The sequence below is a fragment of the Camarhynchus parvulus genome, chromosome 1 (genome assembly GCF_901933205.1).
Source record: "Camarhynchus parvulus chromosome 1, STF_HiC, whole genome shotgun sequence".
Lineage (NCBI taxonomy): Eukaryota > Metazoa > Chordata > Aves > Passeriformes > Thraupidae > Camarhynchus > Camarhynchus parvulus.
The window spans coordinates 78,972,699-79,044,787 of NC_044571.1; the positions used below are offsets into that span (position 1 = coordinate 78,972,699).

Consider the following 72,089-nt stretch of genomic DNA (forward strand, 5'->3'; position numbering starts at 1 on the left):
TGGAGCAGTTTGACAGCCTGGTATTATTTTTATCCAGATTTTCCCAGGAAGTTGGCAACAGTATATGGTGGAAAGCAGTTCTTCAGTATCTCATTCACTGAAATTGGTGGTTCATCAACAGTGTCTGTAATTTCTGTTTCGCTTGCACAGCAATAGAATTCAGTGTGAATTGCAAATAAAAGGAATCTCAATATTATGCAGATTTTCAGCACATGTAGTTGAATTAACTTTGCTTGGTTATATAATGTTTTCCTATGATGTAGGAAAATGTAAAGAATTTAGAGCCTTACCTAAGACTGATCACATATTGTCTGAAGTTAAAGTTTTTCCTCACTGTTCCAATACAGTTAAACAATGAGCCAACATGGTAACAAAGCTTCAATCCAAAATAGGTGCTTTTAAACACAGGTTTTAAAAATTGTAAAGTCTAAATATAAAGTGCCTGAGATCAGGTTCTGCTCCAGGTGAAGTCCATAGGTCTGGTAAAAGGGGAAATATGGGTGGCTTCAAAACATGTGCTTGGCCTTTTCATGTTCTTCTCACGGAGCAGCATTTCCAGAGGCCCAGGGCAGCCAAGAACCACCAGAGCACAGATAAGCTTTTCATGCCAGAAGCTGAGACATGGTTAAAGGCCTTTATTATTTTTCTGTACAATCTAGAGAATTTCTCTTAGTTGATTCTAATTTCAAGGGAATAATTCCACTTATTAGCCCTCTGTACATTACAGAATTTAAAGTATCTTAATTTACAGTGCTGCAACAGGGTCTCTGCTGCACACAATTTAACTGTGTAAAACCCACCTGTATATTTTAGAATATGTTCAGAGTTTATTTTGTCATATAGTCAAGTTACAATATACTTAAATCTGTAGGAGAATGATGATTTTCTTGAAAACTTGGTGTTACAAATACATGCTATTGGCAATGTGCCTAAATACATTAACCAGCTAGTTGCAGATTTTAGTTCTGAGAAACTCATGAGTGATTACTTGGTTTGCTTTTCTTAATTGCGTGACTGTCTTAAGTATGCCTGCTTTGCTGCATCCTGGCATATTTTCGTAGAGTATTTTCAGAATATCTTTGCAGTTCTTCGAGGTGTGAATTTAAACGTTCTTCAAATTCTCTGGCGTGTTTCTCTTCCTCTTGAAGGAACTTTTCTGTTGTTGCAAGGAAGGACATCTCAGGGGGAGACTGAGCAATGAACAGAAAATCATGGTTAGGAAAAACCAGCAAGTGCTACAATGTGTTTGCATTATGAAATTCTAGATGTGAAAAACACCTTGACCTACAGCAGCTAACAACACTAGAATGCTTTACACCTCTTCAAGAAAGCACCATTTTTAAAGGCATCCATGTGCCTGAATGACGTGAACTGAACGGTGTGTGATTATCTCTGATATTCACAGCATTAGGATATAGCTTGGCCATAAAAAATTTAAATATCCCACTAGACAGAATTAAGCTGCTGCAGAACCTCCAAAATCTATCAACTACAGATTATGTTAGTTATTTGTATAATATAGACCAGGGCAGAGGACAAAAATCTTTTTTGGAGTGACAGAGTATAATTATGTTGGATACTGCTGATTGTCTCCTGTAATTTTAGCTCTCTGCTTCTGTGGTATGATGCTTTCTGAGGAAAGGAAGAAACTTGTGCTCATTTCAGTACTATTAACTCTAAGCCCTGACATTCTGGAGAATGTACTAAATTTTTGTTCACTGCAAGTAATTCACTGAAAAATCTTCTTTCCATTTAATGAGCATTTAGTAGACTCAGACTGAAACCATACCAATAATCAGCCTTTAGATGGTTGTCATGGGATTCAGAGTTCTAGAAAGCAAAGGACATGTGTGAATATTTGCTGGAACAAGTTCTAAATTTTTAAGCACCAATTTCTGTTAATTTTCTTGCTAATACCTAAGATGCATTCATTGGAATATCTTTATCAAAAGAAATATGAAATTATTTTTCTTTTACTAACGATACTATGCCTGTTTAAATACATTCAACGCTTTTTGTGTAGAGATAAATGCAATTTTATGACATGAATTTTTAAGATTTGGCTGAGGAAAAAACTTAGTATAGGGGCTTTAATATAAAAAGAGAGGTAATCTTCTATTTTTATATTGTCATAAACTGGGAAAAATGATTGACATCTTTAATCTTAGTTAAACCATATCTTAAATAGCTTTTGTTACTGATTAAGTTATTAATCTAGAATTTCATGTTTTTTCTAGTATTTAAAAATGTTTCAAGTTTATGTGTTAGCACATCAAATAGGAATTCAATTATTCATATGGTCTGTGGAAAAGGCCAATTATATTACATCTGTAAGTTTTTACTCCAGGCTTCACTGTATCAGAATGGGGTATTCCCTATTTCCTCAGAAACTAGAGACAGATTTGGACTTCAACTTTGTTGAAAACTGCTCTTTAGCAGCTTTTAAGGCTAAAAGATACTAATTAGAAAAATGCTCTAAAGCACCAATCCATTGAAACCCTTTGCAGCAGACTCTAAGATGAAACTGAGAGATTTCCTATAGGAAACCACTTTTCTTTTCAAAGTACAGAAATGAGTGATAGCTGGAAATAAATTCTGAGTTTAATACCATCCTTCTTGAGTGAGAGAGGTTTCCTGATGTACAGTGCTCCTAAAATGAAATTCACAGAAAAAGCAGAATCTTCCTTTTCTCAATCCCTCCAAATGAATGTTTGAAAATGATGGCAAGATAAAGTGACTTAATTTGACATGTATGAATAAGAAACCTAAAAGTATTGGATCACTTTTTACCATAACACCTCAATCCCAGTACTAGCAAGAATAAGAAATAACACCAATCCTCTAAAGTTTAAGAAAATGGAGGGACATCACCTGCCTTTGATTTTCTTCATAAACACATGCATGATTTTCCATTCATAAATTATCACTGCTCCCATATGAAGAGTTTTTCCTGACATTCTGAATGCCATGGCTACATGCCATTTATTCCTTCATGGGCTAGGTCACAAATACATCTCCTCATGATGTCAAGCCTCAGTGACAGAATTGTTAGTACTATTTTAAATTATTTGAAGAAGGCTTTTGTATTATGAAGAATACAGTGAATTTGGAGGCTTTACTTAAAGAACCACCATGTGTTCCCCATACTAAATACCAGAAATGAAATTGTTGATTCAATGCTGAGCAAATAAAACACTTTCAGTGAGAAGCATGAGAAACTGGGAAAATCTGAATCTGAAATACAAATTTAAGAGGTGTCATCACCTAGAGAAAAATGTCATGTTAGACTTTTCCTTGTGGACTGCAGATTTACACAGGTGCCAGTCTCAGAAAATTTAAATCTAGTTAGAAAAGATTCTTAGAGATTCAGGATAACAATGCTTAGAATTACTGACTTCTCATTGGAAACAGACTGGCCTAACAATCAAGCTATCTTCCCAAACTGTTAAATGTCCTTTGCTTCAACTGGTACTTTGATGTGTTTCTTCTTGAAATACACTGTAAACTCTGAATGAGACATTTCTGAATTTCCTCAGAGTTGAGAGAAGAATGTTTATCATTTAGAATAAGCAGGTCATGGCTCCCCACAGCTCATTACCCGAGGGTCAGACATCACAGACTATGATTTTAGAAAGGTCCCTAATGCATTGTTTTTCATGCACTTTGAGAGAAGGTTTTATCTAAGCAAGTCTAGAAGGCAACATTCCTTGTTAGCAGCATTTTGCATTCCAAGCCTCTGGTCTGTTCTTTCATTCTGTTCTTTATTGTCTTTACTTTTGGCCTCTGAGGAAGAAAAACCACAAAGAAAGGGCTTTAATCCATGTCTCAGATAAGATTCATGATCCTTGGTTTTGAATTTCTTTTTCTCAGCTATTACTGCTTTTATGTCTTTTGCGTTTCTAGCTGAACCTGGATAGGGATGGGTTCATCATAAGCTTTCACTCAAACTTGTTTGGGTAATAAGGCTAGGAGGACTCTATTTTTTCATTTCTACAGTGCCAGCTGATCTCGTATTTCTTTGGTGTATACCAGTAATGAGAAACATCTTTCTGCCTCATCATTTGCTGGAAATGAAGGAATGCAAATCCTGACATCTCTGAGAGAGATGCATATTTCTATAGATAAAATATGTGCTAAGTATGTCTTCTTCTTAAATAAAAACTACCCCAAATGGTTAAGAATTCATTCTGGATTGCTGGGGAGGAGCCCTTTAGGAAGCTACTTCTCTCAAAGAGAGAGAGACAGAACTGCCTAATTAATTTGCCTAGAGGTAATCTCTCATTAGCCCCATGAGCTGTCCCAGCATTCTTGGATGCACCTTCAGCAGGGCAGCAAGAAACTTTTAACACATGGGATATTTTAGCATTTACTGGTCAAATCACGAGTGGTCAAATCCTAGTGTTAGAGTCTTCTCATGTTTAGCTGCTTCTACTTTCCAGGAAAGATTTTGTAGTACCAAGACTAGAAATTGGTCTGGATAATTTTAGTCTCATAGTGACTAAATTTGGGATGTTTTGGGAGTAGTTTCCTCTAACCCTACACTGCAATACATCTTAGGCAGCAGGTGCTGTCTTAAACGCGCTTCTGCTCATATATGAAAATTAAATTTGAGATGCCTAGAAAATTGCCGAGTGACACAGAGAGATTTTTAGAGGGCCTACGTAGCTAGGAAATAGTAACACCTAGGAGTAAGAGACATGGACTATAGCATGCCTCAGGGTAGGATCAAGACTGTCAAAATAATTCCTAATGATGTCCAGGGGTAGAATTGCCACAACTTTTCATTGCAATCTATTTATAAAGCAAGTTCCCATACTAATGTTAAAAAATTTCCTAATGCCTAATTTAAATTTGAATTATTACAGCTTAATTCTTGTATTTCCAAGCCTTAAAGCCAGAACAAACAACTGTCTACCATCTCAATAGAAACATGAGAAACTCTTTTGACTAAAAGATCAACCAATCATTTTCTGAAGTTGTTCATTTCAGAAAGAGAGCACACCCTAACGTACTGTTTAGAGGAAAAAGTATTTCCCCAGATTTGGAAACCCTTGAAACAAGAATTTTTGGGGTTATGGGAATTTCCAGTGAATCCCAGCTGAGCTTTCTATGACTCTTTCTATAGATGTCACCTCTAAGGAAGAATGTGAAAGGGCAGAGGGTGCAGTGGAACATTTACTAATCTTTGTCTGAAGATTCTTTACTAGGAGGAGAGATGTAAGTCACTGTCTAAAGCCCTACAGACTATTTTCTCTCTTCCCTCAATACCAAGAGTTATTTTGGTAGGTATCAGGGCATCACCTAGAAATTTTATGTTTTCAGTTTGTACTACAAATATTCTTCAGAAAACTAGTGCCTTGTAAGATTTTCTGAAGTTTTGAACATACTGGAGATTTCACATGGGTCCAGTGTTCTACACCTCTGAAGACCTCAGAACTCAGTCAGAGAACTCTGGTTTAACATATTGTGTATTCTCCCCCCTCTTTCTCTGCAATGGAACAGCTTTGCATTTGAACACAGAACTCTGGAGTAACAGACTGTTGAATGATTTCTGCACTAAAGCTGTGGTATCCAATGTCAGCCTGAGTGATCATTTCATTTCAGTGGTCTGCTTCAACACCACTGATTTGAATCTAGACTCTGCATGAGAAATATCTCTTGCTTAATAGTTTTGTTATGTGTTTGCCCACACACCAGCTGGAAACTCTTGGCATTGACCCTGGCCTGAGTGCCAGTTGGGAAATAGGTTCCCTGCAGCTTGCAGAAGTGTCTCAGAAGGGACATTTTTTCCAGGCTGTCTGGAAACAGAAGCTTTGTGATTTGGTATCTTTGTCTGACACTTCTGACAGAAGAGAGAAGAACTGGAGTTTATCAGACTCATCTGGAAAAATCCAAATGATTCTTTTCGTGATTAGCAGTTTAAAGAGGAAAACTCTGAAGCCGTAAGAAACCAGAAGCTGTTTATGTAAGGTTCCTGTGAAACATAAGAATATAAAATGGAAGTGAGGTCAAGCACCTGGGACGACATGGTTCTCAGTGTTCTCAGACTACTGGGACAAAGCTGATGGGACCATGGTCAGTGAAGGGCTACCCTGCAATCCCTGCTTCACAAGCACACCGTCATTACAGTTCCTCCTATCACATTTTTTCCCCCAGAACTGCTTCTTTATGTATTTAATAAAAATTATTACTGTTGTGTTATAATAATAATTCTGTTTTAAGAACAGAATTTTCAGACTTGAGTGCCTACTTGACTTGGGTTATGGTAACCTTTAGATAATAAAAACAGATACCACACCTCCCCTCCCAAAAAATGTGAGGTTCTGGACTATGGAGATAGTTCTGCAGCAGCCACATTTCTGATAGCAAAGGCTGTGCATGTATTTCTGAAGCGGGCATCAGAACTGGGGTACAACAACCCCAGGTACAATTGCCTGTCAAACCCCCTAATAAATGCTGAAGTCTTCCCTCTTCTGTCTCTGTAGGTTCAGCCAGAGCCCTGCAGCTGAGAATCTCCTGGTTACAAAGATCCATGCATCACAGCTGGACAGAGGGAGGCCTGTAGTTCATTCTTCACTGACATTCTTAGTTTCACTGCTTACTGATGGTATGCTTTCATGGCTTGAGGTCAGGAAAGTGCTAATTGTCAAGTGCAAAACTATAGTGGTCTGTAGTGGAGGCCCAAGGTAGAAGAGAAAATACTAAGGAAGAGGATAAATCTCAAATTTAAGGGGAGCTCTAAAGCCAAATAATTATGGAAATATTTTCTTAAGTTGTCCTAGGCAAAGTGGGATTTGTCCCACTTGTCATGGAGACTGATAGTCTCCAGACTATGAAGACAAAAAGAAAGAATGCTGTCCTATTACTCTTTCACTTCAAGAAAAATAAGGATCACAGCACTTATAATTTCTGTTTCTTTTCAAATACAATAGCTAACATATGGAAAACAGTTGCTATGATTTTTCTGATTTCATCCATCAATCAAAGAGATGTAGATCAAATAGGAACTTGATTTGTCTAACAGCACTTAAGGCAGTCAGTTTGCAGGTATTATGGAAATACACTTAAAGCAGAGTGCTCTTATATAGGCAACGCAAAGCAAAGAGCCCCAATATAGAAGCCAATAAAATGTAGAAATCTTTCTCACAGTCACATAATGGCAGGTAATTATCACCACTGTTATTACAACAGAGGTATGGCTCAGTAGGGGATGTTTAATCTCCAGAAAAACAGCATTTCTGTCAGGATAAGGTACTTCTATTTTTGCTGGGCTGGCACTGTATAGATAATAGTGACAACAAGAGTGATCTAATTTTTGGCTTCTCCAAGTCTGCATTTGGCCCACAGATGGATTTTTGAGAATATATGTGTTACAGGAAAATAGTTACTTACCAATAATTTGATTTCTTCCACATTGTAACCAGGGTTCTGAAAGCTGCCTGTTCTGTCCGCTTCAGGAAATGGCCCAGGAATACCCAAAACATACTTCACTGGTGTTAATGGAGATTTAGAATTTATTTTCTTTTCATGGCCTCTGTGAAGTAGATGAGAAGATAAAGTGCTATCACTTTTTGAACCAGTGATATTGCATTGGCCATACAAAACAGGAGTGCAGTTTCTGTGGTATCCACCAGCAGCGAGCACAGCAGTCTGTTGACATTCCATTTCCCATGAATCTTTATTTTGGAAGGATCTAAAAGAAAAAAAATCTACACATGAAACCCAGTTAAAACTCTTAAGCTATCACAGCAAAGCCAAGGATTTTTCATTTTACTTGTTTACACAGTTTTGATTACTTAGCTGTTCAAACTGCTTCATGCATGAAGTTGCATGGGCATAAGATTCAGCACTACCAAATTGCAGCAATTTAGCAATTTCCACCTAGGTTATTGTAAAACTCTCAGTGTGCTTTCTCTGTCTGCTTCAGCTGTGAATTAAATCCCCTAATTTAAACCCTTTCACTGGAGCTTAGGTTGAGGAACCTTGCCTTGGTTGGTATAACTGTGGCAGAACGAGCTGAAACACAAACTCACCTCAGGTATTGAAGATCCCAGTTCTCATTAAGTGTTTGTTACCTATCCTTTGCTAATGGCTACCATTCCTTTTTCCAGTGGAAAAAGCTAAGCAAGCATTCTTTGGACATATCTAGGAACCAGAGTGAATTCAGCCACACAGGTAGAGGAATTAAAATGGGAAAGTGCAAGAGGAGAGAAAAAAACTTATTATTAGTGGTTGGATAATTAGCCAATTTTGGTCTAATAGTATCTTAAGCAACTATGTTCAAGTGGCTAGAATTTAGAATAAATACTTAAACAAAAATAGTACAAGAATCTTTGATTCTGCATTTTTACTGCAATGATAGTTTTGCCACTGATTTAATGGTAACACTTTGGAGATTAATATAAAAAATTATTAGATTTTTAAAATGCACTCTCTGAAAAATTGTACAATAACTTGCTTTTGTAACAATAAATGAAATCTTCAAGTTTAAAAAATAATTTAAAGCATATTATTATGATTTTCCAGAACTCTTGTATCTCAGTGATCAGAACTGATGTGCAAGTACATATTTCTAATCATTTGTATTTCTGTAAAGCAAAAACTATTAGGATTACTATCAACTTAAAACAAAAGAAAGCCATTTTCCTCCCATTCCCAAAACAGTTGACTGAACAATTCTGATACTGTATTGATAAAAGCAGACAATTTTGAGACTCATTTGCCCAGATGTCTGCAAAATTACACTAATTTTTAACTGCATAATTCCTTGCATTACATACCAAAACATGCAAAAAAACTTACTTCAGATTCTATTAATTTTATGTTTATGTTCTATTAATTTTATGTTTATGCTGAGATAAAAATTTCCATTGTATTGAGGTCTGTGCTTATGATGAAATTTTAATCTTGGGAGGTAACTACTAAAATATGACAGCAGTTTGAACAGATTCTATCATTGCAAATATCCTAAAACACTCTAGTAATCTGAAATGCAACTATAAAAGCTTTTTAAGAGCATGTTCTCTGCCACTAAAATATAATTTAATAAATATTCAAGAGTATGCAGTGCTAGTCAGTACTTTTTTTTCTTTTTAAATAAAAGGAACTTGCCAAGTGCAGGGAAAAGACAGTGTTTTCTGCAGAAAGATCACACCATCATTTTCTAATCCTAATTTAAATATTTGGTATTGGGAGAGAGTGGCTGTGGAGCCTTGATGGACCTGCTTTTACGGAAGCCCTTCTGCTGGTTTTTACAGGGGCAGAGTTGATTTTCTTCACAGTAGTTTGTATGGGACTGTGTTTTGGATCTGGGCTGGAAATAGTGTTGGTAGCACAGGGATGTTTTAGTCTTCTGAGCAGAGCTTACACAGGGCCAGGGCCTCTTCTGCTCCTCATCCCACCCCACCAGAGAGGAGGCTGGGGGTGCACAAGGAGTCAGGAGGGCACACAGCTGCGACAGCTGACCCCAGCTGACCACAGGGATATTCCAGACCATATGGGAGCATGATCAGCAATAAAAAGCTGGGGGAAGGTTGCCTGGGCATCACATGACAGGTGGTGAGCAACTGCACTGTTATCACTGGGGATCACTTGTTTCATATATTCTAATTATAGCATTATTATTATTATTATTATTATTATTATTATTATTATTATTATTATTATGGTCATTTTTATTATTAATACTACCTTCTTTTTATGTCCTATTAAACTGTATTTCAACACATGAATGTTACTTTTTCTAAATTCCAATTCTTTCCTTGTGAGTGAGGCAGTGAGGAAGCGACTGTGTGCTGTTTACCTGCAAGGTTAAACCACAACAGCCCTAAACCAGAAAACTGAGTACTCAGCACAGGGACTGTGCAGAACAACTCAGAGAACTAATGAAGTACATATTTTTTTTCTCTGATCATAAAAGAAGATGTGAATAAGATAATCTGAATGCAACAGCAAAGGAAATTATGTGCATGATGCTGTATTACTATTTGTTACTATAATTTTATTTTTACTCTAATAATAATAGCATTATTGTACATGCTAACATAAAACTCTCTCAGACTATTCACCAAACTTTCCAGATTTCTAAATCACCTAGAATGTTTACCTTTGTGGACGCAGAGTTTTCTCCTTTCTTTCATGCTTTTCTTTACATAAATACACTCTGCTCTTTGGGCACAGGAGAATACTTTTTTCTTTCTTTATTTTTCTCCCTATTTTAAAGTCAATTCCATCTATGGTTTGGATGAAGGGCACTGCGAAAAAAAGCCTGCCACAACTGAAGATAGATGGCATGAATAATAAAATCACAGTTTTTTTTTTTTTAAATCTCATGTTCTGACCTTTTTGGAAGTAATTTTCTCTCTAAACCCATAGTAAAGTCTATGTGATCTGTGGGTTTTTTTTTCTGCCAGAACTGCTTCTTTATGTATTTAATAAAAATTATTACTGTTGTGTTACAATTCCTCTAAGAACAGAATTTTCAGACTTGAGTACCTACTTGACTTGGGTTATGGTAACCTTTAGATAATAAAAACAGATACCACACCTCCCCTCCCAAAAAGAAGTAAAAAAAAAAATTTAAAAGGACTGATTATTTAATAGGAACTCTTATTCTCCCATTCCCAGTGTAATCCATAGGATTGCTGGGACTGCTTGGTGTCTTGGAAAAACATGACATCTACATTGAGGTGCTTTGATAGGGATACTGGGCCTTTACTTTGGATGGTTTCCACAGTTATGGTTTAAACTTCTACCAGTTCATGTGCAAAATAATATCTAAGAACATAGATCTACTTTAAATACAATCTGCAAATTTGTGAAAGGCTGTCCATTTGTTAAGATTACCGATGCAAATACACTATTTCTGCAGCTGAACAATTTATGCTTTTGGTGGGATTAGTCATAGTGTATTTAACATGTACTCATGCCACACAAATAATATCACTGTTGACATGGTGACATAGGGGACAAGCAGTGAAAGAACAGCGTTCTCACAAAGGAAATTTAAACAGGATCTACTTTTCCTGACTCATACATAAAATCTGCCTGGTCCCTTGTGGTTAATGACTTCAGTGATGCAAAAACCCCAAATCCCTTACTCAGCTTTGCTGGTTGACATAACCAGAGTTGAGAAAGACAACTACAGATCTTTAATGGCCAGAATGTCTTCAAGAATTTGTGCTGTTCCTTCTACCTGGCAAGTATAATGGCCAGCTTGATTTTAAAATGGATAAAAAGCCTTTTCCTGAAGACTTGTTCACTGCTTCCACTTTATCTATTGCAGTAACTGATACAGTGGTGTGACTAAGAGTTGTATGATCTCCAAAAACCTCCTGAACACAGATACTCACTGTAAACACACATCCATTAAGGGATCCCCAGCTACCTTAGCAGGCATTAAGCCTTAAAATTTACCCATCACTTTCCCCACATGATGAAACTGCACTTTGGCTTGATCAGTTACCTATTTTGTGCATAGTTTTGTGCTAAATAAGTAGCTTTTCATTTCATAACTCACAGGCATGTTTTAATTTTGGAAGAAACAAACTGAACATATCGGCTTCATCAGAGAGTCCTCTTCAACCATGCACAAATTTAAATCAACCGCATATGGTCAAGGTCCAACTAAAGGATTGAAATCTTGAGAATGGGGAAAGCTTATGTAAATGGCAATTAGAAGTAAGATAATTACCTAAGAAAATAGTAATTAAATAAGGTGGCTATAGGTAGAATGTGGGCACAGTCCTTTTTTAGCAAAAAGATGCTATTTCTGCATATCTTACTTTCCAATATTTAGAAATTCACTGTATACTGAAAGAAAGAAGAAATCATTCTGCTTTTTGGATTGCCAATATAACTTCCTGCAATTTCCTGTGGTTTCTCTAGAGGTCTCCTCCCTGAGACATGATGGTGCCTGTGCCCAGGATTCCAGTACTGACTGAGAGACACAACTGAAAAATATTGTAGAATATACACCTGTCCCTTGCACAAACACCATATTTTCTAATTTTTTACCATATAAAAAAAGTCTTGTGTGCCCTTTCTCCAGTGCCATAATTACCATGGAAACAGAACCGCAAATTAAACCAGAAATAACAGGGTTTATGCTCAGAATAAAATAAACATACCCCAGATTTCAACTTAACCAACATCAATTTCCTAGTTTATCTGCATACATCTGATGGTTGAAAATTTAATGTTACTTTTCTGGAAAAATTCTGAAGTAGTTTCCTGCTTGGGAATAGAACTGATAGTACAGAGAGGGCCCAGTCATAAAAACACTGGCTACACAGTACATGTCAAATTTGCACGTTTTAAAATCTGTGTATTTATTTATCTGAATAGCTTTACATTTAGGAATTCTAATGAATGATTTAGATCCTGAAATCTAGGCTCAATATATCTGTTTCATCATATTAGCTACAATAATAATAATAATTTATATTGTGTTCAGTAGTCTGGCTGAGATTTCTGTTGTGAGAAAGGTCAGCTCTCACAGGTGTCTCTCTCACAGTTTTGATTGATCTTCCAACAGCTATGAAATCACAGTCCTGAAAATTACATGCATAATTCTATTGTATCAAATATTTATGTTCTCATAAATTAAATTTCACGGTCTCTTATGTACAGCAAGTGTAAATCCTGAGAAGACGGGGAAAAAAAATCTTATTTTTTCCTCACTTTAGAGGAGTTGAAGCATGAGCAAAAATGCCACGGACCAACTTTGTTAAGTTATGAGACCTACTGGCGCAGAATAATCTGTATCTTGATTTACAAGTATTTGTTTCAGCAACATCTTCAACATAATTTCAAACTTCATAGGAAATCAGCCATACCTGCCACTTCCAAAGATGGGTGTATCTGTGTGTATATATATTAATGCATTATGTATATATATATATATATATATAAATATAAAAAATACATATATCTATTTATTTTTATATACACATGAATGCTATCTCCAACACAAAACAACACTCTTTAAAAAGAAATTTTAGGCTATGGACCTACATTTACTGGGATGCTGCTCTATTTTGCAGAAAGAAAATCTTTTTAAATTTTGCCAAAACCTAAATGTATGAGTTTGAAATTGTAACATGTTCAATTTTGGCTCCAACTATTTCAACTTTACTTCACAGAACTATTTCATGTTAGTGCTATCATGTCAGTTCTTTATTACAAATAATCAGTATATTTAGCTTCCTATTAATTTTATTTTCCTGTACTGTGACATACTGTTTAGCAGGATGCTGTTTTTTTTTTTTTAATTGCAATGGCATGATTATAATATGTTTGAAGGTAATTCAATGGCTTACTGAATACAGGGAAATAAGAAGAAAGTCATCACTACAATGCTTTCTATGAGTCTGAATATTCTCATTATTTTTCCCTAACAAGGAGTTTATTGTAGTAATGACTTACTCAGAGCATCTGAAATTACATTTCTGTTAAAAATCAGGTCACCCAAGAACACTGAAACCAGACAAGGCATTAAAATACATTTAATGAAACTTGCAACAAATGAAACTGGAGGACACAAAGCTTTTCAGCAGGGCCTATAGTTCAAACTGCTTATTAAGAAAACCTCCCATCGAGAAGTTTACCGCACATGTTGATTTTTCTAGCCTTTCCTCATCTTGTTTTTATTTGGTAGTAAAAAATACAGTCTGCTCTATCTTGCAAAACCTGGAACTCAGAATAGCTTGAGCAGCACATAAAAAGTTTTTAAAGTTTCATGTGCTAAATACTAAAACAGATATTAAACATTTCTGGGACTTCATTTATTGCCAATTTCCATTAGCCATGCAGAAAAATGCAGGAAGCCCTTACAAACATACTAACTAGATCTGATAGTTATATTGGTGGGAATTCTGAATGAACAGAAACAGCAAAAACTTGACAGTTTGGCCCAGTCAGACCTTCCAAAACACTTACAAGAAGTTTCATAAATGTGTACAATCTAAATATTACCTCTCTTCCTTTTCTTGCATCTTTGAATGGGTTTGGCAGCTGTGCTCTGTTTCTCTGTATGTATCCATGCAACTCAGTGTCGATGTTTCTGTGTCATTTTGCGGTTTAACAAGGGTATTTTGTAGTCTTAAATTCTCATGTTTCATTTTGTGAACAGAAGCTGTGAAATTTCCATGTTCTTTGTTACATAAATCTATACACTGTGAAAGGAGATAATACCATCATTAAGTAGTTATTTTTTCCACAGTAAATGGGCATATTTTTAACAAGCAAACACAAAACAATGTTCTATGCTAAAGAAAAGACCTAGTTACCATACATAATCATGCAACATTTAGCGCAAACCAAGAGAATTGCCTCCAGAAAAAAAAAAATCACAGTAGATAAATAGAAAAGAAGGGATAACAGCTCCTATAACACAATAAAACAAATTAAAATTTCTCAGCAAACATGCATTCAAAATATTATTGTTGTAAATTTATCGCTTGCTTTGTAAAACTGATGACATAAAAGCGACCATAACAGCTATAGCTGCAGACTCTATTGCTCCCTCCAGTAACAATTCCTCCAAAAATAACAAGCAAAATTATAGGAGTTCATTACTACACTAGATATAGAGTATGTGTACAGGCACAATTTAATATGTGTGTTGAGACAGTCGCCTTCAGTTTCAGAAGCAGTGAGTAAAGCCACATCAGCACAGTGCTCTCTGTCGTTGTCACTAAACCCTGCTTCTCAGCTGAGTTAGCCCACACAGTGTGCAAGGCAAAATACCGAAAGTGCAAGCCACAGGTGCACTGTGAGCAGGGGCTAAAGAGCCCCATCCACTAGGATATCAAGAAGGGAAGATGGAGATTAGCTCTCGAAGTTGTCTAGCCAGGATACTCTGTTCCTTTTTTCCTATCACTTAATGCACAAAGCCTATGCTGCACACCTGAGCCAGCTATTTTGGAACTATCTCTCTGCAGAGCACTGCACTGCATTGTGTAATATATTTGCAATAACAGTATACTGTCATCACCAGGAAATTTTCAAAAGGTTTATCAGATTACACACAAAAGACTAAAAGCCCTTGCATTTCATTAACTTGTGCTTTCATATATTCCTAGATCTACCTTATTCTCGGGGAACTCAGTAACTCATTACAGATTTGGTTCTTCGTACACTGCTGGCACAATTGTGCTCCTGCATTTGAAAGCTTGTCTATTCCTTGCACTGATTTGATGCCATCTCTTCCTGTGAACCTCGCCTTCCTCAGTTTTGGGGTGAATTTATGAGCCAAGCTGGCATGGAAATACCAGAAGGTATAATATAATTTAACATTTTGTGCAACTATGGGGGAGCAGGGGTTCAGCTACGTCTCACAAGTGGGAGGAGTGGAAGAACCGAGGGAGATGAAGAGCACTAAGTCATCCTACCGCTAATAGCTGTAAAGTTATAATGGCATGAACCCCAAAACTGAGCTGGCCCAGCTACATTGCTTTTGACATCTAAACCCTGAAAGTAACCCTGCCTGATGATGCATTACACCATACTGACTTAGGCTGGCACTGGTCTCAGAGGTTTGTGTAGTGCTGCACCGTACAGCACAAACATGTCCATAAAAATCTCTCTAATCCCTGGAATCTTAATATCAAATATATCACAATCTCTAATGTTTAGATCCTCACAATGCATTAGTAAAGCAGCAAAGAATTTTTAAGTCCACAGATCTACTGAAACACATATTGACCTTGGTATATGTAGCAACTGGATTTTACTGTTAAAATATAACAAACATGTGATGTCTCCAAGGACCCTTGTCAGACAGCTCTTCTCAATCTTCAAGAAAAGTGTCACTGCAGAGAAGAGTTAGACATGCATACACACACATCCATCTGTGCTTCCACAGTAATATATCAAATATACACACACAGATATCCATAATAGTGTGTATGTATGTGTAGGTAAGACATCACTGATGGACATCCATGCTGTTTTAAGGATGTGGGTAAATGTAACATTCTTCCATGACAATTCACAGGCTACAAATCCCCCCAAAATGTATTTACATCAGTATTTCCAAACAACATTCCAGTAGGATTTTTTTAGTGATACAGTAACTGCAGATGTTCTGTAAGAAGGGGATCTTTTGAAGCTTTTTGTGGAAAACAGCATATATACCATTTATTATACCTTCATAAACCATAGTTCTAGATAATCTCATGGCGCACTTTTCATCAATTAAATTTTAAAGCCCCGCTGTTTGGAGAGATATAAATACTAAACTCTGAAAATAAGCTGGGTGGGAGCAAAATGTGTCAGTTTTTTACACTGCTATTTAAATACCATGTGAACAAAGGGGTAAGATATTAAAAAAGGGGCATATTTTTGTCTGTGAAAATGATGACTGTTTAAACTTAAATAAGTGATATCACTTACAAAAATATAATCTCCCAGAAATTGTTTCGTGTCTAGACAGTTACTGAAAAATTTAACTCGTAGTTTAATACAATTAAGGTAAAAATTACTCTTAGCTATACTCATACCCAGGCTGTGTGTGAATACCACTTGGTTTTGATTATGTTGCACACCTGGTATTTATTTTTTTATTTAATGTATGCAAGACAGAAATCTCTAAATCTGCCATGATCTTAATCTGCATTTACAACAAATATAAGGAACTATTCTGCATACTTCATAGGTTCAAAAAATTTACCATGCAACTTTCACACTCCTGGTTTTCCACCATTTCTTTTAGATGCGTGTTTTCAGATTTGATAACTTGGTAATGGAATTCCAACAACTAGGAAAAGATTAAGTTCTTAGTTAAATACAAGAATATTACTCTCAACTGAAATAACACTGAGTATAGATATATTTAAGCTTAATTTTACAAAACATACATTAGTATCTACAAAACTTACTATAATATTTTTAAATCTAGCAATACCAAAGTAGAAAGAAGTATTAAACCATCTAGAAAAGATATACAAATACACTACCTCTGAATTTGTTTACCTTTCTGAAAGAACTAATGACTTAGGACAACAAGTTCACATGTAGTTACTACACAGAAAGAGGACAGATTTTACAGGCCACTGAAACTAGATGAAATCCTATTCACGACATCTAGAAATTATATCTATTCTTTTATTGATATAGAAATACCTGGTAAAGAGTGCCATACAGCAGGAGATATCTCTCATTCTCCCCAAACACTAACTTTACTATAGTCAAAAGTAAAGTATTACTTCAATCACAGTGTTCCACATGTAGTGACCCTCTCAGAAAATGCAGAGATACCCAGAAACCTCTAAAAATGATGGTTCTTTTGTTTTACAAACTAAGTAATCAAGCTGACAAGTTTGTTTTCTAAACAAAAATTTGCCATCAAAATCCCCACTGGTATCTTACACTTTCCAGCTATAAAGTGACTAGAATTTTCTATGCAGATTTCTACCATTCTTCAAAAAGCTTTGGAAAACACTGAAAAATTAGAAACTTAAAGCACATGTAATAACCACGAACTGGAAGTCTTCAAGATCTTTTGCATGTTAACATGATAACTAGATGTGATGGTCAGAATGAATTTCTATTTAGAGGTACAGTTGACATTTACTGGTGATTTCTTGTTCCAGCATCAATTTGGCTGTTTTTGTAATACTTCACAGATATTACAGCACCACTGATAAAAACTACAGCAAGAAATGGGATGTCTTTTCTCCTACAGATAATAAACGTCATTATCAATAGTGGAGTAAAACGATGTGGGCTGCTTTTGCCTACTTGCATACCTGCTGTTTTGTTAACAATTTGTGTTTTGTCTCTAACTCCATTTTTAACTGTCTTTCCAGAAGACTAGCTTTCTCCATGATAGTTGCTATAGTGATCTCCTTCTGATGAAGCTCCTCTGTCAGGTCAGAGATTTCTGTCTTCATTCTTTCCTGCTCAGAGCAATGGGACTGCTCTTCTCGATAAACATGGTTTCTTATCTATAGCAAATACATTTCAAAAAGAAAAAATGCTGTGCAGTAAATATGATTGCATCACTTGCTACTTATCAGTGACTTTTTCTGCTGTTGCTTCCAAGACACCAGCTCTTCTAACTGAACAAGAGATTCTGAAATTATAAAATAAAATGTCTTTGGAAGTCAGTGTTTATTTTTACATCTTTTTTCACTTATCTTGTACTTTCATTTGCCTATTTAATATTAGAAATGAGCAAAGTACAATACACTTCAGTTAACCTTTTAAAAGAAAGTAATAAAAATCATTTATAGAATTAGAATTCATGGTAAAGAATATCCAAGAAAATATCCATTCAATAAATTTAAGTATGATTTAGTTATAATGCACTTAAGTTTTAAAATAGTTTGATGAAGCTTAAATTAACTTAGGAGCAATATAAATAAATCAATCTAGAGGTTCTTTAATAAGAAACTACATTAGAAATAAAGGGTATATATGGAAAATGATTTTATGAGAATTTTTCCTGCCATTACACATAAAAATTTAAGGTCAAACTTTCTTCAAAACCTCCTGTGCAGAGTTCTGCAAAGTATCAACACAAAAATTGTTCTCCTAATCTTTCTACTATAACCAACAATTTAGTACTGACAAATTTTTTTATTGTATAAGAAACAGAACAACAAAAACCAGCATAGCAACCTTTGAAGACATTTTACAACTTTCTGCAGTACTATACACAATGATTAACTGATTGCATTCTGGTTTTATTTATGCAAACAGCACAGATATATTAGAATTATAAAAAAATAGATATAGGTGCAAAAAACCTAAAAGCTAGATCATGACTGTCATGCCAAAACTGATGAACCCAAGTCAGATGCATTCAAACAGAGACATTCAAAACCCACTTGGCAAGCATTCCTGTAACTTGCTCTAGGTGACAGAGTGATTGGACCCTTCCAACCTAACAATTCTGTGATTTTGCTTACATTGCTACTTGGCAAAACCACAACATGCCTGTAGGATGAGTTCTGAGCATCCTCTACTTCTGAGGTATTTCAGCCTGCCAAGCCATACACCGTTCCACAGTGCCATGCCAGTGCTGCTTGCTCACAGCATTTCTGAAATGTGCAATGCAATGTGATGCACAGCTCCAAGGAGACTGTGCAGCAGGTACCTGGGTAAGCTCAGCCTTGTGTGAGCACCTGCCACAGTGACTTGTATCAGTTGATCTGTTTGCATATCCTACCTCTGAGACCACCTACAAATTACAGCTTAGCTCTACAGGTTACCACTTAATCAGAGATTTGGAGGCTTTCTTAGTTGCACGTTATTATCTGAAACACAATAATGTGTAGGCATGGTCTCTTCTATTATTTCAATGGAGTAGGTAGGCACAGAAGCAGAATGTCAGTTTTACAGCTACACAACTAAATGCAACCATATACAAAACCTTTTTCATATAAAAAACTTCAAGCTCTCCAGTACCAACAATGCATCCTCCTCCTCTCTACAGTATATGCACATACCCTAGTTCAGTACCCTCTCCTAAAAATCCTATACTGCAGTTAAGATCTGGAAATAATATGAAATACCTTGTTCAGCTCTTCTTCTTGGCATTCTTGACTTTCTGCAAACAGCAATAACTCAGGGTTTTTATTTTCTAGTTGCTCAGTAAGCTGAACATGAGATGATTGATGCCTTTAAATAAGAAATAAACAAAACATGAAACAACCAGAACATTCAATACTCTTGACCTTGTAGTATCCTCTCCACAGTGTAAAACTGTAGAACATCTGCTTGCTGATGAAAAAATACCCCCAAACATAACCAACATTTGGCCTAAACCAGGCTGGATTTTGGGAGATGTCAAGGAATCAAGGACAGTACAACTATGTGCGGAAAGACTCCTGAAAGCTCCTACAGACTGGTATTTCATATAATTTGAAATGGCTACAGCAGATTAGATAAACCATAAAACCATGATGATTTTATTCAAAGGAGGTTAGGGAGATTTCAGCTGCATTGTTTCCAAGTGTTTTAATGCTGAGAAAATGAAAGACTGTAAAGATATAGGTAGAACTATCTGAAATGCATTGATTTGTAAAAATCTAGGCATCATTAAATCTTTTTAACAGAGCCTGCATCTGCCTGAAATTGTCTGATATGAATTTCTATTGCCTGAAATTGTCTGATATAATTGTCAATGAAAACATCCAGTCTCAAATTCAGAAGCTGACATTTGAATCCAGAGTATCTTTTCAAACAGACTTAAAACAAATGTAAGAAAAAAGTTATTAGCTCAGAAATACTTGTTAATTTAAATATGTCTTCACCATTCATACTTTATTTGAATTTCCTGTATATCTTTATACTCTTTGATTTTCAATAGTTCTGTATACAACTTTTGGCATTCCAGTTGTATCCTTCTCCAGAGACCATCCCTTGATTGAAGATCATTTCTCATGTCTGAGATGTCTGCCTCCATGTTCTAAAGAAACAAGCAAACACACAAATAGTTAAATAAAATTAGACAGCTTAAAATGCTGGTTTTTAACACATCATATTCAATACCTGCACATACATGATCTTAAATTTCAGAAAAACATATTGCTTCCATGCCAGTTCTTCTCATCTAAAAATCAGATTCTGAATATTCTTTAGCCCTTGCAATGTTCCAATGAATCTGCTTCTCAAATTATCATAGGAAACATAATTCAGAAGTTCTTTATTGTACTAAATGCATCTAAAATATATAGCTTGGTTGTTTTAGCAGGTTCTGCATCCTGGAACATGTTTCACATGCCAGAATTGGTGCTATAAGTGGCTTCCATTCTTCATTTCCAAATTTATAAACTTTAGATACTACTAGGCTGCACAAATCTTCTTAAAAACTAGCTCCATCTGCATGGAGTTAATTGCTTATTTAAATGAAAATCGCAAAAATTTCAAACAATCAAAAAAAAGATTTTTCTTAGGGACTTGAAAAACCTCATTCTGTTTTATCTTTTATTTCTGATTGATAGTGTGTTAGACAACCTGAAGACACATACTACATTTGGCATGATAAAACATGAATTCCAAAAAAATCAGAATTTCACAAAAATATACCGAAAACATACTAAATATAAGAAAATTGGAAACATAACCCACAAATAACGAAAGTTACAATAACAATCAGTGCTTGCAACAGTAATATCCAGAGAATATGTATTGCTTCTCACCTAAGATCCTAAAGCACATTTCAGATTGAAAAAAAAATTATTATTCTGAGGATATTGATTCTTTACCTTTCAAACTATTACACTAAAAACATTCACATTTTTCATAATTTCTTCATTTTATTTGAATATAGTTTCCATTTTTAAGAGCAAAAATAAAGCCTTTAAAATTTCAAAAGAGAAGTGGATTCCAGCAACTGCACTGCAAGGAGGATCTTCAAAGGTTTATTTCCCCTAGAGCCTCCTATGAGAATGACCCTCCTCCCAAGAAGCCTGTGGTCTTCCTCAGGCTGAAAGGGTTGCTGAAGACAGATATTGAAGTGCTTTTGCATTTTTTGAGGTTTTTTTTGGGAGGGCTGCATATATGAACTCATTCATCTAATCCTTTGTTACATTAAGACCAAGAGAGCTTTTTGAAACACCAAAATGCAATCCTGGGTTTAGTCAAGTAAAATAAAGCTTAATAAACTGTTAAAGTTGTTGGTAAGACTTGTTAATTCTCATCTTCATGACTCCAATATTCAAGAAATAGCCACAATTGTTTTATAACACATGAACCTGGGAGATGGTTAGCCCTCTGACTTCATTCTAGGGTGGGTAAGGGAGATGAATTCCACACAATTGTGTGGCAGAAGTCATATTTTCTGTAATAGACTGCAGTCAGCACATATATTTACATAGATTTTATTTTCCTGTGAATTAAATAGTAGCAGGAACAACAGTAGCCACAGCAGCAGCTGCAATAATAATTGAAACAGAACTTCAGGTCAAGAGTTTCACAGTTTCACATATCAGTTAAAAAATAGATATGCATCACTTATTATTTTAGAAAATATCTACTGCTTCTGGTTAAAACGGAAATTAATTTTGAAGCAGAAAACTTTAGGATTTGTTAAAAAAAAATCTCATATAAAGAGTCTATTTTAAGTTAAAAAAAATCATTAAATCTTTTCTTTCCTTCTGTGAAATGTTTTGCCTCTACTAGCTTGCCAATCAAAACAAAGTCCCAAAAATTTCCTGATCAGCTCTTGTTCTAATTCTACTCAAAGCTGTTTGTGGTGGGTTGACCCTGACTGGATGCCAGGTACCCACCACACCCACACTGTCACTGCCTCTCCCAGCTGGACAGGGCAGAGAAACAAGAGTAATGCTCTTTGTTTCTGGAGGTAATGACAGGGAGAGATCACTCACCAGTTACTGCCAAAGGCAGAACAGAGTCACCTCAGAGAAATTAATTTATTGCTAAAAAATTAGACCATGTTAATGAGAAAAAAACCCTAAATCTTAGAACACCTTCTCCTCATGCCTCCTTTCTTCCCAGGCTCACCTTCACTCCTCAGTTCTCTACCTCCTCCCCTCCAGTGCTCTGTCAGACATCGGGGAAGCTTCCAGTACCTTCTCACAGAGGCCATCCCTGGAGTGCGCCCACTACCAAAACCTTTCCAACATGAACCCAATACACTATTCCACCTTTTAAATACAATTATATGGTGTATTTTCACATAAATTAGTATCCAGCAGCTGACCTAATGCTGACTTTTCAAGAATCAAGCCCTTGGTGTGATATTTTCAGGTTACCTCTCATGCCTGCAGATAAGTTTGTCAGATAATTCACAGGGTAGAGAAATAGATTGCAGTCTCCATTTAGATCTTTTAAACTTTGTATTTTCTGTAAAGTCAACAAACTGCTTTTCCATACATTTCACTTTATTATTTGCTAATTAATACTGTAAGTGAAACAATTAGAAGCACACTGAAATGATCATAGGCATAAAGAAATATATGAGGCTCAACAAATCTTGCTTTCATTGCCATCAGAGTTCTCCACACCAAGATTCCCATCTACTCCTTCCTTCTTTACCCATATCATGTCCAACTATTGCCATCTTCCACCTAATTCTCCTTCACGTAAACCTGCTTACTTTTTCTGGCTGACAACAGGGTTTGTAATTTATTCTTTCTCATACAGACATTCCTAAAAAAATATTTTCCCTGAGCTACTCCTTTTCACCAAACATTGACATCAGTGTTTCCCTTATGCAGCTATTTCCAAATGCAGGTTTTCTAACTAACATAACAACATTCCATACCACCAACACAGTTATTCTGCAACTTTCTGCCCTTCAGATGACACTGTTATGTACATCCAGCTCCACTTCTACTTAAAGTGTCTTCAAGCTTCCTACAGCTCCTGAACTCTCTTGAATACATGATTCCAAAGTTCTTCCTGCTTGAAGATTTTCTCCAAGGCGACAGCACAATCTCTCCATCATACAGCTTGTATCCACTTGCTCTGACTGCCATGATTTGTTCCAGTGCATATTCTACTCCCACTTCTTCGATGGCAGCCTTTTTTACAGGCCCCAAAACAGAAGTTTTGCTTGCACACTCATAAGTTGTACACAGGCAAAAGACTCAATGAACTAATGTGCAAATGGCATGTAAAAACTTGGCTCTTCTGACAACACAATCTGAAATTAATCTCCGCCACATATATGCTAATTCCTATAAAGTATATTGCATATGCTGTTAGCACACTGCAAGACTATCTGTAAACAGAAACAAATCTTTCTCCAAAAAGACTTGAAGTTACTATATACCATTCAGTATATTACTGAACCTAGAACTGCTTAAATAAATAAGCAAAAGCATAACTGATACATGTCACCAGAAAAAAAAAAATCAACAGGAATCTCATTCCTGATGTGTTTCAAACACAGATAATAAAAAAGTTGTAAAGATCTTGTATTATCTCAATCTTGTCAAAACTCATATACCATGACCAAAAGAAGAGGAGCAAATGGCTGTCTTCATAGATCAGTTCTATGCTGAAAAACAGTGAACTAGGGATAAAACCTGATGGTTATTTACAATAGCCAGAAATGTAAAAAAAATTTTAAATTGTCTGCATAATCTCCTTTCAAAACAATCAAAATATACCATACATGTTTGTATATACTTATTTACTAGTTATATGGCACAATGAACAACAAGGTGTAAATCAGATAAAGAGATTTCACAGAAGTCATTTATATTTAAGGAACCAAACTAGGGGAAGTTCTAGTAGATGCCATGGATATAGGAGAGCTACAAAATGCTAGATACATAGACAAGAGAAAAAATATACTGCTACATTTCAAACTTATTTCTGATTTACTAAAAAACCCAACCCATACTGCTCCCAGATTATTCTGTGCTCATGCACAGAATACACCTAATGTATATTTATGTAGGCATCTCATCTTGATTTTCCAACATTAATTCCAGAGTCATCATAAACAACCATTACTACCTGGCACTGATTTTGGTACATTTTTAGATCCTCACGGAGTTTCATGTTTTCCTCTACCAGTTTATTCTTGTTTCTTGCTATTTCATTCACAATTGCCTTTAGCTTTTCAATAATCGAATCATCGTTTTCATTTTTGGGCTGGGTATAGGTAATTAGCTCTTCTTGGTTTTGTTTCTTATTGCAAATTTGGAGTTGATAATTCTGGCTCTGCCTCTATAAAACAAGAAAATATTTTAAAATAAACTCAATAATTGTATGTAAATTGCTTGGACCAAATCATTACTACTAAAATCATAAGGCCATTCCTGTCTTCACCTGGATTTGCTTAGAAAAGATGATACAATTCAAACAGTTTGAATTACTTGCCCTCAATTAAAAAAAAAGTTTCAAAAACCTTCAAGGGCACGGGAGTTTTTCAAGGATTTTTTTCTCCTGTGCTGTGTATTTTCGTAATACTTAATGTTAATGAACCTCAAATGTGAAAAAGGTGATTATGATGACCTACTCAAAGCAGTTACCTGTGAGAAATAATTTGAGAGAAATGTTCCTCTTTGATTCATTGAACTCAGTAGGAGCTGTATGTGTGTGTGCCTCAGGATAGATATTAACCTTTGACTAGAGGGCTACCATTACATAGGTCATGTACAAACAGCTGAGTTACTACAAGAACTGCACTTCTTTGAGATCATTATCCTTAAACTTAGGAAAGAATCATTTGTACATTTGGCAGAGTCCTACACTCCATGCAGCTTCTTGTACCAATTAAAATCCTAAACACAAAACTTCAGAAAATTGGTATTGCCAGTATTTCTGAATCCACAGGCATTGTGAAGAAGCATAATTACTATGGCAACTGTTTTTGCTGTTTAAAAAATTATCCACATGAATCCCACTACTGGGAGATTACCAAGCAGCACTAATCTTTCACAAGACTGAGAATTACTTGAAAAATGACAAAAAAATATGACCTGGAAATCATACATCATGTGCAGATAACAAGTTGGGCAAGAAAATAAAAAGTGAAAATAAATAGGGTTAAAAATACCATATTTCACTGACAAGGACTGCAAAAAGTCATACTTTAGACAGTTTTTGATGTTATTGACTATGTCCCCATAATTTGTGTTGGCTGAGAACCTAAGTAGAATGGACCACTGGCTGCATATCAAATAAAAAGCCAAAAAAAATTTGCAGGTTAAGTTTCATGTCTATAGACAAAAAAATTAAGGTCCCTTTGACATCCAAGTTATGGATTCTGATATATACAAGTGTCAATATACCTTGTGAAAAATACACTGCAAGACTGCAACTGGAAATTAAAGATCTCATGAAACACAAATTTCAGGCAAAGATGCAGGAACAATTAAGACTTTTGAAACAGCTAAGGGTCCATCAGACTTCGATTTAAAAAAATAGTTGGTGTTATGTTACAGTTGTAAAGGAAACTGTCTTCAAGGCAAGTTCACTGATGGAATTGAAAGCTTCAACAGAAAAATGTGAATCATCACCCTCAGTACTCTATTTTGACTTGTCTAACTGTACAATCAACGTCATCAGTCAATAGTTTTGTCTAATCAAAGACTTGCTTTTTTAATTTTTTAATTTGCATGAAAGCTCAATTGCTGGAATATAATGCTCTCAGCAGCTGAACCCAAAACATAACTGTCATCCTTGGAAACTCTGGATATGTGTAAAGAGTCTCACAGGAATTGTTAAGAAAGTGTTTCACTAGATTAAGATCCAATGAGCTTAGTAACAGTGGAAAAGGGAATTACCAGTGAGCAACATAATTGGCTTCCCCTTACTTAATCTTCAAGCTGTCTTGTGGTGCAGTCAATTTGTAAGTTATTTTCTGAGTTTTTTTTTTTTAAGAGAAGGATAGGTCACCATGATACCATTAAATAACATTTTTTTCTGGATTAGATGGAATTAAAAAAATAAAAATATGCAGTATCAATAGTCTATCTATAAAAAAAGCAATAAGCAAATTGGCAAGTAAAAAACAGTCATAAAGTCAACCAAAGAACAGCATAGTAACCAGAAGGCTGAAAAATATGAAAAGAGGGGGCTAAGTGATCCAACAAAAAACTCCAAGAGTGATTCTGGAGTAGCATACGAAAATTCATTTTTAAGCATAACTGACGTTACTGTATATTTATGATCTTCAAAAAAAAGAAGGCTATCAGATTTGAAGGAACTTTATAGTTGCATCAACACCTCAATGGCATGCACTATTTACTTGGTAAGATACTTTTTAATAACTTGTCAAATTAATCACATATTAACAAATAACATGGAAAAGTGTATCTATAATATGCTTAAAAAGCAAAAAGGAACAGTCAGTGGTTTTTGTAATTGTTCGGGGTTTTTTTTTAGAAATATTTCCATTTCCATCATGATTTTTATTTGTTTTCTCACTTTCATGAGAAAAACTAAATTAAAATAAGTCCACGTATCATTAGATCTTCCAGTATGGTTCTGCCTTACCATATATTCACTACCAATACACACATGCATTGTAAGATTCACTGTAATCTTAGTTTTTAAAAATTAAGTTAAAGTAAGCTCTAGCTGAGCAAAGAGTTCATTTTCTTCCTAGAGCAGGAAGGTAGGAATTTTACCTGAAATAAACTACATTTCTCAGGAAATAATTTTTGTTGCATATCTACATAAACAGGGTTATTTACATAGGTTGTCCCGTTCTTCTCCCATTCTTGTGATTTTGCCTTAAATCCCTGAAAGACAGCAAAACAAGCCGAGTAAACATAGAGGAAATATCTATTTTCCTCAATCTAAAGAATTTTGTAATTTGTATTGTTCTAAGAAATACCTAGTTTTTAAATTAATACATAATCTTTCCATAATTTTGGAAAGAAGTAAAAAAAAGAACAATTCTATAAACCAGCTGTCCAGTCACCCCCACCAGAGAAAGACCCGTCTTAAGGGCTACTGATCTGCGAACAATGAGTGTAAACATAATAACTGAATAAAAACAATAAAATAGAGTTATTACTATGATACACAAATTGTATTGGATAGTAGTTCCTGTGACTTTAAAGCTGTATCAGCGATGAGCAGGGTAATCAGCAGGGAATAAAACCCTCAATATTCAGACACAAAGTGGTTGCTTTCGCCTTGGTTTTTAATGGGACAGCAGCTACATTGAATAAATTTTACTTCTTGCTCTCTTTAAAATTGCTGCTTCAGGTTCTGAGTTCATTGAGTTTAAACAAAAAGCTGTTTAAGAAATTGTATTATATTAGATTTATCTAATATTGATTTTGTATTTTCACTTACATTCACATTTATAGTATATTTGAACACGCTTTAAACCCATGCCAAACCTTGTATGTTCACAAATATATTTTAAAGGCAGTATCCTAAAAATAAGCAAAATTTCAGTTACTAGAACTGTTGCTCTTTTAGTTTGAAAATTCAGCAAAATAACAGTACACTGATTTATATATTGAAAACTAATGGAAATGTTGTTCCAAAAAGACAGATGATATTTTATAATTAAGCTAAACTGGCATATTCCCCAAATTTAAAACAATAACAGGGTTTTTTTGCTACTGAAGAAAATCTGACTATTTCTCAACACATATTAATACAAATCTTCTTTCATAGCTTTCCTGATATCTGCTCTGGCATTTATAACAATAAACATCTCCCTATTTTATAAAACATGATACAAACGGAATTTCAGACTACTTAATAAGGACTGCAGGTTCAAGGCCTTACTAAAGCACTGCTGAGCTTAGTAGATTTTCACCACAGTAATTATTTCCTGAATACTCGAATTTGCTGAATATATTCCAAGCACCCATTTTTCATACTGCATAATTAATCAAATTATAGCATTGTCTTACATTATTTTCACATTTTAATCTTGAGTAAGGTTATTCTCAAATTAGCTGACAGCAGTGATATATCAATGATAGATGTACAACCCATTGATTATTCCTGTAGTAGCTGATGTTGGCAGCTATGCTGCAGTCCAAAGCATCATAGCTTTTCTGATGGTGAGAACTTCCATGGGGAGGAGACAGCTAACATCATATAGAGTTGGGATGTGTCTATGTGGGTACAGGAACCTGAAGGTCACAGAAGTTAGTCCTGTATCTTACAGAATAACATACAAGGCAAGTCCAAAATAGAGATCCTAAGACTCTGCTTAATTTGGGTTAAAAGTAGGAGATTACTTAAAATCTACTAGTGCTGAATTTCTTGATTGCAAAGTCCTCAAAGTGTCCAAATCATCTACATCATAAATCTACATCATAAACATCTAAATCCTCCCCATGCTTAGAGCTGGGCAAGCAGCTCCCGTATCAACTGGTTCCACTCTCCTTGCATTGCCTACAGCACCCAGCCCAGTAAGCACGTGGAGCACACACTACTTCATTATGCTCTTCTCAAAGGATAGACAGAGAAAACATGGACTTTGTGATCATCCCATGCTTCATCAGATTACTGCTTAGACTGTTCTTTCCATAAGTGGAGGGCTCGGTGTAAAAATCTTGCAAGACAGAACCTGAAGTATAATCCTCCCATGTTAGTTTTCTACCTAACAGACAAATGTTATTTTTCAACAAGCTGCGAAATTCTTCCTTTTGAAGTTGTTTAATTTAGCTCAGGCTATCAGGAGATTTATCAGATAAAAAAGAAGCAGTAAAAATTAGCATGCCTAGAGATGATATTGCTCAGTTAGAAGAAATAATACTGGATATCAGTTTCTGCCCCAGTGAATGCAGCCACAGCCATTTGGAGAGAAGACACCACTTATGGGCACACTCTCTGCAAGCTCTCTATCTTGCCTAACTTTCCTGTTAGTCCAATAAATACCACAGATCATATTATTCCACAGATCATAAAGTAACCTCTGAGAAGTCAAGACTGGGAATTACGAACAAAAATCAGTGTCTTCCTGTATTCAACAATAAGTCCACTAAAATCCAGCCCGTGTCCAAAGGGATAGGGAGTATGACTGATTCCTGTCCTCAGCATCTATTATCTAGTCCCCCAGCCAGTATGCTGGATTCTGCAGAATGTATTTTTAAGTGCCTAATCCTTCCTCATACATTGCCTAGGGAAATTAGGCACTGAGGTCAAGGTCATGGATTGCTTCAGGCATATGGGTACTGACAGGATATAGGTTTAACAAGCAGTTTTCCAATCCTAAAAACTTTTATCTATGTAGTCCAATGTGCTCAAGGTTGTCCTTGAGGTCTATAAAACTTGAATTAATGATAGGTATTATGTGACAGTATCCTGTACATGTACAAGCTCTCATGCCTCAAAAGAGACTGTGTTATCCAGTACACATCTATTCATCAGGAAAAAAGTAAAATTTATTTATAGTTACATTTACAAAAATTTTGGTATTAAATAATATTAAAACTAAGAACCATTCTTGACAAAGCAAGACAACGACATAATTTTTGTAGGACTATGAGCAAAATAAAGCTTACAATTTTAAATCAAATATTAGTTCTAGAAGCATAATAGAATTAAAATATAATGACAACTATTCTTACCTCAAGTTTCACGTATAAATTCCTTGGGTTAGATGATGTCTCCAGATTTTCCTCACATTCTTCTCTGCTTTCAAGCTTTTTCTGTTTTAACTGGTATGACTGTAGCTTTTCATAGCTATGTACCAACTTTGAGAACTAAAAACAAAAGTAGAGTTGAACATGCAGGATCTATCAAGGAGGATCACATGGCCAAAGTTTTCTTTAAACTAGAATCACCAACTGCAGCTTTAGCATTCTAAATGTTTAATCAATGTAACAAAAAATCAATTAATAAAGTTAAAATCAATTAATAAAGTTATCACAGATGAACAAGACTATGCTCTCATATAAATGATAACTAACTGTTTGAATGGATTCATTTGACAGCTACTTAATTCTGCTGCAGCTCTCCATGGCATTGCTACCCACAGAGTCATTTCCTCTACAGTGTTCATATGGATTGTTCTACACTTGTTTACTGCCATCTTGTGTTGACAATTTAAAGGGTGCTCCACTGACCAGAATGAAAGATTATCATTAATGTATGCTAAACTTGCATGTTCTTTCTTATGATGAAAATTGTTGAAATATTAAGTGTGTGATGATGGCACTCTTCTGGTACCACTGTGTGGGTCTCAGAGCTAGACACTAAATAGACAACAGACACTCCCTACTGATGTCATCATGAAAGCCTGGCTTAGGAGTCAGAGGCACAGAAGAAAAGGTTCCAGGAGAAGGACCAGCCTCTCCAGAAAAACAGCCAGTTTTCACATCAGTTTTTCCACATCACACTGCACAAAACAAAGGGTCTGTCTAGTGCCTGTTTACAAATCTGATACAGAAAAGTGGTACTTTTTGCTAGTAATATGTACATTTGGTTTTGAAAAAAAATGCAAACCCAAAGATATTGATAAAGGAAACACTAAAAATACCGTCTTGTGGAAAGTTGAGTGAAAGAACTTTGGGAAGAATATTATGCAGAAAAGAAGCTTCCAATAAATACTGATCATGTCTCTTGTTGTTTAGTTCCTTTACAATTAAATATATATGACTTTAAAAAAACCTGACTCTCACATAAAGTTCTTTGTATACCCAAACAAAATCCGTAAAATCTCATATGTTTGTTAACAGCTCAAAGTGAACTACTGCTTGGAAATGGAATGGAATCCTGTTGAGTCAACACTGAATGAGCAATTGAGGTCTGTTCAGATAACAAACATGGCAAAAAGAAGTCTAGAAAAGATATAAAACAGGAACAAATTAAAAAATAATCTGGAAACTTCCTAGACACATTTGAGATGAACTTGACAATCATAATATGGGACAGCAAAAACTAATTGAAAAGATGACGAGAAGACAGATTGTTCTGGACTAAGACATTTCATGATATGAAGAGGCCCAGGCACAGATTTCACCAACTCAGAATGTCTGAATAGCAATTATGTAACATGGGCATAACAGAGCTGAGTTACCACCTTTAAACCCAAATCAGAAGTCTTGCAGTGAAGCTGCCTATATTTGAAATTGACTTTGTCAGAGAACAGAGTTAAGATAAAATATTTAAAATGAGTCAGAGTATCCAGGCTCAAACAACATGGAACTCATTGACCTTGGAAGAAAGATATCCTTTTTCAAATAGGAGTTTTGCTCTTGAATATATTATGGCATATTTGAACTGCCTGGGAAGACTCAATTCAGATAAGACAGGTATTGGAATGCTTATGCTAAAAAGGCTAGGAAATATAGTATCCAAACAATTTGGTAAATCAGTCCAAAATGGAACAGAGTGGTCAAAATGAGAACATTTAGTTTGAATCTTAGATATTTAATGACAGTAGGATATTAAAGGCAAATTGTTGTCTGGATGTTAAAATGACTGGAAACCAGACTGAAAGAAAAAATCCTTTCATTTAAGGCCAGATATTTGCTTTAAAAGGTCCAAGTTGCTCTGTTTGCATGTTGTGCACGTTAAAAAAAAATTAGGCATTTTAGTGAGTTCTGGGGTAGAATCCATCTTAGTTTAAATTTCTGAAAGTTATACACACAAGCCTGAGATACTCTGCATCAGAAAAATCTGCCTGTAAATGCTTAGTCATTTCAGCTGTCTTAAATTCTTGTCATACACTGACACAAATTGTATTCTGGGGGTATCTATTTCTTTCTGGTGATTCTAAAGGGAGCTTGGGATAGCTCAGACATAGGTTTTACACGTCTAAGTGAGGAAATTAGTTGCAAAGTTCTTAGAACAAGAAAGGATCCTTGTTCTTTTGCTGAGAGACTTCCATTACTTTCAAAGTCAGAATATTTACTAGGCATTAATATAAAAAAATAAAAAAAGAAAAAGAAGGATCAAAGTAATGCAGATGAACCTTAGAAATTTTTGCTATTTAGTTATGACAAAATGCTGCATGTTTGAATGAATACAACAGTGTAGCCTAGGAGTTTCAGGTTACATACTAGCAATTATTTCCCTAATACAAGGAAAATATAGGTTTTACTGCATTCAACAGGCACACAATCAATTCAGAGGGAATACTGCTCATTAAACAGAAAAGAAATTCATTCTGAATAGTCTAGCATTCTGACAGCTAGAAAAAGTAATCTTTACTATTTTTATCACGATTAGGAAGGAAGAAATCTTCAGTGGGATTTTAAGAATATATCTGTAGAGAAGATACAATGCTACTGGTAAATAGTAACACACAATTTGTGCAAAACAAAATTGTAGCTCATAAGATTCTACAGTTTAGAAGGTGGTATAACTTCCAAGTGAGAATAAGAACTGAAAGAAGGGAATCAAAGGAGACAAGGCAAAAATTAATATTGTCACAGAAGGTCTATATTTTAGATATGAGTTTGTGTAGCTCAGAATTGGGGACATTAAAGCCATTCCATTGCAGAAAATGCAGCACTGTAATTCAGGAAAGAAACTCAGTAAGGAGATGTGGCAAAAGCTAGAGGAGCAGAGTGGGACAGTCCTATTGTCTAGTATAGGTGCTAGGAATTGTTCTGACAGGCAGACTTCTGTTTATCACATGGAGAATCAAGACAGGCCCCTTAACACAGGCATTTAACAGTTTTCTGTTTCAGTCAAGGTGAATGAGGTGGATATTTCATGAAGAAATGTGGTTTGGTCAAAGGAGAGGAATGGGTGCTGGAAATTAAAATGCAAACAGCATCAGCGCTGGAACCTTTAGAAAGAGGAACAGGATGACTGAGAGAATGAAATGTTTGGAAACATGGATTGGGAAAGTGACCTATATTCTTAAGAGCTAGAAATCCAAAGTTCTATCAAGTTTATCTTGCATAAAGATAGAAGAAGAAGCAATCAAGAAACCCAAAGAAAGGTTAAGTGGTCTGAGTGGTAACTAACAAGGATAGTTTGGGGAAGAAATATAACCAGATTTAAAGAGAAAAGCTTGTAGGTTAGAAAATGTCAGGTTCTTTAAAAATATAAAAGAGCAAACAGGTTGTATTTGCCTGTGGAAAGGACTTGTAGGATAATTAAACACTCCAAAATAAAAATCTTTATGAAAAATTGCCTGGACTTTCAATTTCAGAAGGTTCAATTTCAGTGAAGATATTAGCAACAACATGTAACATAAACCCAAGCATTTTTAGAACAGGATAAAAAATAATTAAGAAGTGAAAAATATAGCAGCAAATGTTATAAAGAAAAAAGAGTTTTACTATATTTTTGAGAATAGTTCTGCATTGCTAAAAGATACCTTACTACTTACGCATAAAATGTCACACTCCTTTTCATTATGTGATGTTTATCTTCTCAACAATCATGCTAAGAGGATGCTTTCCTGTAATTTGTGTAAATTATAAACCAGCTTTTATTTCTAGCTACTTTCCCAAATGATTAGAAGTGTTAATTACAAAACAGCCAAAGCATTCACTGCCTATTTAAAGAATTGTTTTCCAAATCCATTTTCAATTGTAAAAGAAAAGATAAATTAAATACAACATAACATTAAAAATAAGTAATAGATTTATTCATTTGATGGACTCAGGTGTACTATCACTTCTAAATGAAAATAATGATACTCAATTTATGCAATCTGATATCACTACATACTAAGTGTGGTGACTGGAAATTCTGAATTATAACACTACATCTCTGGTAGAAGAATCCAGCAAAGGGAACAGAAAAGTAGCAGGAAAAACAATGCAGAGTTGTGTACCTTAGTTGTTAAAATCTGAGAAACAGAATCAACTCAAGTTTGCTACGAATTTATATTCATGACTGAAGTAGAAAATATTGAAGAAACAAAAGGACAGGTGCAGAGCAAACACAGCCAAACTGCATCATAAAACCACAGAATGGTTTGGGTTGAAATGGACCTTTCAAAGACTATCTAGTCCAACTCCCCTGCCATAAACAGGGATACCTTGCATTAGACCAGCTTGCTCTAAGCCCCATCTAGTCTGGCCTTGAACATTTCCAGGAATGGGGCATCCACAACTTCTCTAGGCAACCTTTTCCAATGTCTCATCACCCCCACTGAAAAAATAATGAATTGCTCCTCAGGTACAGTCTAAATCTGCACTCATTCAGTTTAAAACCCTTATCCTTTCTCTCAGCCTGTCTTCACTGGAGAGCTGCTCCAGACCCCTCTGATCTTTTTCATGGCCTCCTCTTGACTTGCTCCAAAAGGTCCAAATCTTTCCTTTACTGGGGACTCCAGAGCTGGATACAGCACTGCAGGTGGGGCCTAACCAGAGCGGGAAAGGGAGAGAAAAACCTCCCTCAATCTGTTGGCCATATTTCTTTTTATGCAGCCCAGGATACAGCTGGCTTTCTAGGCTGCATGAACACTCTGAAATAAATAAAGCTAGAACAAATTCCCAACATCATTAATGTGTGTTACTCCAGTTTTGATACAAAGGAAATCTATACCTTATGGAAAGCAATCAGGCCACTTTAACAGTTGTGTAAATCAGGGAAACTAAAACCAGAAAAAGATATAGCAAAGACATGATAAGCACAGTATAAATCTTAAAATCCCTAGCATGCATTAGACTCATATTAGCATGAATCCAATTACCTATTTTATTCATTCACCAAGGCTTTAGTTCATTAGTCTGAAGTTAGGAAACCAAGTATTTGTCTTCATAACAGATGTCACATCCACATCAAAATCCATCCAAAGAGGTTTTGACATGACAGTACATAAATTATAATGGAGCCTGGTAGGAAGCTGTAGCCATCATCGTTTGTATGACAGGATTCATCTTTCCCAAATCCATGATGGCACATCTATACAATTTGGCATGTGTAAGTTTTTTCTACTGCAATCACAAAATAATGAAGCTGACATTTTTCTTACTTGAGATTTCAGTGCTTGAAGCTGAGCTTCATAACTCTGAGCCATTTCATTTTTAGTTTTCTGTAAGTTTTCCAATTCTTGTTGAAGTAGTCCCACCTAAAGTTAAAATAAGCATTCAAATGTACCTTTTCTGACATTTTTCAAAATATGTAATTTTTGGGAAAGTAATTTGAAACTTTGAAAGAAGATCACTGCTTTAAGAAGATATATTAAAAATAAGTATTAAATCAGTAGCTTGATAATAGAACTGCATACCACAGACCTAGATTGTCAACATCAAACTAGGAATTTTATGGTAAAAATCTTATTACACGCTGATGTTATGATTTAGTCATAATATTGTACAAGTCTGTCATGAAAGACCATTCCTGAAAGCTTTTTCAACCCAACTACAGTGTTCCCCATTGTGAAAATTTTTCCTGCTTGGCTTATAAAATGATACAAATTACCTTCCAGTATTTATGTGCAAATTACCATAAGACGCTGTGGACTCATTTCAGCTCCCTAAGTGCAGTGCCATTTGCGATATCATAAATTATTACTGAGTTTCACAGAGACCTGAGAAATATGACAGAGAGCATACACAGCACCTGTGCTTTTCTGGAGGGGGCACTTGGAAGTTTGGTAGAATATGATGAAGTATTTCAGATAATATCTCTGTACAGCAAATAAATTGATGCCTTCAGGATGGGCTACTTGAATTCTTGTCTTGGTTCCTCTGACTGCAGGGACTAAGGGCAAGTTCCTAATTGCTCATTAGGGAAAGTCACTCCATTTTCAAAACTCCCACAGGCAATTTAGCCACCTAGCTCACACAAGGACTCCCTCGTGCAAAATTCAGCTGTCTTGAACTAGAACTGAATGCTATGCAAGGATTTCTTGATGCTTCTGAATAATTATTCAGAAGAAAAGACTGTGAAATACTGACAACATCAGGTACACTGGGGCTTTAAGTTTCATATGAAAGTTGAAGTAGTAATACATTTCAAGTCTTCACAATGAGTAAAATTATCATACAAAGGCAGTATATTATGTAAAATGTTAAAAATCAGGAACAAACAGGAGAAAGAAAGACATGATTTTGGGAACCCTTTTGAACTGCATTCTTCCATTTAAAATTTCTGATGAAATGAGAAATGCTGGCATTTAGAAAAAACATAAACTATCTTTTTACAGCTAACCCGAGAATATTTGATGTAGACTTTAGGGAAATAGAAGAAATATGAGATTTTCAATGACATTTTTACAATCACTTTTCAGAACAGAAGCACAATTTAAAACAAAACACTAAGGATAATTAGCGACCTTTAAGGGGTATTTGGTATTTTTACATGATAGAACAAATGATCTTTTGGAGAATTTAAAGCATGCTAATAAGAAACTTCAAGAATAAATACTTTCTTTATAGAATGTGATATTCTTAAATACCTCTTGACCTTTTTGATCCAGTTTGCTTCGGGCACTTGCTAATTCTTGATCCTGGATATCCATCTTTGCTTCCAAAGCTCTCATCTTTCTTTCCCATTCTATTTGCTTTCTGTTTACCATTATGTCAATTTGATGCACCAATTCCTGAAGTTCAACTTCACATGGAGAAGCTCTAAAAACATAAAGAGATTTATGTTTTCAAATAAAGAATAAGGGAGAAAACAAATTTTTATTTACATTTATTTACAATTCTGTTTTAATTGTGACCAAACTAACCACTTTTCAACAACAGAAAGAAAGAAATGGGAAAGTTAAATGATGCCTTCAAATGTAGGTGGAACCTCATTCATCAATCTTGAGTTTGTCTGCATGCTCAACTTTTGACTGCACTAAACTGAAAAACAGCTCCTTAATGTGGGCATCACAAATCTTTTATTTGGTCCTTAAATTGTGCACATCCCTTGTTTTGATAATTATTACAGGAAATTTGAGTGAATTTGTCACATTTATAACATAATTAAAACGTAGCATGATTTTTTGAAGTTAAATTCTTTAAAACTTCTTTTATGTCCACAAATCCTTGGAACTGTGATGGCATCAATGTTAAGTCTGGAAGGGCTTTTTAAATGCACACATAAATCTTAATGACTTTGTAATGTTAAAACTGTTGGTAATGCTGTTTTGAAATTTAATATGAATCACAGGATGACAATAACCGAAGAGCAAGCAAGTGATGTATATCGCTCAAAACAAAACCACCCCTCTCCTAAGTGCCTGGAACCCATCTCAAAAGTAGCATTAATGATGGGTAAACTTTGATTGCCTTTGGGTGGAATATAAAATGTGATTTTGAAAACAGAAGATAAAGTGATACTGCTTTATCAGGTCTACCTGTTACATCAGGACTACCTTTTCCTTGATACTGCTGTAAAGACCTGTGCACTTCCAGCCTCCTCTAATGGCAACACTTAGGTGAACCACCAGCAATGACTCAGCTGTATTATTTTAGCCTTCAGAAACAGGTGCTTGCTTTATCATGTGTCACATGGATAATCTGAATATTGTTATGCAAGTAAGAATGCAACTTCTAGCCTAGATCATCAGATTACCCTTTTAGATCCACCATGGCTGACACCCTTCACTCCTAAATTTCACCTGCCTCTTTCAGATCTTCCTGCACATGGCAAAGTCTGCATTTGTTGCTAAAAAATTTTCTCTTAACAGTTCTTGCATGCACTTGAATCTAGAGTGATCATTATATAAAAGGGAGCTGTTGAAAGCAAAACCCCTTCTGAAAGAGCTTCTCAGTCTATTTTCACTTTCTCTAATTCCTTACCTGGATCCTCTAAGCACACTTGCAGCTGCAAAAGGAAATCTGTATGTGAACTTGTAGATCACTGCAGCTGTTCTACTACCAAAACTACTCTGAACCAAGGCTCTAGTATTGAAGACAGATCTGCAGTCATCCCCACCCACTGGCAGAGAGGTGCTACTTGCTGCAGTAACTATTGCTTTAGTCCACTCTAGTGTTTTGGAAAGAGTGCTGGTTAGGTACCTCAGAATATGACCAATTATTTGGCACCATAGTCATGAAAATTTATTTTGATCACTGGATATGGAATGCAATGGTTTCTTTAGTAAGATGTGTAAGCAAACACACAAAGAACAAATTTTCTCATAAGCAAAGAAGCATGCATGAGTTTTTTCACCCATGTGGATGCAGCATTCCCAGTTTGCTGAATGCATATCTCGAATGGATTTGCCATACAGGGAAGTAAAGACTTGTGCTTCAGCAAGGGGCAGATACTTTTTTTTTCTGGTAAATTTACTTTGAAACAGCTCAAAACACTTAAAGTTACTTCATTTTAAAGTGGCGCAGGCAAGGTCTTAGTCTTCTTTTATTCTGTCTCCATATAAGTGAAAATAGAGATGAGTCATATTCTACTGTCATTAATAACTATTTATCTTCATGTAAAACAAAATGTTTCCAAATTTAGACAAAAATCCAGACAAAAAGTTTTACCACCTCCAGGCCTTTTTCTTTCTCACAAAAGATTTTTGCACTGCTTAGACCTTTCTAGCTCTATTTATCCATCTTTTGCTTTGGAGTTTTGCACAGGTCTGCATTTTCGTGATTGTTTCCTAACAGACAGAAAAATGAATGGTAGAAAGAATGGTATTGTCCACACACTCTAGAATAAAGTTGTTACTTAAAAACAGATGATTTAAGAAACATTTGGTTCATACTGTCTGTCTTGACATTTATACTTTCTTCCCATATTATTTACATTTGCTCACAAATAGGAAAATAAGTATGGCCATATTTATGCAAACAAAAGTAAAACATTCAATCTTACATAGTATATTCATTAGGTTTGGATATTTGCCACAGCTTCTGCAGTCAATACTAATTAATTTAATTATTGCAAACCTTGCTCTAAAAATAGGAAATATACAAACCAGTTGTGATAGAATCTTCTACCCCAAAGTTCCATTATAAGAACTACAACCAACTTATTTAACAACTTTCAGCCATACTGAATCATACACACCTATGCATAGACATTTTGTGATTTATGAGTCCTTGCAGCTGGAATGTAATTGTCATAATTTTCACCACCATTACTCAGCCATTTTCCCAAGTTTTAAAGGCACTGTATTATCCCTGGAATACTGTCAGCATAGACTGAAATTGTTTCCTTTCAGTGAAGATGCATCCTAAACTACTCTTCCAGCATCTCTGTCTAGTTAATGGAACTAACTAGCTAGCAAGAATTATGGTTTATGATGGGACAAATTCTTCTAGATGCATCTGCAAATAGTCTGAAATTTCATATATTGATTAAAATAAAGGAAAGGAAGAATTCTGAATTTTTGAAATAGGCTTCTGACTTGTAGCCAAAGAATAGCAATGCTTTTGGGGTTTTCTAATTCAATGCTTTATACGGCTACTTTTACAAATCATGTAACTATGATATGAAAAAGAATTCTCTCAAAGAACACTTTTAAATCCCATTAAAAACTTTATTGGGCCATGTCGTGGGTTTACAAGAAGCAGGTTTTCTGGGAATGGAGTGGCCAGAAGCCAATAGGTGTCCAGATTTTAAATTGACACCAGGCTTGGCCACTGAGGGTGGATGCGCTTCTGAGAACACAGGGGTTAGAAGCAGAGCACTCTTTTGGGCTCTTTCTTTGATTTCCGGCCAGCAAAGAGGCAAGGCCTCCCCTGCCCGGCTTCGAGCTGGGCAGGGGAGGGGAAACTTGCGCTTGGCAGAGGTAGGCCTGACCCCTCAGGATGGAAGGGTGGTGGGGGGCACCAGGAGGTGTTGGGCAGCCTCCCCCCCAGGAGAGACAGAGAGAGAGAGAGGCTCCGAGAAGATTTGGGCAGCCTCCCTCCTAGCCAGAAGACGAGAGAGGGAAAGCTAGTACAGGCCTGTGGCCTTGAAGTGATATCGGCCTGTGAAGAAGGAGGGGGAAGGGGGGAGTGCAGCAGGGAAAGAGCTTGGCTGAGTGCAAGAGTTTGTTAACCCCTTTCTTGGACAATGAAGACTTCACAGAGCATTTGGACTTTTCTCGGAGGGGAGATGGAGTGGATGATAAAGAAGAAATGAGCAAGTGAATGACAGTCGGAGCAGTGAGTGAGGCTGGGAGAGTAAAGAAGAGGCTGGAAAGAGATGATGGAGTAGCTGGTTGCTGGACTCTTTTTGGTACAGCCATAGACAGAACCGTGCTTCCTCGCGACACAGAGGCTGCATGCAGGGGGGAGGCGATGGCTCAGAACTGAGAGGGTTCAGTTTTGGAGACTCTCCGGCCCCAGGGGGTAGACAAGTATGGGGGGGACAAGAGGTCCCGAGAGTGATGAAGAAACTGTGCTTTTTTCGGAACTGGTCAAAGCACCCTTAAAAGGATAACTCTTGAAGCAGCTCTGTTCCTTGTCTAGTGGTGGGAGCGCTGGGCATGCAAGGAAGAGGTCACCATGGCCCCAAGAAGGACTCCTCTCCTCTTGATAGACTGAAATTGAGTATTTACAGGGTGATGGATAGAGATTTGAAATTTAGAAGATGTATTGGAAATGTGGGGGGGGGGAGGAGGAAATGCTTTTCGTGGAGTTTTCATTTTCCAAGTGTGTGTGTGCGTGTGTGTGTGTGTAGTTTTTTTTCCTTTTGTAGTTTAGTTAATAAACTTTTTTTCTAAGGTAGAGGCCTGCTTTGCTTATTTCCTAGTCACATCTCACAGCGAACACCAGAGAAGTATATTTTCATGGGGCACTGGCATTGTGCCAGTGTCAAACCATGACAGGCCAGAATAAGGTATGATAGATCATGCCTCTTTTATTTTAAGAAATACTTTTATGCTTAATATGTGTCATATCACGTTGTGTTGTTTCTTGGTAACAATGGCAGAATAAACTGGTTTATTTGAAAAGTAGTTAGTAAGCTTACTTACAAAATTATGATGGATAAATATTATAAGTCATTAAGTGGGTAAGTACTTCTTATATTTGTTTGTTCCTTAAAATTGCTGAATGGGATAGGTTCCTACATCAAATCTTACTCATGTTCTCATTTATTTAGAAAGACTGTGCTAACATACTTTTTAGATTAACTAAATATTAACATATTTTTCAGATTAACATTAAAAGAACTAAACTTGGATTATGTAAAAATAAAAATTGATTACGTGTTCATATGAAAGTGCACTTAATACTTGGGGAGAACAGTTGTAGTTATTATCTGTGCAAAATAAGGCTAGGGCTTTAGCAATGAATCTTGTTTTCAGGATTCTTAATGTTTTAAGAGCTGTGATATGTAAGTTTATATTGCTGTAGCCTAGCAACTCCAAGTACTTTTAAAAAAAAGTTTGAAATAACGTTTCTTAACATCTTAATAAAATCCTACATAGCTTTCAATCTCCCCCCCTCTGGTTCAGGTATGAATATTTAAAACATTAATATAACTAACAGAAACAGTGAGTAGAGTACTAGCCAAAGCAATATGATGTCTTGTCTTAATTATCAGCAACTTCTCCAGTTTGCATGGAAAGCAGAAGAAATACAGAATCAAGTTTGCTCTCAAAATCATTAATATTTTGCGTTTCACATTTTTAATAAACATACATAGTTCAATTCCATCATATATTCAACTCCCAAGAGAGTAAGTCATTACGTACTTAGTCACAGCTTGTTCCTGGAACACTTCTAAGTCCTCCTCCATACCACTGATTGTCGTTTTAACCTGTTAAAACACCAAAAATCAAATAATTCAGATTCTTAAATGCATTCATTTACATAGCCAAGCAGTGAAAACTGGATAGTTCTGTGCTTTCCTTTCATATTATGCAATTTTCTCATTAAAAACAACAAGGAGAGGGGAGTGCACCTCTAATTACAGGCTGGAATGGGTGAGACAAAAACTTCGGGAGTAAGCTCAGCTCTCTGACAGCAATTCTCGCACTTGCTGCAACACTGAGACGCCAGAGGTGATGCTGAGCTTGAACCTAGCCCTGGGTCTCCATACAGAAATTTGGTTTGGATCATTCCCTGTTGTGCGATGTCAACGATTTGCGAAGACACTCTGAAGCACATAAATCTTAATTTGCCATAGGTCCATGGCTGTGCTCATCAAACATTTGTACCTTTGTACACCGTGATTAACCTGCACCCCGGCTGTAGCTGCTCTCAAACACGAATTCCTATAGTTTGGTCAGTGCCTTGCCTGGCAGATACAGTCTGAGACACGCAGCCCTCAAACACCTCGGCAGGACGATCAGAACAGTGTTACTGCTGAGACCGGCTTGGTTCTGTGGGTCCAGCAGGACACAAGGGTGTGGGGCATGCCTGCCTGCATGCAAGAACAGTATGGGTGACGGGGAGCATGAAACAGCCCTAATTCCTGGTGGGGAGAGCAGTGGGGCTCTCAAGGGCACGATCCCAGCACCCACAGACGTGTGGGCAATGGCACATGGCACTGCAGCCTCGGCTCCACAGGGAGCAGGCACTTGAGGTGACACTGCCAAAGGGGCGCTGCCTCCACAGGGGACCCGCACCGGAGGTGACACTGCCAGAGGGGCACTGGCTGAAAAAGGACCAGGCACCGGAGGTGATGCTGCCACAGGACCAGCCGTAAGAGATCGACACGTGAGGTGACACCGGCACACGGTGTGCCGGGGACTTGAGGAGACCGGGACACGGACAGCACCCCCCGGGCTTCCCCCGCCGCCCCTTCCCCTCCCGTTACCTGTCGTGTTCCCCCCTCCGCTCCTGCTGCCCCCGCTGCGGCCGCGGTACGAGCCCCGCAGCCCGGCCAGCCCCGGCGCCCGTCCCGCCGCAGCGCCCGCCCGTCGCCGCGGTAACGCGGAAGGCGGCAGGCGAGGCGGGAAGGCGGCCGGGGCAGGGCCGGGGCAGGGCCGGGGCAGGGCCGGGACTGGGCCGGGACTGGGCCAGGGCCGGGCAGCGGCCCCGACGGGCGCAGGGGAGCGGCGTGGGCGTCCCGCGGTCACTGCCCGCATGCCTCCTTCGATCCGAAGGAAGCTGGAGTGACTTTCGCCACGGGAAAATTTCACCCGGGGTGAAGAACATGTACTTCTCCTTTAACATAATTTCAGAAATCAGTAGGCAAGGTGGTTTTTTTTCCTTCTTTTTTTCCCCCCTCCTCCTTAAAACTCTGTTATTACTAGATAATGAAAAGGCTGAACATTACCCTTTCCTCCCTCAATGACTAGCTATACTTTTGTCAAAGGGCGTCAGATGATTTTCAGATTATTTTGCAAACGACCTGGGCCTGATGCCCTTCCATTCTTGTGGCCTTCAGTCTGTCTTACCGAACAACAAAATGCTTTTAGGAATCACAGCTATTTCAGCTCTTTGCAGTACAATTTGAGGGACTTTACATTTCTTCAAACACCAGTGAGGTTTTCTACCAGGATGGTACCGTTCACTTTGTGTGTATTGTCTTGAAATTTCACAGAGCACTTTCAGGACCTGCTGGTCTATTTCTGTGCACTACATGTCCAGCTTTGGCTTTGTTTTTCTTAATATGTTTACTGAAATTAACCAAGTGAACAGAAGCTTTAGTGCCAGTTCTAAGGAATAATCTATTTCATTGGGTTCCTACGTACTGTGCTGTGGCAGATGGTTTTCATGTCAGCAGAAATGCTGTTTCAAGTTGTGAAAAATGATTTTTAATTTTTTTTTTAATAAGAGAGTAAAATAAAATTATATGCGGAGTTTCAGGAAAGTCACAGAATGACAGAATTATTAGGACTGGAATGGACCTCTGGAGATCATCTCTCTGGAGATCATTTTGTCCAACTCCCTGGCCAAGGCAGGGTCACCTAGCATAGGTGACAGGAATTCCCTGATGAAGTTTGCCTATTCATTCTAGAAAATAAGAGTTTTCCCTTGTAGCCAAGCCAGTCAGGATGACAGGAGAAAGTTGTGGGACCAGTTGCTTCACTCTGAGCCCTGAAAACATTTTCTTCATTGCACTTTTAATACTTCATTACACTTTTCTTCATTATTTACATACTATAATTGAGTTAATGTTTCAAATATGATTTCTTACAATTGAAATAGTTCTGAGATTTTTTTTTAAATAGTGAAATTTGGGTTTATTTATTTTAAATACTGAGCTTTGAGATGATCTGAAGTATTATGTACTAGAAGTAATTTCTAATGCAACTGCCAGCAAATTTCTATTTTTTCATCTGCTCAATTGAAATGAACTTTTCAGCCATATTCCCAGTATATATATTTTAATTTCTTCCCTGTCTTACCCTCTCTCAGTGGTAATCAGTTATTCAGAAATTTAACTTCCATCTGTCATGCCTAAATGGAATTGGGGGGGGCAACTTAAAAAAATACAGAGGAATAATTTTAAAATTACTTTTCTATATTTTCAAAGCTTTTTAGAAGGACAATTCCACTGCCACTAGCTGGAGTTGCATTTCTAACTCTCTTATGTATACCTCCCCCACTATATTAAAAAACTCCCATATCAAATTTCTGACCTTTTTTATTTGCTTTTGCTCATCCACATAATCTCTTGACTAGAGCTTGTCTTCTGAGACTCAAAACTGTTATTTATTGACTTTAAAGAACATGCTTTACAAATTGTGACAGCCACTCAGCCAAAAAAAAGCTAATTTCAAATCAGTTTTTAGATTAAAATTAATGGAAAGCTATAAGTGCATTTCTGCAGGAAAAAAAGAAAGTAGATCAGGCCAGGTGCACAACAGAGTGTGAACAAATGTCAAACCAGACAAGGTGCAACACTGATCTATTTACAAAAACGAGGGGAGCTAGGCATTACCTAGGAAGCTGCCTTGCAGAGGGATCTCAGATTGGGCAATGATTAATGGGATGGAATTTGACAAGTCAAATGTTGGATTCTGTACCTAGCAGGTGAGAGTTTCTAATAATAAAGCAATAATACACAACTCAATATAGATATTTTCAGAGCAGGATAAAAGTGGTGGTGTTAAAGGAGTAGCATAATTTAGATATAATTTCAGTGATAAATTATTATATACCTACTAGTTATCGTTCCTAGGTATTTGTCGCTTAAATTCTTCAGTATGTGTTGGATTTGTTGTGCAATATATAATAACAGGTAAAACCTAAGTGCATTTGTGTATTTAACTTTAAATACAGATTGTACTTACAGGATATACTCACAACTTACTTTGCAATCTCAGATGACAGATTTGATTGAACATTTTGTTCCAGTAAGCTCAGTATAATTCTCATAAGATACAGACTCATTTCTTTAGCATAGAAACCACATGATTTTAGTGATATTTATGTGATGGATTCATAGCAACTCTATAAAAGTTTATTAATTGCATTCTGCATGTTAGTTTGAATGCATATGGACACCCCAACTTAATTTACAGAAAAGAAAAGGAATAGCTGAGTATAAGCCATCCATCAACAACTATGCAGGAGTCACTGAGAGACAATAAAATCTATGAAAAAGATCCTTAAGATGTAAGCAATAACAGAAGAATGACATTTAAAAAAGAACCTGTGCAAGAGGGATTTCTGCTTGTGAAAATGAGACAGGCATAAAATGTGCCTGCAGATTTTGAAAGCGCCTAACTAATTTACTGGCAGGAGCTGCTAAATCCTGACATAATACAGACATAGATGAAGAGTACTGTTTCTAAATATTTTGTTTCTAGTTTAAACTGAAAACTACTCTTTTCTTAAGCGGCTTATGAAATCACTGAAGGAAAGAACAGAAAGAGTTTGGATTTAGTAGGATTTGCCAGGTAAACCAATTGATATGTCACACTGTAGGCTGAAACCTTGGAGTGGAGAATTTTAAGAATTTATCCTGTAAGAGGGAAACCTGAAAATTAAGGGTAGTGCTCTGGAAGAATGCAGACAGGAGGTATAGGTGCCATTCGGCCTGTTTTTGTGACACTAACAAATTAGTCTTTCTGTGTCAGTCTCTAAGGATGACAAAAAGTAATGGTAGAATCGTGTAGGCTGGAAAAGACCCTTTAAGATCATGGAGTCCAACCTCTAACCCAGCACTGCCAAGTCCATAACTAAACCATGGCCCCAAGCACCACATCTGCACATCTCATACATACCTCCTGGGATGGTGACCCCACCACTTCCCTGGGCATCCTGCTCCAATGCTTGACAAGCCTTTCAGTGAGGAAATTTTCCATAATGTAGGATGTAAACCTCACTTGGTGTAACTTTGAGGCCATTTCCTCCTGTCCTATCCTTTGTTATTTGGGCAAACACACTCAACCCTACGTGGCTACAGCCTCCTTTCAGGTGGTTGTAGAGAGCAATGAAGTCCCCCCTGAGCCTCGTTTTCTCCAGGCTAAACACCCCCAGCTCCTTCAGCTGTTCTTCACCAGACTTGTGTTCCAGACCCTTCCCCAGCTCCATTTCCCTTCTCTGGACACGCTCCAGCCCCTCAATGTCCTTCTTACAGTGAGGGGCCCAGAACTGAACACAGGATTTGAGGTGTGGCCTCACCAGTGCTGAGTACAGGGGACAATCCCTGCCCTAGTCCTGCTGGCCACACCATTGCTGATCCAGGCCAGGATGCCATTGGCCTTCTTGGCCACCTGGGCACTGCTGGATCATGTTCAGCCACTCATTGAACAGCACCCCCAGGTCCTTTTCCACTGGACAGCTTCCCGGCCATTCTGACCCTAGCTTGGAGCATTGCATGAGGTTGTTTTGACCCAAGATCTTTGTTGAAGTGTATCTGTATAGTGCTAGATATTTTCCACACAAAAGAACAATCGCTTGTTTAAAGCTTGCTGGTAATATTTTTTTGGAAACTCATAATAGCGTTTAGCATTACTGCAACATCTTTCAGTATGGCATAGTCTTTCCTTTGTAGTTATTCCTACTGAAGCATAAAAATATAAAAATATTTTATGGTTTGGCAGCATGTGGATGGTTTCTAGCTCTATAGACAAAAATACTTCCTGGTTAACTTGTTTTTACTTGTCAAATGTTGTCTGTGATCTTCTTTGCAGTTAAAAAAAAGACTGTTAAACTTGAGACTGTACATTTCATCTGTGGCTTTATATCCTGCCACTGTTGCCTCAGTTTCTGTATTGTACCATAGTGACATAAGAATTCATTAAAAAATATTCTGGTTAAGATAGGCAAGTTATAGAAAAAAATAAACACTCTAGAAGCATAAATTTGACTTTTTATTGTCTGAGAAGATTACAGGAAAAAAACTGGTTTGTTTTCATCCTGAATGTAAGTTATTTTGTGATAGTTTGACAGTTTTAGTTTTCAAAGGCACAAATGTGCTAACAATTGTACAAGCTGCTTTTGGTCATATTGAAATTTAATGATGGAAGAGTGTATAATTGGAAGTTTTGTAATGTTGCATAGATTTAAGTTTTTATTTTTTGAATCAAGGACATAAAGTGAATGTTCTGTTGAAATACCTTGTAGAGAAATATTTAACAGTGCTGACATTTAAGTTGTCATTTGGGGTTTCAGAGATAGCAATTGAGTAGATGTTATGGGAGTTCACATTGCTCACTTGCATAAGAATGTATTCATACAGAATACAGTGCTATATTGGTTATATTAAGATGATATTTTCAGGTTATGCTTGAGTGATCAGGTGCTCTGCCTTAACTAATTTTATTTCTTTCATCTTTGGAGTCCTTGTTTAGTTTTCTAATTAACTGAATGTCATTATTTTGAGAATTAGTATTGGGGTACAGCAGTAGAGCAATTAAGAACTATTGCTGTGTTACCTTCTATAGAAGTGCATGGTGAGGCCTGAGCTATTTGGCTTGCCTGCAAAAGTAAGGCCCAATTTGACTGTAAAGAGTTATTTGGCTGGGGATTCAGAGGCATGCACATAGGATACTGGCTTTGTCATTATCTTGCTTTTCTCTAGAAACAGAAAAGAGCTTTTTATCAACCTAACATCTAAACTCACCCTTCTGACCTTGAGAGCCATAATTCTAATCAGAGTGCAAATAACAGTAGCACAGTATTTGCTTGCTGTCTCTGCCTTCTGCAGGCACTTGCTCTGAGCATTTACATGCTCAAGGCTGAGTCTGGGTGGAGCAAATACTGCATCTGCTTGAACATTCTGTTGTGCTTAGCAGTTGGCAGCTCACAGTGATGAGACTTGGGTTAGTGTGAATGCTCCTTGCAGGACCAACTGCATCCAAATGTATAACATCACCAGCAGCAATGGAAACTTTGCTTCACCTTCCTGGTAAAAAAAGCTAAAGCGAGCAAAGCTTTTGTAGAAAATTCAAGCTAACAGAAATACTCTACATTTTCTACAAGCTGAAAATGAGGATTGTTCATCAGAGTAACCCAATTACTTCTAAGGGTGGAGCCTTAATCCTTGACTTTCCCTCCCAACCTGAACATCACCATCTCTTAAGACTACATTGCAACTTTATTGCAGGCATAACTTATTATTATATTATAAGCACTATACTATTATCCAAAAGATTAACTGGCCAGACCGATATAAGCCATGGTCAGTTTATTTTTTATTTAGGGTAGCTAATCAAATTAGCGGGGAAAAATTGTGCAGGACCCATGGAGAAAAACACAGACACTTGGGTATGCAAGCATGTACAAATACAGATGTCTGAATCTTACACTTGTTTTGAGTGTTTGACTGTCTAGAGCAAAAGATTCTTGGAGAGGTATTCTTGAAGTATTCAATCTTCCAACACAGTACGTGTGGCAAGAAAAATGCTACAGTTGACTCAGACCTTTGCCGCTTCATGGCTTGAGAGTTGCTTGGCCAAGTTTCTGATTGGCATTTCTGGGGCATAAGGCAGAGGTCTCCACAGAGCAGCTGTTCTTGTTGACCTCCCTGCCAAACTAGGCCGAGCCAGCTGGGGTGGGGGCTGTGTTTTTCCTTACTAGTACTTTCAAACCTGCCTTCTTCTGCTACTTGCTAGCTTCAGCCTGACCTCCATCAGGTCTTAAGGCAAAGCAATGAAGATACTGACAGAAAAGTGTATATCCAGGGAATGGTTTCCTCAGGCTACTGGACATTTTCAATTTTTTTCTCATTAATAATTTGCCAGCGTTTGAGCCTGTTTTTGGAACAAGGAAACAGGAAACATCACTGTTGAATGTCATGAAATTCAACCTCTGACAAGTTACCTTTTCCATTGCTCTTTCTAGGAAATAGCAATTAGATCGGGATTTGCTAAGTGGTTTTTTTGTGTGTGGTTGCATACTTTAGACCTTTACAGCTACTTCCATTGCTATAAAGTGGTAAACAAGAAAGAAGGATAGAAATCAGCCCTGGTTTTAATTGTGTCTCTGGCTTTTGGGCAATGATATTTATCTTCTGCTTGCTTCCTCCTATCTGAAACACAAGACTTGAAGATGGTCCTTTAGCAGCCCTTACAGATATCAGTGTGGTGTGTGAGAAACACCACGATTAAGGGAGGAGCTGAGGGAGGCTGAGGAAGGACTAGGTAGATGAAAGACAAGGGAAGTGCAGAGCACATGAGGAAGGGAGTTGGACTACAGTAGTTCTTAAAGTAAGAGGAATGATATTCTGCCAGCAAGGACCCAAATCACCTTTGTGTATTGGGAGCTACTTGGGATGCTAGTTGCTAGCTGTACATACACTGATGCTGGGCAGAGGAGCATTAGAAGGAGAAATCATATCCATTACACAATGTTTATGCTTTTTGGTGCAATTTTATGATGCACTTGTGTTACTTAATTGTCAAGTCCATTGGGGATATAAGCCCACTGCTGTTCATGGAGCACTGCCTTGCTACTGGAGCAGGAAAGGCTTACGGGTTATCTGAAACAGAGAACTGAACAAATGCTAAATGAAGAATCAATCCTCCTCTCAAACTTTTGCACCAGTTATGAAGAAAAACATTTGAAAGGAATTTCCAGAGCGTTGTTAGCTACTCTCATAATGTTGCATAAAACCAGATGTGCTGTGTACAAATGTCTGCAGAAAAGATCTTGGTTCATTAAGAACGTAATAGTTTTCTAAAGAACTAAATAACATGGTTATTACTAATAACTAAATTATTATTAGTTGTTAGTTACTATTTACTTATTACCAACTACTAAATAACATGGTTATTACCTTGTTGTTAAATAACATGGTTATTTAGTAATGTTAGAGCCACCATGGATTTGTTCTATAGTGATCCTTTCACAATCTTGAATATTCTTGAATATTCTTCCTCTGCCTTAAAACAATTCCAGTTCCATCCAATTCCATCCCCTGAAACTTTCCATATCCTCCACAGTTATCGTGCACATCTTTGCACGTATTTCGGAACACTGAGCTAAAAAATTACCTTTGACTAGAAATGCTGTATTCTGCATCCTCTACATCCCAGGAAAGGCTCAATTTTTATTCCCTTTCCGATGCTGCTTACTTTTCAAATTCAACTGTTGAATAATTAAGTTATTATCTTATAGGGTTGTCTAATCATGAACTATAAGCAGAGGGATTTGTGTGAGATCAGTGTTCAAAATGTCCTTGTTTATTCACCTATTTTTACTTGTTTTGTATTCCTGACTATTACCTGATTGCTGCAATCTATGATTGAGTGAGTATATTTTTCTTTATGAATAGCTTGTTGATGTCCTAGGATCCTCTGGGACAAAGGCAGCTGCATACATATAAGGTGATATTAGTATTTTCCATCTTATCAGAAAAAGTTCACAGCTGGGGAGATATTAAAGCAATATTTTCAGCACTCCACATTCCCAGTAGTTTAAATTGAGAACCCAAATATAAAATTGAGGACTAAAAATAGCTTCCCCCACTCAATTCACAGTATTATAAAGAACCTTCTACCTTACCTACTTCTCTCAAAGTCATATTGATCTTTAAAGGCCAGTTCTAATCATCTTTATATCCAGTCTAGATTCTACTGACTGAAACAGTAGGTTTCAGGAGGTTTTCTTCAGGAGGTTTTCTTCAGCAGGCAGATGGACCTCAATGATGTGATTTTTGGGTAAATCACAGAATCACTAGGTTGGAAGAGACCTTCAAGATCATCAAGTCCAACCCATGCCCTAGCACCTCAACTAAACCATGGCACCAAGTGCCACATCCAGTCTTTTCTTAAACACATCCAGAGATGGTGACTCTACCACCTTCCCAGGCAAACTGTTCCAATACTTTATGACTCTTTCAATAAAAAACTTTTTCCTAATATCCAACCTATATTTCCTTTGGTGCAGCTTGAGACTATGCTCTCTCATTCTGTCAGTTGCTGCCTGGTGAAAGAGACCAGCCCCACCTGGCTACAGCCACCTTTCAGGGAGTTGTAGAGGGTGATAAGGTCACCCCTGAGTCTCCTTTTCTCCAGGCTAAACACCCCCAGCTCCCTCGGTCGTTCCTCACAAGGTTTGTGTTCCCAGTCCCTCACCAGCCTCATTGCCTCCTCTGGATGTGCTTGAGTGTCTCAAGGTCCTTCCCAAACTGAGGGGCCAGAGCTGGACACAGCACTCAAGGTGTGGCCTCACCAGTGCCGAGTACAGGGGAAGGGTGACCTCCCTGCTCCTGCTGGCCACACTGTTCCTGAACAGGCCAGGATGCCCTTGGCCTTCTTGGCCACCAGGGCACACTGCTGGCTCATGTTCAGCTGGCTGTCAACCAGCACCCCTAGATCCCTTTCTGCCTGGGCACTGTCCAGCCACACTGTCCCCAGCCTGTAGCACTGCAGGGAGTTATTGTGGCCAAAATGCAGGACTTGGCACTTGGACTTATTAAACTTCATCTTGTTAGACTCTGCCCATCCATCCAACCATTCCAGGTCTGTCTGCAGAGCCCTCCTACCTTCCAACAGATGGACACACTCAGTCAATCCCAACAGATCCCAGCGTAGTGTTGTCTGCAGATTTACTAGTGAAAGACTCAATCCCCCATCCATGTCATCAGTAAAGATATTGAACAGAACTGGCCCCAGCACAGACCCCTGATGGACACCACAAGTAACTGGCCACCAGCTGGATGCAGCACTGTTCACCACTGCCCTCTGGGTCTGGCCATCCAGCCAGTTCCTAACCCAGCACAGAGTGCTCCTGCCCAGGCTGTGGGCTGCCAGCTTTTCCAGGAGTGTGCTGTGGGAGACAGTGTCAAAGGCCTTACTGAAATCTGAATAGACAACAATCCACAGCCTTTCCTGCATCCACCAGGCCGGTCACCTGGTCATAAAAGGAGACCAGGTTGGCCAAACACGAGCTGCCCCTCCTAAACCCCTGCTGGCTGGGTCTGATACCCTGGCCATCCTGTAAGTGCTGTGTGATGACACTCAATATAAACTGTTCCATCACCTTACCAGGTACTGAGGTCAGGCTAACTGGCCTATAATTACCGGATCCTCCTTCCTACCCTTTTTGTGAATAGGTGTCACATTGGACAGCTTCCAGTCATCTGGAACCCCACCAGTGGTGGTATCCAAGATTTTCTTAGTTTCACTTTTCCAACCCCCAAAATTCCTATTTCTACAGAGTATATAGGCCAGTCAGATGGGGCTAGCCACACTTACATGGTAGCAATTTTTCTGAAACATTTCCTGCTTCCTGCTGAAACCTTATACTTATGTCAGTGTAGCTACTCAGTAGGATAACAGATCACCTGAAGTACCTGAGAATGCTTGAGAGCAATGGATTTTTGGCCATCTTATGTATGGTCACTGCAAAAAAAAAGAAACTATCTAGGCCAAATTTATGATCGTAACTTTTAACAATTAGAGAAAAAGGGTGATTCTTTGAACTCATGAATTCTGGACTCAACTCTGAAATTTGTCATAGGCTTCGTACACTTTTCAGCAAACTATTTGGATTAATTTCCAGACACAGAAATTTGATATACTATTAATTATATTCTCATTTGTTTATCTGTCCTTTATCTTCCGCTGTTGCAGCAGTGACTATTTCCTGTTTGCTGTGCACGGAATACGAAAGAAACAGTCTTGGCTTGGTTAACAAGTCATCTCATCCAATAATTCTGTTGTCCGGGATTCAGTAACCCAGTGGCCATGGCATTAATTATTCATATACATTCTTCATTCACAGATTGTTCTTCTTATTCACTTTAGCTAAAAGTAGTTTAATACAATTTCATCTTGCCTTCTCTTGACAGAGAAAAATAAATCTAAGCAAACGAATGTTTCTGTTAATATCTTGTAATGAAAAGGTGTTTTGCATTTTCATCCTGTTTTCCAGTGTGGTTCAACACAGGTCATTGATAATTTTACAAAATGACTATTACAGTTGCATTGAAATCAGAGGAGTTGCCTTCAGATTTTCAGAATCAGTGAGATATTAGAATTTTTTATATGGCTTTTAAGCACTACCACATCTGAAAATTAGGTATTTAATACAATTTTAATATATTATTGAAATAATAGTTTATTTGTTTAGAAACATTTTAAATGTCTTTGTTGCAGTTTAGCATCTTTGTGCTAAAAATTGGCCAGTTCTGACCATTTAAAATTAAGCTGCTTTGATAGTTCTTGTTATAGAGTGCAAAGGATTTTTCCTACTGAGTTTTCTGCTGAAAGGAATTCCATAGATCAAAGCACCAACTGACATGCTGATAAAATTTTTTTTATGTTCTTCTTGCATTTTTCCAAACCTTTGGGGGAAAAAAAAGCATGTGTCCTTGTGAGGTGTTGAATTCTTTTTCAGTGCAAAGAGAGTAACCATATTTGCAGCATTAGAGAGTGCTGTCTAAACAGATTCACAACATTGCTGTCCTTTCCTTGAGTTTTGGGAAGTGAATGTTACTCTTTTTTATTTTTTCTAAGAGCACTTTCAAACCACATGGTCAGTCATCTGTTACTGCCACATGGAGCCAAACCTGTGAACATTTCTGCTTCTGCCTTCTGTAATTTTTCAGGGTCTAGTAGGTTATTTTTCTTAGTTATGAAACTTGACATGTTGTTATACAAATGGCGAATTTGGAAATACCTTCTATCATTTTTAGTGTGCACTCAGGCTTATAATTCTGCATCCATCTCACTGTCTGGAAAGCTAGTTATTGTTGGTACATGTTTGGTATGTGCATAGTTCAGGGAAGATGATGCCTCAAGTTTTAGCTTTTGTATTTCTCAGATTCTGTACTGCTTTAGTGTGTAATTCTGAGCTTCATATTAGGGGATAGTAAGTTCTCTTCATAGAGTAGGTAGAAAAAACAATTCCTTCTCTAGCTGGAGACCAAGGACAAATGATCCAGATTTCAGGCCTAAGAGCATAAACAGTGGGCTGGAGAGAGAAAACCACGAAGGATGAGACTTCATACCTAAAGCCATAATTGGACAATTAGTATGGATGGGATGACCCCATGACTGGTCATCCAATTTGTGACCATTTTGGGTTCATCTTGGGTGTAGCCCTGACTGGGCTCTTGTACTGCTCAAGGTGGATCCATTGAGGCCTCCTAATAAATACCTACTTTATTCTTTAACTCTGTCTAGTCTCTGTTCTAGGTCAGCCTTCACAAGGCATCAGTTTCTGGTGACCACAAAGGGACATGAACCCTCAGACCTGACAGGTCCCAGTGGCCCAATGGATAAGGCATTGGCTTCCTAAGCCAGGGATTGTGGATTCATGTCCCGCCTGGGGTGCCAGAAACAAAATGGACAACCAGTCACAGGGTCTCACACTTTTATAAGTTCTGGTCCATTAGCATATTGGAGCTAATTTCCAGTTGTGACTTTAGCTTATGAAGTCCTGTCCTTCTTGTTTTTCTCTCTGCAGTCCACCGTTGTTTATGCTCTTGGGACTGAAATTTGGATAATTTGTCCTTGGTCCCCAGCTAGAGAAGGAATTGTTTTGTCTACGTACTCTGTGAAGATGCCATTTAGGTATGCAACAAATTCCTCAAAATCTGGTTATAAATCATGCTGCTTTTCTATGATTTTAGGTCAAATGAAGTTAAACTAAGTCTCAAGACCTGGAAAGATCGACATAGTTGTCCATAGCTGAAATTTCTGACTTTCTGTCTGTGAACAGAAATAAGCATTCTAGGCCTAATTAGTCTCTTCCTCTGTTTATAACTAAAATGAGGTTGTTGAAAATTGCCTTCAAAGTCCTTGTTTCTGTCCAGTGATTGTAAAGGAGAGTTACGATGCCTAGTTTACACAGAAAACTGTATATTATATGTCTAAAGCTAAGTGAACTGAATCTTAAACTCGGGAAACCCTTTTCACATCCATGTGATACTTTCCACCATCTAGAGAAATTTAGTATAGAAGAAAATACACAGGTGGCTTGAATATGTAGTCCTATTACTTAGTGTGACATTTTTTTCTTTAAAAATGCTGCTGCTAATGAAATGATATAGAGAAGCTTGTCAAAACAATGTCTCAGAAAGTGAAAGATGTTATTTAATAGAATTTTGATTCCTTGACTTGCTGTTTTCTTTTTTAAAAGACTGCTTTTTGAATACAGTTTTGAATGTGGGGAACAGGAAGTGATATGTCCTTAACACCTGTTTGAAAAGCATGACATTTTTCTAAGAGTAGTTATTCAAGTGTTGTTTATTTGGTTTACCAGTAGAAAACTGCAACCTCTCAGAGAACCCTGAAGGAACCCTGAAGCCAGATTATTGACAGTGTATTTATGCGCATTTTATTTTGAGATCTAAGTGGGGTTTTTCTAAACAGCAGTTAATGAAGGAGAAGGTTTCCTGCCTTGGAAGTTACTGGTTTTTTAGATAAGTTACACATAACTAATTTTGATTAAGAAGATAGTACTGCAGTTAGGGTTGTGTGACTCTTTTGGTGCTCTTACATTCCCTTATTCTCATTCTATTTTCTGATGCTTTTAGGAATCGTAGCTAGTTAGCTGTGAAGTGTTTGGCAAACTTGGTTGCTTTGGATTGTATAGATCATGCTCAGACATCACTGGTTCTAGAATACCATTTATTCTCAGAGAACAGTGATTTCAGACTGGGAGAGGCATATTTCCTTTTCAAGTAAAAATAACTTTCAGCTTTTTTATTCATTATACTGTGCTTTGGAAGCGGAAGGTTTTATTCTTATTTTATAATTTTGGATGAAATGAAGTACGGAAACAAGCCCATCTGAGAGTTCTACTGTTCATTGTAATGTATATGCCTTAACTTGTGAATTTTCACCAATAATTCTGCCAGTAGGATCACAAACTCAGACTTTTTCTGTTCTATTATTAGCAGATCTTTTGCCAAGGTTGCAGTCATACCAATTATTAGTGGCTTAAATAATTCTGTCCTAATCCATAGGGTTTTTTTACAGAATCCATAGATTCCATGTGAGAATTTTTCTAACATCTTGAACAGTCATTATCTTGTGCACTACTATGGATTAGCTTTTAGTTTGGGCACAAAGTTAATGTGAGTGTATGCTGCTTTCTTAGATGATTATTTCTCTGTGACTGCATACTAAAAGCTAGGGAGCTTTGTATTATCTTTTGAAGGTCTGTAACTGAATAATGCAATGGTATGTGCCCCTAAATGATTTATTTTTCGTCTGGATGGGTTCCTGTGCTCCCTGAATATTTTCCTTTATATTTCATACATACTAGTATTTTAGTTACCTTACAGTGTCTACTATAGTACCAGACATCAGTGCTGAGGCAGCTAAACCCTGCCTTCTTCTGCCCAACCTCAGAACCAACAGATTTTTTCTCTTTTGGAAATGAGAGAAAAAGATCATGTTGGCCTTCTGATTCATGGCTTTGAGGATCCATAATTTAGCCAGATTTTCCAGCACGCTATGACCATCCTGAAGCTCAGGCAACAGCCTTCCATTCCTTTTCCAACCAGAAACAGGGACTATGCTTTAAATGAATTTCTTTTTTTTTCTATCTCTTCCTCACCTCTGCCCTCCATGCTATTTATTTGCATTGTAGTGACTCCTAAGAATGTACGCAGGGTCTCAAGCCTCATTTATCAGACATTATACAGGGATGCCTGTTCTAAAACTTACATCAAGAAAGAAACAGAGAAAACAGAATCAGAAGGCATGGACTGTATTCCCAGTTCAAAATTCAGAATTTTTTTCTCTTTGCTTAAATAGGATAAACATTATATGAGGTATGATGTATTAAAAATGTATTCTTTTTTACTAGATTGTTCAACCTGACCATCTTAATTTGGCAGTTACCATTAGATATCTTGTGCTTCAATAATAGTAAGTTCTGTAAGTTTTGAATTTTCTTAAGGCTTTCTTAATGAGAAAAGCAGGGCTTTTAAAAGAGAGCAGAATTTGTTTTTCCTTTGATTTAGAACTCTGCTATCTTTCCTCACTATAATGTATTATAATATAATTCAAAATTATTGATACTCATAATTCTTCAGAGGATTTTGGTTTCCAGAGCTACATAGTGTTTCTGTAGAAACACTGTGCTTTTCTTTCAGTCATTTGCAAATACTAGGTTTTCTGTAAGACCAAATTATTATTTTATTTCCTGAGAATGAGCTATTCAGCATGTTTTACTGTGTCTTGATTTATGAACAGCATCACTTTAGGATAAATTAGTTGATTTTTCATTGCTGTTTTTTCACAGAATCACAGAATTGTTTAGTTTGGAAAGAATCTCCTTAGATCAAGTCAAATCCCACTGTTCAAGCAGAGTGCACAAAAGCAAATGGAAGTTCATGTTTTTTAATTTGTGCCCATTACCTCTTCTCTTATCAGTGGGCACAAGTGTGCAAAGTCTGACTGCCTCTTCTTCATTCCCTTTCACTAGGCATTTATATTTATTTATTGATGAGATTTCCCTGAGGCATCTCTTCTCCATGCTGAACAGTCCATCTTTCTCAGCTTCTCCTGTTATGAAACAAGTTCCATTCCCTTAATCAATTTTGTGGCCCTACTCTGACTCACTCTTATAAGTTCATATCTGTCTTGTACTGGGAAGCACTGGACTCTGTACTCCAGATCTTGCCTCACTAGCCCTGAGTGGACCTCCACCTCCTGGCAGCACTTTTCCTAATCCAGCCCTAGAAGCTGCTGACTTTTTTGCCACAGTACATTATTTCCTGCTTCATGATCAGCACTGTTGTCTGCTGCGGCCCCCAGGTCCTTGTCTGCCTTGTCAGCTGTGTGTCAGTCAGTCAGCCCCCAGCATGGACTGATCCACTGCCTTATTCCTCCCCAGGGGAAGGACTTCACTCTTCCCTCTTCTGAACTTCAGGAGGTCACTCTCATCCTATGTATCCAGTCTGTTCTCACAGCACACCAATCTGGACTATCAGCCAGTCATCCCAGTTTTGTATTATTTTTAAAGTCTTTGAGGTGCACTCTGTCCCACCACCCCAGCCACTGAAGAAGCATAGGCCTCTGTATTGACTTCTGGAGCACACCACTAGTGATTTGCTTCCAACTGGACTTCTTGCAGCTGGTCACAACCCTCTGGACCCTCAAGTTTTTAATCCGTCTTTCTGTCTGTTTGTCTAGCCTGTACTTTGTCAGGTTGTTGATGAGGATATTAAGGAGACAGTCAGCATCAACAGCCATATGAAAATTGAGCTAAACAGCATTCACTTCTCTTGCCTCGTCCATCAAGTTAGGTTACTATCAGGTTGGTTAAGCATGACTTCCCCTTTGTAAATCCATGCTGACTAGTCCCAGTCACTTTCTTGTCCTTCATGAGTTTGGAAATGTTTTTCAGGAATATTTCCTCCCTCATCTTATTGGGGTTTCAGGCCAGCCTGACTGGCCTGTAGTTCTCCGAATCTGTCTCAGTACTCTTTGTGAAGATAAGTGTCATTTGTTCTCTTCCTGTCTTTAGGAACCTCTTCCAGCTGCCCTAACCTTTCAGAGATAATCAAGGGTAGCCTTGCAGTGACGTCAGTTGGCCCCTTCAGTACTTGTGGGGACAGCCCATTGGCCCCATGGACTTCCGTAGATCCAATTTGTTCAATGGTTCCCTCATCTGATCCTCCTCTTCTGAAAGTATGTCCTCCCTCAGATCTCAGACTTTTCATCTGGCCTGGGATGCCTGGGATTCCTAAAGACACCAATAGAGACTGAGGCGCAGGCATTGGGAACTTCATCCTTTCTCATGCAATTTGTCGTCAGTTCCTCTGCCCCATTCAGCAGTGGGGCCATGTTTTTCCTAGTTTTTCTTGTGCTGCAAATGTACTTGTGGAAACCTTTCTTGTTGCCCTGCATATCCCTCACCAGATCAACCCTGGTTTGGCCTTGGCATTCCTAACCCACCCCTGCTTCCACCTCTTGTACACTTCTTTTTATGTCTGAGTTCACTCGGGAGTTCCTTTCTCACCTGTACTGGCCACCTGCCACCTTTGCTTGATTTCTAAATTGTTGGGGTGGGTCTTCCTTGAGCCTGGAGGAAGTGATCCTTGAATAGCAACCAGCTTTGCTGAACCCCTCATCCTCTCCCATTGTCTCCCATTGTATTCAATGGCTGCTACATTTTTAGTACATTCTGAAGCTTTTGATTCAGTTTATTGCTCTTTCTGATGAACAAATTCTATGTACAAAAAGACTGACTGTTATAATGACTAAAGGATTTTATAAGTATTTACAAATTATCAGTTTACATAGTGTTGCTATTGCTTTCCTGTGTTCATTGCCAGAAGTATTAACAGGAAAATTCTCTTACACTGTCCTTTTACACAGTGTTCTGACTTTCCGTATCACATTGAAGGGTCCCACTGGAGAAAGCAATAGGAAACACAAGATGCAGAGCTATATTTGAACCATAACCTGGCTTTACCAGAGTGTGTATCTTTTTTATGTCTGATTTCTGTGTCTTTCAGAAATCAGAAGTCCAAATGTTGGACTTCGGCACTAATGCTGTGAGATATTTCTTGCATCATAACCTTGAGGTTAGAAAACTTTAGAAAAAAATAGTTTTGGTTAACTGACCCCTCCAAAGTCTGGAGGATCTCTGTTAGGGTGTACTTTCTATCACTTGTGCTGGAGCTAAATCAAGCTACTGTGTGTACAAGAATTCAAAACCAGAGGGAAAAACTAATGAGAGATGAATTCTACAGACTGGTAGGAAGAGGACATGCTTTGATGGCAGGAAAAGAGTCTTGTATCCTGGTCCTTGTTGCCTCATAGACTTAAAGACGAAATGATTTTCAAAAACATTGTTATAATTGGTTTACAGAGCCCACAATGAAAGTATACCCATGAAAAGAAAAGGCAGTCTGATGATAAAGTGCATCTAAATAGCTGAGGTAGACAAAGGCTTGAAAGAATATCACAGCTAATTAGTATCATGATTATCTGGTACCCACTGCTTTTAACTCCTGTTTTATCCAAAAAGACTGTCTGAATTTCTTCATGTTACTCGAGCAAGGTGTACAAATGGTAAGTAAATGTGTTTGAATGTGTGGGGAATATTTTTCATTCTAAGTCATTAGTCTTTCTAGTCTATATTGCCACCCAGCTGTGATCAAAGAAACTAGGATGTTACAGGGCTTGAATATATTGCTTTTACTTCTGCTTAAGAAACAGATTACAGGGTATGCTTTATTTGCAGGAGAAAGTATGAACAGACTGCAACAGGAAGGATGAAAACAGGGCATTTGTAGCATTAATAGGCACAGTCTGAAATTGTGAAGAGAGAGAATTTCCTCAAAGGACCCAGGGGCTGTGGCAATCCTTATCCTATGGGACATTGTACTTTAACACAACAGCTGTCTTGCTGCCTAAGATAGTGCCTCTTTTCTTCCCTTTCCTTTGAAACATCTAAACTCAAGCCCATAACTTTAGTATGCATTTATATTTTCGCTTCACTGAGACTAAAGGATCAAAATATGAGTGCTCTGTTTACTGGTTTGTAGTGGACCCAACTATATATCAGTACATGAGATTCTTTAGCACTGAAGTAGGACTGGAAGGAAAAAATGAACAAATACTTATGATGAAATGCATACTAATAACTGTAAAAATAAGAGGACTGTAAAACTTGTATCCAGTTTGCAATTTTATGAACATGCAGACTTAAAAGGGAATAGAAAAAACATCCATTACCCCTATTTGATAAATAAGGTAAAAGTATTTATAAGATAAGATACAAAATAAAGACAATTATGCATTATTTACAATCTTTCTCTCAGTTTTTTAGTTTTGTTGAAGCTGCAAAGAAAATAAGAAAGTATTTGCTGTAGATTTTACCACAGCTGCAGAGCAGAATTTGTGTTGCTACACAGGTTTGTAAGATGCAGTTCCTATATAAAGGCAGCCAAATTATAGAAGTGCATTTGCTGCCTTGCTAGCTGCATTATTTTGCCATGTGTTAAACCAACTATTTTCTATTATGATTAACTTAAACAATAATGATGTCCTTGAGACATCAAATTCCATGAATACAGCTCCAGTGTTAGTGGCTCATTTTTGCACACCTTCTTTCTGATCACCTGCCCTTGTTGATCAAGTGCTATTTTCTGTGGGTCTCTCAGACACTTCAGAGTTTATCCACACCTCCTAATAAGTTTGTTGCATGGCAAACTGATTTCCTATTCCAAATGAACTGTATATTGACTCTGAGATTAGGAGCTCTTGTGTTGTGATATGTCAAGATCTCCAGCATAGGCAAATGAGTCACACTCGTTCAGACTGTGTCCAATGCAATACAAAGAGTCATTCTTCAAGGAACTGTGAGGTTTGAAAGTGCATGCAAATGGTAACCATGAGCAGAGTTTTTCCAGATGAACACTGATCCTTTCTATTTACATTTGTGATGATTTCACCTGAAAATTCAGTTAAATGTTGCAGGAAACAGGTGCAGGTAGATTTAGATCACACAGTTCTGAGTGTTCCTCAAACTTAATTTCTTTACGACAGAATATAAGTTTATAATTTACAAAGGATTGAAGCTAACCTTTCTGTTTCTGGTGATCTGCTTTTCAGTGCAGATATTAGGGCAGGGTATCCTCAGCATGCTGAATGCATCTGTGTCAAGGACTGCTCTGAAAAATACAGTGAAAGTCAGAAAAGTGGGCAAAATAGAGTAGTTACAGTTGTGTGAATTCAGAAACACAACATATAGGAACCATGCTGAGTGTTTCATAGCACTTTCTAGACAAGTAAATTGATAAAGTTCTTTGACTCATACTTTGCAAGTGCTGCACAGCAAGAGGCATTGCATTCCTTCACTGCCATTGATAAATGAGTTGAATTAGTAGGACTGAAGACAGAAACAGAAAGAACTTGGCATGATTATCAAATCAATCTGTAGCAAGTTTTAGGACAAATAACAGCGTGGTCTTTCAAATATGCCAAAGTAAACAGCTTGCATTAGAGGCACCAAGGAGAAAGTGAAAGCTGCATCCATACAGTGCCATTTGAAGTTTCTTTTCTGAATATTGTTTTTCAGAATATTACTGCCTTTTGGAGCACTATGACCATACTCACTCTTCAGGATGTGAATGCACCAGAGGGCAGATGATGTTGGATATGAAAAAAAAAAGAGAACTCCTGAAAAGAAGTAATGTCAGTGAAGTTCTGTTTCAACAGGGACTTTTAAGGATTCAAGGGTCTGTTTATCCCCTTAGGGAGATCACAGTATTGAAATACCCTGCTGGTTATGAAGAGCTGGGTGGCATGGACATCTTGTAATTAAAATCACAATATAGGATGGAAGGAATTTACAAATGTTGCAGGTTCTGCGTCTGCTTTGCTATAAGCCTTCCTGCCTGGAGAAAAAAAACGGGATTCTCCCTTTGCTCCAGGATGCACTGCCTTTTCCAGACTGGCATGTTCATATTTTGGAGAAGACAGCATTTGTTTGTAATTACATATAATGAGTAGCTTGCCTACCTGTCACCAAAATTACATTCATTGTTTCTGTTTTCCCCTCTGTAATCAATTTGGTATAAAATATTTCCCATGATTAGTTTGCATTTTCTCTTGTGTATTAGTCATATCCATTGTTTCTCTTTTTTTTTTTTTCATGAGAACAGGTTCAGTTATTTGCTATATGTTGCTGGAGTGCCTTAACAAGATGAACTGAGGTGCTGCAGTGTTCCTGCAGTACAACTAATGAGTAATAGTAGTGCTGGTAGTAATAGAAGGACTGATTTGTTTAATAAATCTAGAAGGGAACTGGTTTGGCTGACTTAGAGTGGAGTGAATGCTGCCTGACATTTTCTAGGGAGACATTAATCATGCTGTCTTCCTAGAAAAAGTAAGCAAAATAAGAGAAAAAGAGAACTGTAGATTTGTTAGTGCCCTTGGGGCAGGCAGAATATAAAGATCCTACTGTGAAAAGATATGGGAGACTGGAGTGCACAGAGGTGTTAAAGGGCTATTAGATATTAGAGTCTGTCACAACAATGAACTGTTATGGACACCTCAATATCGAAAAGTCATTGTGAAGAGCTCAGAAATAAAATAACACACATCTTTGTGTTCCTAAAGATATAGTTTTATTTGAAACATATCATAGAACTAACTCACTTATTTTGTTTGATTTGTTGTATTTTTTTCGCAAAGGAATTTATGGATCCAGTTTTATAATAATGGTTTTCTGTTGAAAGCTTTTCACTGAAGGAAGTTTAAGACATTTGAGAATTATTTACTTAACCATATTAAGTGGGCCTCTGAGAAGTAGTGCAGAGATGGCTAAGTGAGCACCCAATGAAAGCCACTGGGCTATTAATAAAATGCTATACAACTACTTTGCACAGTAATTTGGAAGAAGCAAAGCAGAGCTGGACAAAACCTATTGCATGTATTCTGCTAGGTGGACAAACCCCATTCATTTGAAGAACCAGAGTCTGTTCCCATCTGCTGTAGATCTGTTTCTGCCTGCAAGAATCTGAATGGCTTAATAGGATGAAGCATAAAGGTTCAAGTGTCAGCAAGACACATAGGGGCACAGGGAGGACAGGGAGGAACCTGAGTAAACTAGCGGCTTTCTACAATGGAGTGTATCAGTGGACAAGGGAAGAGCTGCTGGTGTAATCTACCTGGACTTCTGCTAAACCTTTGACATGACCACCCACAACATCCTTCTGTCAAAATTAGAGAGATATGGATTTAATGGGTGGACTGTTCAGGGGGTAAGGAATTGGTTGGATGGTTGCATCCAGAGGGTAAGTGGAGAATGTCTCAGTGTCTGGATGGAGATCAGTGGTGAGCAGTGTCTTTCAGTGGTCTGTATTAGGAGCAGTGCAATTTAATGCCTTCATTGATGACATAGTGGGATCAAGCGCACCCTCAGGAATTCTGCAGACATCAAGCTGAGTGGTGCAGCTGACACACCTGAGAGGTGTGTCAGAGGGACCTGGACAAGCTCAAGAAGTGTGTCCATAGGAATCTCATGAGAGGCAATCTCACAAGGTGCTGCACCTGGTTTGGGGCAAGCCCTAGTATCAGCACAGGCTGGGGGATGACCAGCTCAAGAGCAGCCCTGTAGAGAAGGACTTGGGGCTACTGGTGAATGAAAAGCAGGACATGACCTGGCAATGTGTGCTTGGATCCCAGAAAGCCAAGTGAATCCTGGGCTTCATCAGAAGCAGTGTGGCCAGCAGGCTGAGGAAGATGACTCTGCCCCTCTACTCTACTCTGATGAGACTCTACCTGCAGTGTTGTGTCCAGCTCTGGGGTCCTTAGTATGGGAAAGATACGGACCTTTTGGAGCAGGTGCACAGGAGGGACATGAGGCTGACCAGAGGGTGAAGCACCTCTCATATGAAGATGGGGTGAGAGAGCTTGGGTTTGATCAGCCTGGAGAAGAGATGGCTCCAGGGAGAGCTCATTGAGGCCTTTGAGTACTTAAAAGGAGAAAGATGGAGAGAGACTTTTTAATAGGACCTGTAGAATGTGATAGGACAAGGGGTAATGTTTTTAAACTGCAAGAGGTCAGGTCAGAGTAGGTAAAAGAAAGCAATTTTTTATGAGAGCTGTGAAACATTGGAACAGGTTGCCCACACTGGAGCTGATGCCCCATCCCTGGAAACATTCAAGGTGAGATTAGACAGGACTTTGAGAAATCTGGTGTAGTTGAAGATGTCATGAGTTGGTATACACTCATTGCTAGGGTAACTTGGAACTGGAGTTCTCGAAGCATTCAGGTACATCTAAGAATCACTCCAGAATGACAAGAAAAAAATAGAGTTATTGAATATTGATTAGAAGTTATTATTAGAAATTTTTAGTTTCTATGCTGTTATGGGTATGGATGAAGCCTAGAAACAGTAATTCAGGAACTTAATATACTTTTAAAACTCTTCAAGAGACAAAAATATATTGAAGACAACTAAATGTAAACTTATCAAAGACTGAATCACTGGATTCACCAAAATGAAATCTTGATTAAGTGCACCCTTGGTCAGTTCACTGACAGTGGCGGCATCGATCTGCTGGAGGGCTGGAAGGCTCTGCAGAGGGATCTGGACAGGCTGGATTATGGGCTGAGGCCAATTGTATGAGGTTCAACAAGGCCAGGTGCTGGGTCCTGCACTTGGGTCCCAACAACCACAGGCAGTGCTATACAATGGCTGGAAAACTGCACGGTGGACAAGGACCTGGGGTGCTGGTCAAGAGTGGCTCAACATGAGTGAGTGCTTGTTGTGTAGGTGGCCAAGAAGGCCAGTGGCATCCTGGTCTGTATCAGTGATAGTGTGGCCAGCAGGACCAGGGCAGGGATTGTTCCCCTGTACTAGGCACTGGGGAGGCCACACCTCGAGCACTGTGTTCAGTTTTGGCCCCCTCATTAGAAGAAGGACATTGAGGGGCTGGAGTGTGTCCAGAGAAGGGCAACGGAGCTGGGGAAGGGTCTGGAGCGCAAGTTCAGTGAGGAGGTGGGGGTGCTTAGCCTGGAGAAAAGAAGGCTCAGGGGGGACTTTATTACTCTCTACAACTGCCTGAAAGGAGGTTGTAGAGAGGTTGGTGTCAGTCTCTTCTCCCAGGTGACAAACAACAGGATGACAAGAAATGGCCTCGTAGTAGGGGACTTTTAGATTAAATGTTAGGAAAAATTTCCTCATTGAAAGGGTTGTCAAGCGCTGGAACAAACTGCCTAGGGAAGTAGTAGAATCACCATTGCTGGAGGTATGTAAAATAGGTAGATGGGGAGTTTAGGGACATGGTTAGTGGTGAACTTACAGTGTTGGGTTAATGGGGTGGACTCGATGTTTTCCAACCTAAATGAAGCCGTAAGGTAAATGAAGTAATTACATTATTGAAAGACAGTGTTATCACAATGAGGTTTCTGCATTGCTACTTTTGTCTAATGGACAGCTATTCTATTATGGTGCTGCACAAGTAATACTATTTCCACATGCAGTTTAAAAAGCAGAATACCTTGCACCTGACCTTTAACCACTTGCACTGAGTCTGTTCTCCCTAGCAAAGTATTCCACTTTCAGCTTCAGTGAATTGGATGTTCTGAAAGCTCAATCTGTTTAGATGCTGTTATGGAACACCAAATTTGTATGTTAAAATAGAGAGAAAGACCAAATGACAGCAGAAGTAGAAATGCCACACCTGATGGACCAGATTCTCATTTTATTTCCATCAGTTATTGCAATGTAGTGGAATTACTTCTGCATGATTCTGCCATAAATAAGCAATCGTGACATTATCATGGTTAGAGAGGAAGCACTATCTAGTAAATAGAAAAGAAGAATTATTTAATATGCTCTAATGATAGTCACTTATTTTCTGCATGATCTGAGGAAAATGACTTAGTCTTTGTCATTCAATTTTCTTATTATTTAAGTAGGTCACACTAAAACTTTGCTATCTTGTTGGATTGTTGTGAGGATAATTAAAATTTCTCAAGTATTTTGATATCTCCAGGTAAAAAAGTAAATATATGTAACTACATAATTTTTCTAGTGGATTAAAAAAAGAAGTTGCAATTGGCAGAAGTTAATTTATAATTTCAGTGGTTGGCGTAATGAGCCCTTTACGTCGAACACTTGCTATATGAAACTTGTGATTGAGTGTATATATTAGATCTTAATGTCTTAAAAGGGACAGGATTAGTGTGGTTCAAGAAAGGAATGATTAATTTTTGTTAATTGGATAGGAATGATGGGATAGTTCTTCTAGTATGTGGGGAATCCTGCATTATTATAATTATAATTATGAATTCATTATGATAAAATGTACTCTTGAAGGGTACAGAAAAAGCGTCTGTAAGTCACCTCTGAATTTCTACTCTTCAGCCTTCTTGGTCTTTTTTCTTTCCATATTTTAAAGAACCTAGGAAGCTACTCATATTTAAAATTGAATATTGTATTTTTTTTCTGTTACCAGTAGTATAAGGAACATCCTGTCTATGTCAGCTTTTTCCCTAACACATGTTCAGTGATAGGGTTTGTGAGGGACATGTTAAAGGGCTATTGTAAAACCACGTCAAATTACATTTGTTAAATATCTAACCTAAGCGAGTCTTTTTGCAGCTTAATCCTGTGACTCATCCTGTCCATCAGAGGAATGCAGAATGACTTAGTCTTTTCTGCTTTTTGGCAATATTTTATGTAAGAGCATACAAACATGATGTCCTTTCTTTCATTTAGTCTAAACAATCCCAATTCTTTCAACTTCCCCCAGCAGGTCATATTTTCTGAACCCAAGTATTAACACTTGCTGCTGCTCTCTCTTTGACTGATGCTGCTCAAATGACTCCTTTGGGGCCACCGCCAGGGATTCCAGTCTTCTTTTCAGACAAGTATACATCTCAGGAGAAAAATAAAGGGAGGGCCAGTAACATAAGAAAAGTTGGCTCACCAACAAAATCCTATATCCAGCCTCAAATTACATTGATTAACAAAGCCTGAATGAGGATATAATCACATAATGAGAATATAACACCCCAAATTATGCAAGATTAGAATTTTTTGTATTCTTAACAGTAGTTCTTAACAGCTGCTAAATCCTAGTAGTTCTAAAAAGTATGATTTGGGATAAAACCACCCTGTAGATTTAATTGATACTTTTGTTAATTATTTGGTTTTGTGCCTTGGCATGCTGCTTTCTCTTTATCTCTAGGGATTAGAAACTTAGTTTAGCTTCTCATGAAGCCTGGAATTACTACATTATTACTGTATTCAAAGAATCTAGAACTATTAGAATACCACTAAATATCAAAAAATTATGAAAATTTAGAAAATTGGTGACATTAGTAATTTCCTTCAAGAATATAAATCTGACAACCATTGATTTCTTAAATAAGTCCATTTGTGTATAATTGTTGGTAATCTACAGAAACAGTTTAAACTCAACAAAGCTTTCTCTCAGAATTTCAGACATATGATTTCTTTGCCTTTTATATTTTATTCAGAATTTTTACCAACTGTACAGTTTTCTTCAGGCTGCTGAGATTCAGATTGAAATAGCCTATGTATACAATGCAGAAAACAAAAGATAAAACATGAAGAACGCTTATTTCTGTGTGCAGGTTTCTCTGCACATATAGTTTCATAAATCAGAAATATGTTTATAACATCTATAGGTAGTTCCATTCTATAGGTAGTTTTCCAATAGCAGGCATTCTAAAATAATGAACAATCTTTGAGATTGCTTTCTGTAGTATTTTCTATTTACTATTAATCTGGTTATGATTCTGAAAGGCTTTTTCCAAAGTCTTTTAAAATACAGGGCAGGCTTCCACAGGTTTTGGATCCATCCTTAAATAACTAATAACATTGAGAATGTATTTTCACTTGAAAGCATAAGGTTGGCATAGTATTTTGTTTCTCTTATTGGTAAAGCTGTTGACTGAGAATTGTGGTTTGTCTGTGCCAGCTCAATTTTAATAGAAAAATTAACTTACATCTCCTCCAAGACTGGTACTTTTCCATTGCTCAGTACTGGTGAAAATCTGTCTTGATTTGCAATCTGTTCATTGTCAGGAAAATACAGAGAATTTCTCTGGCTGTCCTAAAGTTTGCTTGTGTTATATTAAAGACCAGTTTCCATTCAGAAATGGGAATCCATACATGCAATTTTTAGAAAACAGTGCTAATTTGCTCAGAGTTTGACAATAATTTTGTGTTTTGAATACCTCCTGGGCTCTAAAGCCCAATGGTAGAACATCAGTAATTCTCGTAATATATAGAGAAATTTCTACTTTGCAGAACATGGTCTCCTGTTGCAGAGTATTTGCCACAGAGGCAATAATGATAACTTCCGAAATGTTTGTTTTCATTACACAGAATGCAAAAGCACGTTTGAAATCAGTGGAATGAGATGTCTATAGGCCATTCTGTAAAGCCTTTAAAGTACTCTAGCTGAAAATTTGCATATGTAAAAACATTGAAAATCTTGCAGCATGGCATCAAACAAATATGAAAACTCTAGTGAGCTGTGAGATGTCTACTGAGATGTTCAGTAATGTCTGTTAGTGCATGGTGTCTAGTTCATAGCTTGCTGAAAAAGCAAATTCTGCATCTTAAAAAGTAATTTTGAGAACAGGGATGAGTAATTAATACTCTAGAACTTTTCATGGAGTCAAAATTCCTTAATACTTACTTGAAGATATACTCCAGGGATCTAGAGGTCTCCTGTTCCACAATATTCTGCCTGGTGGCCTGTAGAAGAGTCTGGGAGTTTTGCAGTCGGAGCTCTAACAGGATTTTTTGTTTGGGACACTATGAAGCTCTTAAGAACCAAAATGTAGCGGTAACTAATCAAGTGCTCTTTTGTTAGTCAGCCAATAATTTTCTGAAGAATCGATGACTTTAGCTATTGTATTTAATCCTCTGTAGTCACAGAGCTCAAAAACTGAGGAATCTGAAATTTTTCTAGGTCCCTTGGTAGCTGCTGAGAAAGCAAGCAAGTTGGCATGGAACCAGGCAAGCAACCATCAAAAAAGTAGTGTGAATGGTTATATGCTTCTCATATAACCATTTGTTACAGAAAGTTTCAGACCATTTACAGATTCTTGAAATGAATGAGAAGCGCAATCAAAAATTATCTGCCTGTACTAATGTGTAACATTAGAAATATGTGGCATTAGAAATTAATCTTAAGCACACCCTAAGCTGCACTATGGGAAATATGGGATGGATATTAGGAAAACGTTTTTTACAGAAAGAGTGATTAAGTACTGGAATTGTCTGCCCAGGGAGGTGGTGGAGTCACCATCCCTGGATGTGTTTAATAAAGGACTGGATGTGGCACTTGGTGCCATGGTTTAGTTGAGGTGCTAGGGCATGGGTTGGACTTGATGATCTTGAAGGTCTCTTCCAGCCTGGTGATTCTGTGATTCTGTGAAATTCAGTTGCTCCAATTTGGTCACTAAAGAGAAGAATGACTATATAGAAATGTGTTTCTGATCCTCCTCACCTTGTTGTCTAAGGTATTATGCTTATGTGATAATGGAGAAAACCATGTTCTGCTGCTTTCCAAACATACAATGGGATAATTATGAAAGCTGAAATCATAAAGTAAAAACAACAAGACTCTTCAAAGTAAATGTCTTCAAGATGTTTGGAAATACTTCAAGTTACATGAATTATTTTTTTGGTGTTCAAACAATCTGTAATCAAAATATTAACAGCTATATTTAAATACCTTGCAAAGAGCAGACATCAACAAGAGGTTCTTGATAATATACGATTATTCGATCAACTGGTAGATGAAAGCTAGGGCAAGGACCTTGTGAAAAAAAATAGGGCAAACAGATGAATCAGTAATTTAAACTGAGCAAGTCACACTATGTCCTAACCTTAATATATTCCTAACATTAATGTTTAGAAAAGTCTTGGGGTTGATTTTCTTTTTAGTGATGAAATTTTGGCATACAATTAAAAAACAGTATTCTGCATTTACTTAAAAGGTAGTTCTCTTTGGTATGTATTATTAACCTGAGTGGAACTACCCTTCATTGTCCATATGGCTACAAGACACACACGTTTTATTAGGTTTTTCAGGCTAGGTGTAATTAATTCTATCTTTAAGAAAGAGCAACTTAAAAATAAGATTGCTGTTGTTTTTATTTGCCAAGTTATGAATATTTTTCATTGCTGGTTTTTGAATAAGTAGGAGGTCTGTTTTCTCTAAGGTGTGCATACATACACACACACACACACACACTTGCTCAATTCCACCGAAATCACCTTTAAATTGTGTTGCAAACGACAAATAATTAGAGAGTTTTTTCTTGTTTGTACTTCAAAGCTATGTACTGATCTTCATTTCTCCAGTGTGGACAAATTTTTTTAAAGTGAACTTCATGTCATATATGAAGAGTTAAACCAGATATTAAGCACATTTCCAGTTATCAAACAATCATGGAAATGTTATCGAGTAACCAGTTCCTAGGTGTGTTTCCCAAAAGAAAAGAGAGCTTTGATATTATCAGGAAATGTCTGAAGTTTATGACCCTGCTACACTTCCATCCTTGATGGTGGCATGTGCATCTATCCATCTGCCACTTCATAACAGCCTGAAGCTGAGAACCATAAATCATCCTATTGCTGCAGGAGTGACAGGTGCAGGATAACAGATGCAGTCTCCAATATATTAAGAGAATGCCATGATTTATTTGAATTAAGGCAGTCTGGGGTTACCAATCTGCTTGAAACTAGATAACCATATGGTGCATGGCTGCTGCATGAGAATATTTGCTGGTAATAATGTACTGTATTAAAATGCAAGCTCCAATATTTAGCCTTGGAAATTGTCTCTTGACACCTGTGTCAGCTCCTTGAGATGCCTGAAGACTGCATTATGTGAGCTGAAGTGCAGAATGTCACTAATCTTGTGACAGCAACCTTGGCAACTGGGTGCAGGTTTCCAGTAGATTGAAGTGTTTAAACATGCAAATTTTCTCAATGGCCTCTAAGTTTGGCATATACTTAACAAGCTGACTGTGGGAGGGTCTACATGAAGTTTTCTGATGAAGCATTAATTGTTGTTGTTTACTAACAACTTCTCACTTGTTAGTAAAGATAGATGATGATGCTCAACATATGGG

The 72,089-nt window shown here is 37.4% G+C and overlaps 1 protein-coding gene across 1 annotated transcript; it reads right to left on the minus strand.

Moving 5' to 3' along the window:
• Nucleotides 1-1,019: 1,019 nt before the first annotated feature.
• DEUP1 (deuterosome assembly protein 1) lies at nt 1,020-46,438 on the minus strand. Its single transcript, XM_030955417.1, has 14 exons — nt 46,418-46,438; nt 41,888-41,952; nt 36,719-36,890; nt 35,291-35,386; nt 29,976-30,110; nt 27,060-27,173; nt 24,439-24,651; nt 20,262-20,416; nt 19,521-19,626; nt 17,751-17,948; nt 16,673-16,759; nt 13,975-14,174; nt 7,393-7,693; nt 1,020-1,190 (listed from the first exon to the last, which is right to left on the minus strand). The coding sequence occupies exons 1-14, from the start codon at nt 46,436-46,438 to the stop codon at nt 1,020-1,022; spliced, it is 2,034 nt and encodes a 677-aa protein (XP_030811277.1).
• Nucleotides 46,439-72,089: the final 25,651 nt, after the last annotated feature.

Excerpts from the sequence above, each read along its gene's own strand:
- DEUP1 (XM_030955417.1), bottom strand. The coding sequence starts at position 46,438 with ATGGCCTCAAAGTTACACCAA. Across the intron at positions 41,953-46,417 it reads TGGCCTCAAAGTTACACCAA|GTTAAAACGACAATCAGTGG; the intron begins GTGAGGTTTACA and ends GTGTTTTAACAG. Across the intron at positions 35,387-36,718 it reads TGGATCAAAAAGGTCAAGAG|GTGGGACTACTTCAACAAGA; the intron begins GTATTTAAGAAT and ends TTTTAACTTTAG.